The sequence below is a fragment of the Ciconia boyciana genome, chromosome 13 (genome assembly GCF_034638445.1).
Source record: "Ciconia boyciana chromosome 13, ASM3463844v1, whole genome shotgun sequence".
In the NCBI taxonomy this organism is placed as follows: domain Eukaryota; kingdom Metazoa; phylum Chordata; class Aves; order Ciconiiformes; family Ciconiidae; genus Ciconia; species Ciconia boyciana.
In genome coordinates this window covers 8,496,563-8,551,598 of record NC_132946.1, presented here as the reverse complement: position 1 = coordinate 8,551,598, position 55,036 = coordinate 8,496,563, and the positions used below count along the sequence as shown (strand labels likewise).

At 38.3% G+C, this 55,036-nt stretch overlaps 2 protein-coding genes across 5 annotated transcripts; both read left to right on the top strand.

Moving 5' to 3' along the window:
• Positions 1–5,547: 5,547 nt before the first annotated feature.
• On the top strand, positions 5,548–50,182 carry LMTK2 (lemur tyrosine kinase 2). Of its 4 annotated transcripts, none has more exons than XR_012044932.1 (15): positions 5,548–5,900; positions 20,593–20,717; positions 21,537–21,681; positions 23,472–23,545; positions 24,072–24,190; positions 25,601–25,688; positions 33,628–33,761; positions 36,915–36,999; positions 37,616–37,737; positions 39,209–39,358; positions 39,619–42,538; positions 44,077–44,212; positions 44,618–44,863; positions 46,005–46,128; positions 50,065–50,182. XR_012044932.1 is itself a non-coding variant. In XM_072878037.1 (14 exons), exons 1-14 carry the CDS (start codon positions 5,750–5,752, stop codon positions 46,031–46,033), a joined length of 4,485 nt encoding a protein of 1,494 aa, XP_072734138.1. In that variant the 5' UTR covers positions 5,548–5,749; the 3' UTR covers positions 46,034–50,004. The 4 variants fall into 4 exon arrangements, 2 of the variants coding, with proteins under 2 accessions (XP_072734138.1, XP_072734137.1); XR_012044931.1 differs by lacking the exon at positions 50,065–50,182 and adding an exon at positions 46,801–50,004; XM_072878037.1 differs by lacking the exon at positions 50,065–50,182 and having other exon boundaries at positions 44,657–44,863; positions 46,005–50,004.
• Positions 50,183–54,063: 3,881 nt separating this feature from the next.
• On the top strand, positions 54,064–54,814 carry BHLHA15 (basic helix-loop-helix family member a15). Its single transcript, XM_072878338.1, has one exon. The coding sequence runs from the start codon at positions 54,095–54,097 to the stop codon at positions 54,593–54,595; it is 501 nt and encodes a 166-aa protein (XP_072734439.1). The 5' UTR covers positions 54,064–54,094; the 3' UTR covers positions 54,596–54,814.
• The last annotated feature ends 222 nt before the right edge of the window (positions 54,815–55,036 follow it).

The window sequence follows — 55,036 nt, the reverse complement described above, 5'->3', positions numbered from 1 at the left end:
TAAAGATACTTAAAATGAGAGGTGAGTGCTTACATATGTAAAAAATTGTCCTTTAATCTTCCCTGAGCTTCAGCTTGCTTAATGTTAATGAGAACTAGTACTTTATGAGGGTTTTTCTTAATTATTTTTTACAAAGTTAGGTATAAAGTGGTATGGAAATGGAAAGTATTACATTAATAGGCAGGTTGATCAAGACTACCCTGTTTGATAGGACTCAAAACACAGCTCTGAATAACTCATTCAATATTTCTCTTTCAACAGGTGACACATTCAAGTGGTGATGTATAATTTTTATTAAAATTTAGTATTAGAATTACTTTTTGGAGAGACATGCAAATCATACTATATCTTCTGCTCAAATGTTTGCCTTCCTTTATTGAAAGGATTTGTGATGAAGAGATTCCTGCTGATCTAGAGGTCCAGAAACAGAGTGCTTTTTTTGGCAAGCTTGCCTGAACAGAATTTACACCAGCAAGATATTTATTTAAACATGGCTAATTACAGGACCATTCACTGCAGCCTGTAGATTGTTTGTTTGTTTTCAAAGAGGCACTGGTTCTATAACTTGTAGGTAGTTTTACTAAACCCTTGCACTTAGGCTGAAATGTTGCTGAACTATTCCTTTGCAGGGGTGCTGTTCTTGTCATATTACACCTACAGTGTAAAAACACATGAAGCCTTAAGCAGTAACACTTGCTTATTTGAGTAGTCTCAAGGCAAGTTTTTGAGAGTTGCTGAGCAGCTTCCACAACTATTGCCTTAATGAAAGTATTGCATGAGGAAAGGCTGAATTGAAACCTCGTTGTTTGATCTGTTGTGTCTTACTTGGTCTGTTTGTGAGAATATTATTTCTGTTTTGCTTTTTTTTTCCTTGACACACATATAATGTATATTTAGACCAGTACCACATTAGACATTCATTTGGTTAAATGGTTTCTCACTATATTCAGTACTGCTTTGCTGCATCTGGAGCAAAATTTAATAGAGCACACAGTTTAGCATTTGCTAAAAATAAATAGGAGAGGGTGGCAAGGAATTTCTAATGTAGCCATGAAAGTTTTACAACAGCTTCTTTACACAGAAGTCATCATTCTGCATTTCCTTTTGTTAATGGAAGTTACTTAGTTAAATCTCCTATACCTTTGGAGAGAATAGACACACATGATTTTTCTCTTAAAATTTTGGTGAAGAGTTCTATAGGAAGCTTTAAGATACAGCTCTATCACCACAGATGTGTCTTTTAGTCCAGCCTTAGAGCCTTAGACAGTTGTCAGTGGCATAAAAACCAGTTTCAAAATTGGCATGAATTGGCATTTTGGCTGGCAACATCATCAAAGAGTAGTACGTGGGGAAAGAAATTTGCCCACTCATGACTATTTCTTGTAAGCCAGGATGGAATCCTGCTGAGAAGAAATTTATACTGATGTTGGCGCTTCTTATGCCTCTTTGAGGGAGCACTTAAATGCTCTTTCACAAAAATTCATTCTTTTGATTAACTCCATTGATTCCATAGGATGGTTCAGTGGACTAAAGTGAGATGAATTTGGTTTAATAAAGTAAATAAAGTAAATTTAAATTAATCAAATAAGATACATTTACAATTATGATCCATCTTCATATCTTAATGTTAAAACCTCATCAAAGTACACCTGTTTGAAGACAAAGTAGATAGTGCCCTTCCAGATCAGGCCCATCAAAATACAGTAGGTATTCCTGAGTCGACAGAAATGAAATTTGTACTACATTTTCCAGGACGTTAGTGGCAGATGCAAATCCAAATATGAAATCTTTCCCAAGAAGAATGTAATTCCTTAATGGATTTACAAGGAATGGATTAGCAAGAGCTGCTGGATCTTTAACACATTTTAAAATTAATATAAACTGAATTTTCTACCAGCGATTCAAAATATGCCCTGCCATATTTTTCAGAGGTTCATTTCTCCATGTGCAAGCTTAAGCATTTGTGGGAAGAAATCAGAGTTCTGTTCTAAGCCCATTTTAGAGTGACAGATAGATACTAAGGGGAAAACATTTGACTCAAATAAGCAAATTTCCTTTACTGAATGTTTTAAACTCGGTTTTCTTTAGCCAATTTTCCTTGGGAGCTATATAAAATCATTTTGGATGCTGTAGTATTGGAACTGAGAAAGATGCCTCCAGCTATATAAAAACACTATCAGGTCACATGACTGAAAGTGGAGGTTAAAATCGGTGATATTTATTTTGTCTCTGTCAGGTGGAGAAGCAAATCACTTTGTTAAATATAAAAAGACAACACTGACAGGGAAAGAAAAGGTTATATATGAAAGGATGAGAGATTTGTCTTTCAGGGCAGGGAGAGCAGGATGTGTGTCTCAACATTCATATATATGGAAACTAATCTTTATGCTTAAAACAGTGACCTGGAATAAAGACCTTGGTTCTGTAATCAGCTCTGTTCCTGATGCTCAGTGATAGTCTGTTTTGTAGTAAGCAAATCATGAATCTTTTCGGGCTTTATTCACAGTTACATTGAAGACCTTTAACACCCCTCTGGCAACTTGCTCAGTCTGCTAGACAATATTCCTTCCACACCAATAATGTTATCAAAAATATTGAAGAAAACCAACTGAAAATAAAACCGTCAACATCCTTTAGTTGATCCAATTATCGGTCTCTAAAAAAGGGTTTTAACACCTCCCACACGGAACAGCAGCTTCAGTAATTTGGCAATGATAACAGCGCATAATCAAGAAACATGAGGCTGTGATATGTGGTCATACATCCCATTTTGCGTACAGGAAGAGTTTTGCTTAAGTAAATATATTTTCTTTTTAAGTACCTTTTGGATTACTTGGTATTAGGTTGCTCATCCCACTAGTCTCATCTAGTTACCACAAATGTTTAACTTCAGAAATCGTAAATGGGTGAATCGTAACATTCCTGATGATGGCAGGTAGGAGACTAGGCTTTGTGTCTTTGTTTTTTTGTGAGGTTCGTGGTGTATTTGAAGATAGGGAGTAACTGTGACTAACATGTAGAACAAAGGACTGGAAGGTTTGGTTATTTAGCTTCTACCAGTGACTAATTCACAGCTAACTTTAAGTGCACCATCATTATAGAAGAGCGCTCTAACAAGTCCTTTTAATGATACGCTGCTATAACTTCCCAGATGATATTACAACATGATGTTTTATCAGTAAATTAGATCAAAGGCCTAACATTCAATTATGATAAGGTGGGTTGGGAAATAAAGCAGTCTGCTGTGTTTAAAATGCAATGAATTGTTTTTCACTATTGAAATGAGAACACCCTTGCATTGTAAACCTGCTGATAGGCTACAAATGAAGTTTTAAACTTTATGTCTGTAGCTGCTATGAACCTCAAAATTGTTTATGTATGGAATTTGCATGAAGTCAGTGACAGATCTCAGAAGTACCTTAGACCCTAGACACTGTAGCAATAGGTACACTGGATTTGCCCATGTAGTTATACCACAGAAGTACGGTGTAGTTTGAATAACCATCATTAAAAAATGTGGCTATAACGTCAACTAGAAGGAGACACATTCACATCCAGAGGCCCCAGCCCTGATGTCCATACTCAGTGGAGGGAGATTTGGTAGAATAAAGAATAAAGGACTAACTGTGAAGTTTCCACTGGATGTTTATAGTATACATAGAGAAAGACCTGGCTGCATGCTTGTCACCAGCATCAGTTTTACATCAGTACAGAGCTATTTCAGTTGAGATGGTGGCTGTTTGTATATAAAAAAAAATATTGCATGGTACATGTCACTGATTTGAAAGGGAAAGGACCACATTTTGCCTTCACATTCCATAAAATCTACAGCCAGCCAGACAAGGAATACTTAGGGACTGTTTATTGTTTTATATTGCTTTTAAAAAATAATTCACAATAAGCAGCATAACACATTAATAATAGTTTACTAAAACAACAAAAGAGGCGATTGTCTTCCATATCATTATTCAAGTAAAATATTTCCCTTGGAAGAAAAACTAATTAGAACATTTTAAAAAATATGGGTCATTTGGTAGTACAATTAGTGTCTTCAAGCCAGAGAGAGGATATCTGGGGGTAAACACAGACTTGGCAAGAGGAAAGTAATTTGATTTTAAGTACATCCCCATGGTAGGAGAAAAATTACCCCAGAAAAAATTCTTAGCGACAGAGAGGGATTTAGCTTTATGTTATGTCTTCCTGGACATCATGTTCCAAGTCCTACTTTGAGCACAAAACTTTCCTTTCATGAAGTCCCAGGGGTGCACTCATTGTACATTTCTTTGGACAATCTGTGCTCCCAAAGTAATTATATAATCTTGACATAATTAGCCTTTTTGCTAAATTATTTGGAAAATGGAAATCTAGTTTGTTAGTCGTATGGTATTTCCCTATTTCCTCACTACATAGAACCCCTGACTCCTTAGGATTAACACTTCTGTTTATGCTACTTAAAACTGTCACCTCATTTTCACATACTCTAAATTCGGCAGAATTACAAACCTAAACCTAAACCAGAATAATCTTTGTTTCTGAATCCTGCTTGTGTCATCGATTTAACAAGGTCGTCTCCAGCCTTTGAAGCGCACAGGCTGCAGAGGCCAGTCCATCATCTCCGTGTCTAACCCGAGACTCCTCGCACTCCTCTTCTGCAGAGGAGCGTGAATAACCCAGGGGCGCAGCCCGAGGGCGGGGTGCGAGCGAGCACGGAGGGCCGGCCTGCCCGCCCCTGCTCCCGCGCGGGTGGCGGCGGCGCAGCGCGGGCGCCGTGGCGCCTGGGGAGCCCCTCTGCCGGAGGGCTCCGCGGCTTCCGAGGGAAGCAGGGTGTGCTCTTTGCTGTTTCTCTCTCGTTTCCTCACCTGGCCGCTGGCACAGAGTGGAGCTGCGGGTGCACAGAGGGGACAGCTGAACACGGATTGCACTGGCAGAGAGCTCGGCCGCGACCCCGCGCCGGCTCGCTCCGCGGGGGAGTCCCCGGGCCCAGGCTGGCCTGGAAGAGCAGGACACCGCCGTGGTCTCAGAGACACGAGGGCACAGGTTTGGGCCTGTGCTTCTCTGTGTGTGGGGGATCCCTGCTGAGGGGCCTGCGTCTAGAGAAGGGCCCGCCATGACTTGGCCGTACGGGGGGCCCAGGGCGCACTAAGCGCGGCCCCCGCGAGCACTGCGGGCCGGCACTGCGAGCGGGCGCCACGCCTCCAGGCGGCGCTCTTCCCGCGTGTCCTGCGCACGGGCTCAGCCAAGCCCCTCCTCCTGCTCCCGCCCCCGGGAGCCGCGCCGCCAGCCTGTTGGCGGAGAGCGCCTTCAATCCGAGGGAAACTCCGCCCTCCTGCCGTCGCCCGGAGTGCGGCTTGATTGGCAAACGCGCTCCGCCGTTCTCGCGCCGCAGCCTTCGCTCGCCCTAGCTCGCCCTGTGCGGAGCGACTGGCTGATCTGGCTGTCAATCACAGATTAGCTCCGTCCCAGCCAGTGATCCCGCCTTCTGAGCGTAAGGCGGGGGTTGATTGGCGCATTGGGCTATCAATCAGCAACGCGCTCCACCCCCTCCCGGTCAGGTAGCCCGGAAGATGGCGGCGGCGGTGTCCGCAGGGACCGGTGGGGTTCTGTGAGGGGAGCGGGGCGGCGGGGTCCGATGCCGCGGGCAGCCGCACCGTGGAGGCGGGGGGCAGCGGCTGCCGCGGGGGCTTGCCGGAGACGCTGAGAACCTCGAGCCCCTCGTTTAGCGCCGAGCCTCGGGCCGGGAGCGGAGGGCATGCAGAAACGCGGGGGGCTCGGCGGGGGTGCCGGGCGGCGGGGGGGCGGGCCGCTGCCCCTCGGACCCCGGCGCCCGCTCGGGCTCGTCCTCCTGCTGTCGCTTCTCTTGGGGAGCGGCGGGGCGGCTCCGCTTCCGCGAGCAGGTGCAGGTGAGGCGCGGGAGGCGGTGGAGGGCAGCGGGGTTGGGGGAGCGGCTCTGCGGCGGGGCCTGCGAGGGGGAGCCTGGGAGCGGGGCAGCGACGGGGGCCTCGGCGCGAGGTGTCTCCGGTTGGGGCCCGGGGCTCTGTGGCGGCGGAGCGAGGGGACTGCGGGTTTCCGAAGCCCCGTTCCTCCCCCGTGCTGCGGGCAGGGCTCCGCGCCGCCCTCGGCGCTCTCCCCTCGCCGAAGCGTCGGGAAGGGCACGGCGGGTGGAGGGGCTCCCCGACACAGTGGGCTGCGGCTGCCGTCCGGTAGGTCACGTCTTGCGCTCGTGGTATTGAGCGGTATCCCGCTGTAGGTATCCCAGTCTCTTTAGATTGGACTGTGTGTTTGTTCCCTGTGTGTGTTTACACACATACGTTCTTTCTATAGTGGCTACCGTTCTAGGCTATACAGACCGTGATTTTTCTTTTTCTTATTTTGACTGTGAATCACCGGGATTCCCGTTCCTGGGTGGAGGCTCTTCAGGGCAGACGGCGTTTCCCTCCTTTCCGGTCAGATTAGTCGGATTCCCCCCCGGCCCCCCCGTCCCAGTCTCTCTAAATAGTCATGTAGTTCACATTTATTTGACTCTTATGTTAGGTAACGCTAACTTCCTTCGGTTTTCTTTCCGATTTTCTTGTTTGTCTTAAAAGCACGAACTAAAATATATGTCCTCTCAAATCGTATGCGTTACTGATTAGAGGTTTATTAGTACTGATAGGTAACAACCATCTCTTTGATTTGGGGGTTTTTTTGGTATTTCATTGGGGCTTGCAAACATAACACTGTATGGGGACTGAATTTTGTTAGGTTTGGTTTGAATGTGTACTGAGATTCATTTCTAGCCATGAGAGTTGAACAGCTGAAATAGACAATATGTTCAGAGAGGAGGAGGAGCAGCAGTGGGGAGGGAGAGATCTGAAGCACAGAGATTAGGTAATTTGGCTGCTGTTCCACAGAAAGTATCAAAACTGGGAGTGGAACCCATACTTCCTTTACTTTTGGACCTATGCCTCTTTCCCAGATTTTTTCTTCCCAAGAACATTTCTGAATTGTTCGTAAGTTACTCCCTCCTTCAGCCTTCTTTGAGGTGTTTCTTACTTTCTATAAAAATAGACTTCTGAAAAGAGAAAACTGTCAGTCAAATCTGTATTTCCTTTGAAATTAAATGTTAGTTTTCTCATTTATTAAATACTTGAAGTTTGTCCAAATAATATTAACCTATCATCAAGCCGTAAGGTAAGACAGCAGAATCAGTTCTGTGTGGAGGTCTCTTCTGCCTCTTCTGTGTCTTACTTTTCCTGAAATGCAGTTTATTTTTCTATTTAAAGGTAGATGTCAAAGTGTCTGCATCAAGTATTATCTTTTTTTTTCTTTTTTCTTTTTTTTTTTAATTAAAATTCTTCTACTGTCAGGACTATGCTATGTACCTTACAAAGCTGGGAGATCAAAACATAACTTCCATGACACTGGTAAAGAGCTTCATTCTCAGAATTAAAAATTGATTGGACAAAATGTAGGAGATAGTATTAAGTGGGGGGGGATGGTGTGTGTGGTTTTGTTTGTTTGTTTTAAATTTTGGGTTTTTTAAAAGGCCGAATCAGGTATGTTAAGTGCCATACTGCTAAGGGAAGTACTTACAATGTTGTAATATTGGACTAATACAGAATTAATGAGATTGTAATTTTATATGTTGTCTTTGGTTATAATTTTAGCCCAAAGTATGTATCCATGGGAAGTTATCTGAAGTTTAGCAAACTGTGTCATGGAAAACCCAATGAACTCTGGGAAATGAAACTGCTGCTTTCTACTGTGTCTTTGCCCATATAGTAAGAAGCAATGTATTTGGATTATTTTATTGACAGATATTTAGTATTTAAACCTTTAAGGCCTCAAGAAGAACCTTTTCCAGTTTCACTGGCATAGCTTTTGCTGGGAAGACTTCCTACTGAATGAAATAATGCGCGCAAATAGGTTTGCATGCAACAGATTCTTAGTCTGCAATGTGTCCCGTATCATCGCTACAGCAGTAAACGGTTAGAAAGCTACAAGGACTTTTTTTTTTCCTTCCTTTGAATAGCTTACCAGTGGATAACAATAGACTGTTTTGTCTTGAACTTTCTCTGTCATACTAGGCAAATTTTATAACCTGTCTAGAAGACAAACCTGTAACTTTATTTTGCTGGGTTAAGAATCACGAGTTGTGTTTAAAAACAACTTCAGCCGTATTATGAATTTCTCTCTCATATATCCCATGACAGGTTGCTTTGATTTCCTGGATTGGGACTACTTGATGGTCTCCATTCTGGACCTTAGCAGTTTTTGTAGTTCACCGTAACGCTCAGTCTGATACGTACAAGTTGTAAATTTGTGAAGTTTAATGGGCTTTTCATAAAATAACTAGTAACTGGTTTCAGAATTATTTCAGGATCCCACAATTCTTCACCTAGCAAGAAGGGTTGCTTCTTTGACAATGGAGAAACATTTTGATTTGTGTTTCCCTGAGCTTGTTACAGGAAGGGTGGGAATCCACAGAAGAAGGAGGAAAGTGTCTGTAGAACTTTGCGGAATAGTTCACGGAATATACCCATAATAAATTAACTTCTCTTTTGGAGAGGAAGCTGGAAAGCAGGAAGTGGTGCTGGGCAGGTTCTAGCAAGCCTAGACTGGATTCCGTGTTCAAAAATGCTCCATTTTGTGGAACTGCTGTGGAAGTGTGCCAGACTGTATGGCTGAGGAACTGTCAAGTTCCTAGGGCCTTGATCAAGATGAATGATGCTGCTCTTTAAGTATGGCTTCATAGTGTTTGCAGATGAAGGCCTGCATTGATGATGTGTTCTATATTCGTCTTGCATTTTTGAGGTTATATGTCTAAACTAATTTAATTTTTTTTTTTCTTTTCAACAATAAGGAGAAGAGGTAAAGGAAATAAGGCTTCCACTGTTCCCCTGGTAGGGTTCATAGCAATTATTGTAAAATATAGGAAAAGCAAGATGTTGAAGATGCTACTAGCTAAAAATACTTTGACCAACTTAGATTTAATTTATTCTGTGAATGGAAAAGGAGGATACTTATACGTACTGTGATAGTTCTGAATTTAAGGTTTCACTTTATACTGGAGGTGAGAGCTGGGGGCAGGTCTACTGGAAAGGAGTTCATAGAATGAAGTGCTGTAGTTATTTTGAGCCTGTGGAGTATTAGTGATTTCAACTGAATGCATCAGGCTGAAATGACTTCCACTCTTTTAGTACTGTGTGGCTGAAGTAAGGGCATTTGGGAACTACTCTTTAGCAGCAGTATTTTGCAGCCAAACATAGTGCATTATAATCTGACACATCTGCTTTACTGTTCTAAAGCTTTAAATTTACATTCAGGCTCTCTTTCTGTTCTTCTGACTTGGATTTCCATGCTTGACCTTAATTCAGCTGCCTCTCCAAGGAGGCTGAGAATCTGAATCAAGGATATGTGTGTAACGTCAGACAAAGTTTTTATATCATCTCTGTGCTATATGAAGTCTTTGCAAATACAAAGTAACAGGGACTCAAAAATATTCTTATTTTCCTGTAAAACTTGAATAGGTGGTAGCATTTTTAGCAGGTGTGTTCAATTTTACATTTGTGATGAATTATGTAGTCTATTCAGTTGAATTGAGGCAGCTGGACTGGTGCCTACATGCTTTCTTGGTTGTGCTGAGAACCTCAGTCTTGGGACTTCCTCCTGGACCAGTTGAATGTCACTGCAGCGAGTCCTTGCTGATGAGCTTGGTCACGTACAATCCAGGAAAAGACGCTTAGAGATCAGTGTATAGTATCCAGAGACATCCATCTAGAGTATGTTCACGCAGCTATATCTAGTATAGTCAGCTGGCCATAGATGACAAGTTAAAACTTTGAGATCAAGTAACTTTTTTTATTTGTTAAGATGAGTTCTGGAGCATATATATAGTCTTTGGAAAATTGTCGCTTTTGAGTTGCTTTGGCTTGATGTTTCGCTTGGAGTTCTGTCAGACTGGGGCCCAATTGTGGTTGTGGCCTGTGGTTTGGTACAATGTAAAATGTATGTGACACTCGCACATAATAAGAAAAGCAATTTTCTAAGCGTATGCAAGTTAAAGACTTGGATCACTTGAAATTAAGAAAAATCTTGCTTGTAAAGTGGGAATTTTAATTAGTGGTATATACTTTTCTTGGGAGTAGTCTATCTTTCTTCCCCCTTTCAAGCATTAAACTTGTTTACTTTTTCCTATATTTATTTTTCTAGCTTCTGTTCCAGGCGCCTAATAATTGTAGAGCTAGAGCTGCTAAGTTGTCTTATCTTTTGTTTCTATCTGTGAGTTTGTGACTCTGAGGTAAGAAGCCAACCCTGACTCTTTGGCCTGCAGGGACGTTCCGTGCAAGGCTTTGTTCGCAGGCTTGGTCTACTTTCTCTGCCTTTGGCTGTAAAGTGTCTGGACTTCGGTACACATAGAGCAGTCCTTAGAGGAGGAAGTCACTTTCTGAGGTCTTTTCTCACATCTTGAATGATTGGGTGTATTTGATAATTCCTCAGGTATCATTGCAGCATATTAAGGTAGCACTGATCAGAGACAGTCTAAAGGTATGTTCTCACAGCATCACGCACAGTCATTGGTTAGAAAGGGCCCATTAGTTAGTGCTGATTTTGCCCTAGATCCTGTATGAAAAAAGGAGTTTGTGTTACATAGTGAGATCCAGCATTCTATTTGAAAAGCACAGAAGACAAAGTTGTATTTTTGGGGGTTACTGAACAACTGTCAGGCAAATTTTAATAGAAGTAATTTTCTGGACGTTCACTGTAGCCTGGTTTCAGTCACTGTCCACGTGTGGTTTACCTGCGCAGGGTAAAGGAACCCTCAGTCAGTATAATGCTAGAGGCTGCAAAAATCATAGTTCTCTGTTTCAGTCCTAATGCTCCAATTCTGCAGCAGAAGGACAGCACATGGAGTACTGGAGTCTTCCTTAGATTTTATTTTGGGTCTGCCTTTCTGTTTGGTGTGTGCATCTGCTATCTGGAGCTTGATGTGGTTCTGGATACAATTTGCAAATAGCTTCAATGCTTTTCTTGCTCCGTATAAACTCTTTGTTTCCATTGTACTGCTGTTATGAAAGGTCTTGAGCAACATCAGTGATACTGGAAACATTTTGTAGACACTTTTATAGTCAGAAATGTACAAAGTGTGTTGTAGGATAGCTGTTTCGGTCTACATGCATAGTTCAAGCACAACCTGTAGCACGGTGTTGTGCCATACATAGCTTAGGCAAGGTGATGATGTGAAGCAAGTTATGGCAATGAATTGTTTCCTGAGGGATTTTCAGTATGAAATGCTGGTACAAAGTAACATCTTGTCCAATGCTACTACACTTATAAAAATTTCCTTAGTGATAAGGAAACATCACTGCAGTGACTTAACAGTGACATGACTTTTTTAGGACTATTTTTGCACCCTGAGACTTCTTTGGTATGAAAGAGGTGTAGAAAGTTTTCACAGTAGACTTCTGAGTGCTGGCTTTTAAGCTTTCAGCCTGTAGGCCAGATTCAGTTCTCCAAAATCAGTCATTCATCCTATGGCCTGTTCTTCTTCCTAGGGATCCTTCAGCTATGAATAGGGATGAGAAATAGAGCTGAATAAGCTCTTTTGGCAAAATGCTGCTTCTTTCTTTCTTTCCCACATTTCTTAACCCAGTTGTACATCGGAGTTGGAAATGCATCTCCTGTAAAATCAAGATTCTAGAAAATCCCATCACATGAAGGTTGCATGCATGGATTCCTTTCACATGAACAGAAAGAAATTAGTTTCTTCAAAACCAGTGTATCTTAATAGGTTGTATTCCTGTCAAATGGTGGGAGAAAGAGATACTGCTGGTTTGGTTTCCATGCTGCAGGTACTCCTCATGGTTTGAGATACCATGATGTGTCATCTTCTCATGCTTCTTTAAATGATTGTCATCTACCCTGTTTAAAAAAAAAAATCTACAACTGCTGTGGCTCACTGTTGGAGAAAAGGTACCGCAGATGAAAACATACCGTACTTGAGCAGGAATTAGTTGTCAAAACCAACATCTAGCAGTATAGAATAAAGTGTGCTCTGCAGAATTTTTTATTTTTATATATTATTATAATATATATTTTATATTATTTAACATATATATACGCACACACATTTAAGAATCAGGTGGTACCTTTGCAAGATAATAATGCTACCCAGATTTTCCAGAAACACTGCCATGAAGGCATAGCATACTTAATTATTTAATGTGTATATTTTTTACCTTGTCTTAAGATGCCTTTGTGCAATCATGAGATTCTAACACTGAAACTTCAAATGGGTCTCGCTCTGTAAACACTTGAAGTACTAGCCTATATTTAGTCCTTATTAAAATTGAGCAGTATGCTGTTGTGTGAGTAATTCACTTGTAGGGTAATAGAATAAGGACAGAAATGTAAAATTAACCCCAGCTCACAGTTTTACTAGTTACTAACTGAACAGGCCAGGACAAATGTTCAGAAAAAATGAGGATCGGAGCTGTGTTCTGAGGGTGCTGTACTACATGAGAATGCACCATTGCCCCAGATATTCTTGCCTTAGGATATGTAACCTGTGCCACCCTTACATACAAAGTGGACTTAAGCAGCTATAGAAGCTCATTTGAAGCACACTGTGAAGTATTTAGGGGGAGCATGGGATAAAATAGTTTGAAAAAGTGCTGGCTTAGATTGCAACATAGACTACTTGTGTTCTTTCTAAGGACAAATGGGAGGACTGAGATAATGTGCAAGAATTGTTGACATACAGAGTAACACATCCAGTTGTGATACAAAGTAGCTAATATTTCTTCTTGAAAGTATTGTAACTTGTTGCATGGGACAGTAATGATTTCAGGGTCACATGTCCACAAAACACCTTTAACTACGAAACTGGCTTTTGTCGCTGTAGAACTATATTCAGAGCACGAGGTGGGTTGGAGGAGTGTGTCAGAGGGGGTTTTTTAATTGCTTTATGGGGAAAAACTGTAGGAAATTGCCACTTGCTGTCTTTGTTACCCTTACTTCTGATGATTCACTATTGTAAAGAAGAAAAGCTGGTGATTTTTCAAAAGAATTGTCTGTGCACATGTGTTGGCCTTTCATCCTACCCACCTCCCTCATGAGGGACTTTACAATCCCTGTCTTATCCTAGAATTCTATTATAATGGATGAGTAGAGGGGTGAAATGTTTCAATTTCTATCTAGAAGAATATAGTAACAGAGTAACCTGTATATGAATTTTGATTTTAATTTATTTTTCTTCTTCCACTACCTCTGAAAGTCTTGTCATCTTACTCGCACCTTTCTAAGCATGAGACTTTGATTTAGGTCATGTAACACAATTCAGATTTAGGCAGGAAATAGTTTTATTGACAAACTGTTAATTACTGCTTCTTGTATTCGGAAAGATTAAATACAAGTGTACTCAAGTAACTTGGACAGCTGTAGTTTTAGGTCCTTAAGAGTTTTTTTCTTGAGACTATATCTAATAATTAGGATTTTCCATAGTTGTAAGGAAGAAGGGAAAATAAAATCAGGTGATAAAGTGCTTTTGCATAAAGATACATTTTTAATATCCATACTGAAGGTTACTTGTTAGTTATGCAAACTTTGCCTTATCCAATATAAGGGTAGTAATAAAGTCATGAGAGGATAGGCTTTTGAAATAACTCTCTACAATTAATAAAATTTTCAATAGTTTGTTACAGATTATTTTTATTGTTTTAAAACTTTAAACATTTGTGGTTTCTTTGAATGGCAATAAGTACTAAAAATCTGAAAGCTGAAAACTTCAGGTATAAATGAAGAACCTCGTTAAAGTCCCTTAAGGAGTGTTATATATGTGTGTTCTTAGGGATTTGCTCAATGAAGGAACATTTCACATTTTTTTGGCATTTGGAAACAGTTTTAGATTTCATTGAGGTGCTGGCATTGTGTTGAGGACATCAAGTCAATGAAAATCTTCTGAGATCTTGGGAATGTTTCTTGTGTTGGTAATGGTCACTCAAATCAAAGGGCTGATTAGAATTTGGAGTGCCTCTCTCATCCTAAAATTCTCTTCATTTTTTTTCCAAAAGAATGTCTGAAGTGCAAATAACACTCCTTCAAAGCTTGTGTTAAGTTTTTGTTTGCTTGTGTTGTGTCTTAGCCGAAGGTTGATGGTGATTTAATTGCAGCTCTAATAGAGTATTTTAAAGCCTATTGTAATATGGCATTGCACAACTAAATGATGGTACTGCACACATTTCTGCTGAAACTTATTCTCAAAAATGATGCTGTTTTTTGGCTCAGTTGTTAAATGGAGCATAGGAAAAAACTGAGATGATGGGAATGTAGTAACTAATGGAATGTGCTCTTGAGGGTTTTTTTGTGGAATACAGGAGTTGCAATGCATGTTGTGCTTTTTTGTCATACAAATCAGACATTACACAATAGATGTGTGTCAAATTATTTTGAATAGGCTTTTGTTTTATTATTCTACCAATTACCTGTAGGCCTTCAGAATTTATAGGCTTGGTTGTATTGGTATTGGTTTCGTGCCTATTAGTAGCAAACATCTGAAGATTTCAGGGAGTAAATAAATGCAGGAGAAACCCTTTGTGAGGAAAAGATAGTGATCTGAATCTGGCTTGTGAAGAACTGGGTAGGAGTTGAGAACACTTTCCCACTTAATTCCTAGCATAGAAGAGAATGACACTATTATTTAGGAAAGTTGGGATAGCTTTTAAAATCATATTTATTAAAACCACTATAAATTAGGGTGATATTACACTTTTTAATTTGGTTACGTTAATATCTGTTAAATGCAGAGTAAGTAAACTGATCAAGTTTATGAAAGATACCATGGAAGTAGCTAGGGAACAAAGTTAGATTTGGTCATTCATTAGTATTTTAAAGGCTGCTCTGTTCCAGCTTGGTGTTGTAACATCTCAGTTCATGACTGTATAATTTGAGGGTGTGCAAGAGACAGTTTGACTGCTGTCATGCTAGATTTGTGCTGGAAATAGTTATAGCTATTAGTGCAGAACTGCCATTTATATAGCTGCTCTTGAAAGCAAAGAGGCTCTTACTTATGCAGTGGGACTGTTGTCGCATAGCAACTACTGTGCTGAAAGCTTAAAATCAGATGCTCCCTTGAAGTTCACTCTTCCCTAATAATGCTTAATTTATCTGGGCCTTGCACTGCCTTTATCACAGTAGTGAATGTCTTTTATTAGTGCACTCGGTAAAGTCTGTCAAGTATGTTTACTTTTCTTTTTTCCCCGAGCTTAGAACTATGTGGTGTCATGCATTTTTTAGCCTAATTTCCTGAAGGTTGAGACCTTAAGAACATGATTAATCACATTGAACCAAATTTGAGAGAGAGTTCAAGCATCATGGTCTTTCATAATGTGGTCATAGAAGAAAGGCAGGCCTACCATCCCTCACATGGACAAGGCAGTTACATCTGGTCCTGCATCGTTCTGAGTGGTGGCTCTTGGTTGGCAAGTGAACATGGGTGGACCATTTGGCCAGCTGGTGTGCCTGTTGCTCCTAATTGATCGTAGCACAGGAAGCTACAGGTGGATCACATACGTGGGTATTTGAGAGTATTGTGGGCAGACTGGGAAATTGGATAGAGAAGGAAACCAGTTCTAGTGAGAAACAAACTTCTGTCTGCTTAGTTGTTGCATTTGGTAGTCAGAGAACTATCTTATGAAGAAAGTAGACTTGAAAGAAACTTAGGAAGGTATAGAGAATCCTGACCTATATAAATTGCTTTGAAATATGCTTTGTATGAAAATAACATTTTTCCACCCCTTGAAACATGCTAATACATACTGAAGTGTATGTTCTCATGTCTATACTTGATTCTGAGAATGCTAGCATAATTTATCAACATTGTTTTTTCAGTGAGCATGTTCATATACTTGCCTGCGTACAGGGTTTGACTTCAGATGTGCTGTGTTCAAATTTAGACTTTAGTGTAAAACTTGCTTATGAAATGGCAGTCTTCAGAGGTGCTGAAGAATCTGCTTCAATAGCTGTTAATTAAATACCTACCTCAGCCAGGGCTTTGAATTGTTTATGTACTTTTTGAAAGTGGGTAAATAACAGCATAGAATCAGTATTTAATACTGTGAGGCTTTGAAAAAGACCTTATTTTCTGTGTTGATAATTTAGGATCATCTAGATGCCATTTTGAGATGGAGCGTTTACTAGCACAGAGTTCTTTGTAAAGCATTATGTTGTGTTAACCTTGCAGTAACACATATAGTAACACAGACGCACTTCATCTCCTGCTTATTTTAATATAATAGTGATACAATCCAGGCCTCTTCCTCCTGCTTAAGTAGTTTGGATACACCAGACCAAAGTAGTCTAGACTGTTTGTATTAACTGACAAGAAGCCTTATATTGTTGGCATTTTATATATAGTATTTTTGGACCTGCTTTGCAGTTCCTTTCCTAAAGAACAGATTCTGACTTCTGGATAGATATTAAGATGTAGTAGGTTGTTACTGCATAGGGTTACATTAAATATTTTAGAATCTATTATGTTAAGATTCTGAACTTCTGCATTCATTGTGAAATTGTGAGTGATATTTATTGGACTTTTTAATCTAGGTTTAATTTACAAGTAATTAAATTTACAATATATTTTAACAGGTTTTTTTATTAAATAAAACTTTCTTGTAATAACTATATAAACTGGTTCTCTGCGTTTAATTGAACTGATTTCTTTCTGGTTGCTTTTTCAGTCAGGATCTTATAATAAATAGCTGTCATTCCTTTTGTTTGTAAATTGTCAAAGGATGAAGGAGGTATTAAACATCTCCTACCTTTTCAGTTCCGAGACTTTTTACTAAGCTCCATTGAATTAATAATTGGATGGAAATAGTTGAAAAATGCAAAAGAAGTTATACTGCAGCAGATTTTTCAGCACTTTGTCAAACACCAGTTCCAATATTTAATCAGTGACTTCCATCACTGAATATGTATTTATGCAAGGTATTAAAGTAACTTCACTTATAATAAATTTTAGCCCAATTATAGGTTGCCATAATTTTATACTTAATTTTACATTCAGTTTTTTAAAAAGAAGTGCAAATTAAAAAATATCACTTATTAATGACTATGTGAGAGACTTCAAAGTTTATTCAAATAGAGATGGATTCTGTAGTTCTTAGTAAGTAGCTCTTACTTGTATGAGTCATCTGAAATGCTATTCTGTAAGTGTTGCAGAAACTTGCCCATGATAATTGGCATTTTTCTTGTATTAAAGCATCTTTTTAACTTATATGTGGAATTTGCCTTGTGCTTTTGGAAGTTTAGATGACTTCTGTCTTCATAATGAACTGTTAGTGGTTAGCTGCCTTTTCAAAGGTGATCTTTGCTTTCCTTTTTTTTTTTTAAACTTCATTACTTTCTCCAATTAATTGCTGTTAGTTCACATGCTTTCATTTCTTGGGAATTATAAACAGTCTGTAAGGTTAGGGAGTAACATAATGGACAGCAGCAATATTTTTCTTTTTTCTGTGTTCATTCCAGGACACTTAAAGGAGATGGTTACATTATGGTGAAGAGTGTAACTTGCATAAAACACTTAGATTTTAGGCTTGATAAATATGCGGTTTTCTTTACAGAAGGAATTCCAACCAAAATATGTTGTCTTTTTCATATAAAATAGTGGAATACATGTGCAGTGTATCTAATGTGTACAATAAATGCAGCTTATGATTGTTAGTGCTCATTATTTCTCATTTTGAGTTAAATAAACCAGAAGACTGGCATAAGACCACCAGGACCTTGAATCCTCCTAGTTGGATTTGCTGTGATAACTTGTAACTTTTGGGGAGTCAAAAGTGGGATCCTAAGTTGGAGTGAGCATGGTAATGTTTATGTAAATATGTCGTGGTCATGCTGCTGTAGTCGTGATAGTTCAAGGGCTCAGGTGAGAAGTTTGTAGGTAGAGATAACATCTTGTACTAGACCAGCTAATTTAATTACAACAGATGTGCTTTTGGGTGCACAAGCCCCTTGTCAGGTCTTCAAAGGAAGCAGTAAGATTGAAAGCGGTAAAACAAATTTTGAAGAATTGCTCCAAGTTTCAGTAGAGGCTGGTCAAAATGATTGTCTTGAAGATAAGGTATTTAGAGCAGGGGAGGATGCTAATGAGAAGTGATAATGCTCATCTCCTATGGGGAACAGGAAGACACTGTAAAATTCATGTTAGCCATGTGGGCATGAAAAAGGAGACATTATAGTGTACCATAAACCCAAAATAGAAGTTTGATAGCTTTTTTTAGTGTTTTATACACTTGACAGCTGAGGTGTTTTATACCTCCCTCTTAAGAATCTGATCTGAAGTTAGTCTTTGAATAGCAGTGTTTTAAGGCATGCTAGTAATGCATTCTGTGAATAATAAAACATGCTCTTGGTGTCTGAGTTCATAATGTAGGGATTTACTTTTGCTTGGCTAACTTTCCCAAATGCATCCAGTAAACTGGGGGAAGCATTCTAGGGGGTTCAGGAGTCTTGATCTTCTACTGGGAGGAGGAGGTATTGTAGTTGTGGTGATGTGTTCACGGGTGTTTATTAGTTGGGGAAAATCTGCATCTGTTCAGTAGATGGTCTGCGGTGAGTTGACTTCTCATTTCAGTGAAGTTGGTGGTGAAGGTGAGGAGGCTGTTTGGAAATTAGGTGGGGTGGTTTTGGAAAAATGTCTTTAAAATAGTAATTAGTAATGCCTGGTAACATAAATATGTTTACTTTTTTGTAGTATAGCTACCTTTTATTATTGGTTTCAGTTAGAAGTTCAAAGGAATCTGTTAAGTTTTATCTAAAGCTCTATTACTTGTGTGTGTGGTTGTTATAGTAATTTAGCTAATGACTTCACAAAGTGCTTATATTTGTGGTTTAGGTAATTTTCAGTCTGCTTAGTAAGGCTACTGAACATCTGAAGGAAGTAAACATAAATCAGCTGTTACCTTCCCCTTTTTTTCTTGTTGCTTACAAATGGAAAAATACATGGATGTTATGTAGAGGACTTGATTTAAATGAAAATAAATTGTTCTATTGAGAGCCCTCTTCAGAGTTTTTTTTTTTTTTCCCCCTCTTTGGAATTTTGACTAAAAGGTGGTGAGCAGCCTCACATCGTGGTTGATCTGTGTTTGAACAATACATATTATAGAGAAATGGAGTGTTCATGTTCTCTAATGAGGTTAGAATGCCAGAGCTATTGTGGAAACTAGAAACAGTATCACTTGTTTGAAAACCTTTCTTTTTTGGTTAACTTTTGTTGTTGTGTAGATAATATTCCTAATTTATAGTACAGAACATATGTGATCTTCTGAAAGTATGCTAACACTTTGTAAAACAGTATTTTGATTATGTCAATTTACGTTTTACATGCAATTAAAATAAGTAAATATTCTGTAAGTGTTCTGTGGAACATGATGAAAAGCTGTAGCTTTTTCTGGAAATCTCTTAATTACTTTTTGTAGTTTATTGAAGGTATAAGAGGTAGGTGGACAAATTTGTATGTCCCTTAACTAGCGATCAACTTCTGATTCTCTTTATTTTTGAGGCTTTGTTTATACTGTATTCTGTTGCCAGATGTTCCTATTGATACTTGGATGTTCCCCAAAAAATCCAGTCAGTCCAAGTCACCTGACATTGTTTAAATTCAACACTGATGTAATATCTACATATATTTTAATCAGATATGGTCTAACTACTCTTCCAGTTCCTGTGGCAGTACCTGTTTAAAAAGAAACAACAAAAACAAATCCTCAAGATGTGTGCTGTGGTCTCCTCAGGAACTACATATCTTTTTCTCAACTTAAGATGAAAACAGGGATGAAAATAGTTTTAATTCCCCTAGCAAAGACTTAAGATTTTTATAAAATCTTATCTGAAGCTTTTGATCTGTGAGTAATAATAACCTGACTTAATAATAGAAAATGTGTTGTAGAATGTTTATATATAAAATTTTGGAAAATTATTTGGAAGTGCGTTTGCAAAATGGTTAGGGATCATGTCTAAAATTCTTGAAATTGAGACAAATCACCTAATGAATCACAAGAAATAAAAATTGTGGTGGAGCTGATTAGATCCATTGCACTTAAAGCAACTTGTATATTTGGGAGACTGTCATGAATGCATTTATTGAAAGAGACGGTACTGCCTTATAATAATATATTTTAAATCTGTACACAGTTTAAGTGAGGATTTCTCCTAGCTGCCTTTTCTCTTAGGACAGGTATTTTGGCTCATGGAAAATGTCTTCAAAAAGACCAGATTTCTAATATCCATGTTTAGATATCTGTATAAATTTGTTGACTTAAAAAGAATCCTGAGGCTTGGGACTATCATCACCTACTTCAGTTAATCATGTTGGCTGTGGCCTCTCAGCTTGAATCAAATCAGTCCAGAACAGTGCAGGCAGGTGGTAGAGCATAGATATATTTTACCAGTATGTCCTTTCTGTTCAGTTTCCTCTTATTTTTTATCATATCCACAGAGTTAAATGTTCAAACTCCATCTTAAGTAAATGCAGATGGATAATATGTTTTGAAGGAACTTCTTAAAATGATAAACATATTTATATAATACTGCATCCATATTTATTTCTAGGAGAAGGAGCTACAGCTGAAGTTTCCTCATCTTTTGTGATTCTGTCTATATGTACTCTAGTACTACTGGTAATACTGCTTGCAAACTGTGTGTCCTGCTGTAAAGACCCTGAGATAGATTTCAAGGTAAGCGTCTGAAGTTACAAATGTATATACAAGTGGTATTCTTAGCTGCATTCTGATATCCAGAATACTTACTTGATTATTTGTGCTAATATGCTGTAGTTATTGACACTTCAGTGTCACTATACGTTCTCTCTTCTGAAATAGCCAGCAACTGTATTTCTACATGCTGTGAAATCTTGCTGCAACCATTTATTTTAAGTACTTGGTCCATGCTGCAGTAAGGATCTTCAATGTCTTTTCAAAGTCATTACTAGCTATCAGGATCAGTAGTAAAAGTATACCCTTGAGACAATTTTGCTATAAAGAGCCTTTTTGTTGTTTTTCTGTGTATTCTTTTAATTTGTTTTTCTTAGTCTGCTGACAGGGTTTAAGACACTCCTGTCAAATAAGAATACTGAAGATACATATCCACTGTAGCAAAACTCTTGAGGAGAAATTGTTATCATGAGAGAACAGTTACTTTTGGAACATCAGTTATCGGTGTTCCTAAAATTGAGTTTTGCTCTCATTTCTAAATGGAGAATATTTGGCCTCCGCAGTTCATAGTAATTCATTGAAAGCCGGGGATAGCATTTAAACAAAGAAACAAAACCCCCAAAACCACAACCCCCCTTCCCTTTTTGTTAAAAGCAATACTTGATACTTTAATCTCTTTAAATCAGTAATAAATTGAAAATAAGGAATAGAAAACTAAAAATCTATCACTGTCCTTGGAAAAAGCCAAGCCTCCTTAACATTGCTCATTCAAACTAAAAGAAATGTATTAGTGCTAGTTTTAAGACAAAGATCAGCTTGTTTACTAAGATTTTTTTTTTGCAGGAATTTGAAGATAACTTTGATGATGAAATAGATTTTACACCTCCAGCAGAAGATACGCCATCTGTTCAGTCTCCAGCAGAAGTGTTTACTCTTTCAGTTCCTAATATTGCTTTACCAACTCCCTCCCAGTTTCCATCTCGTACAGGTAAACTACTGTTTTTTAATGAAAAACCAAAAGTAGACAATTTAAGTGTCAAAAATGGAGTGTAGCTGATTATGCTTGACTTTACTGTAAGAAATTGTTACAAACTTACATAAACTGACTAAATGTATTTTGTAGGGTATAGGATAAAATGTGAAATATTACTTTAAAAATGTTAACTTATGGCAGGGTGCCATGTAAGGTAGCCTAAGAGAATTAAATTAGCTTAAATAAACTTCTCTAGAGTACTTTCATTATGCCTCTATATACATAAATGGTTTGAAGTACTCTAGGATATTAGCGACTTCTGCTCTTTAGTGGTTTTCTTCATGGCTAGGTTGTCATTGGATTTTAGCCCTTAGCCTTAAATGGAAGCAAGAGTGAATCTCTTACTTGACAGCAGTGCTACTGTTTCAGCTGCATCACTTTTTTAAATGCCACTGTAGACTTTTCATGCTGTAAACGTGATACTGGTAAGACAGAGCATTAGATTTCTTTTCCCCGTGTGAAAGGTATTTTTGGAATGTATTCTTTAAAATACAATTTTTGTAAAAGGAACTTAAGCATCTTAAATATTACAAGCATAGCTTATCATAAAGTAGTTGTTCTCATACTACTTCACATATAATTTTTACATATATTGCTTGCGTTGCTTAATCATTAGATCTTCAGGGAAGCTTCTAGTAAATTTTGTGTACCTACCCATTTCAAGAAACTGTCAGTGTGCCTTTAATACAAAAGAAATGTTACTCCTCAGTGTTTGAGTGAGGGAAAATTATCTAAAAAATTGTCAGCTCTTCTACTTTGCTGTAATTGTTAAAACTATAATTTCTGTCACTAGAAGTTATTTTGCCAGAAGTAAGGCAGTGTACTTGAGTAAGGTACACTGGTAAAAACGTAGTTGTACTGATACAGCCTTCTCTGTGCTTAGGAGCATGTTGACAGTGTATTATACAGCTATAGCTGTTCCAGTGAAATAATACTGGTGTAAACATGGTTTATGGAAATAAAAATGTGGGCTAGAATTCTCAGTCAGACAAGTAGTAATGATGGAAAGTTTTTGTGTATGTCTGTTTGTTAGTGTTCCTAACCAATTAGGCAGCAGAGGGATAAACACTGCTGAATCTCTTCTATAGTATAGAGTCTGCCATTGTTACTGCCCGTCCTCTGCCAAGATCTGGGTCTTGATTTCTGTCCTTTCCCTCTCTGGGCTCTTTACATGAAGTATTTTTAGTCAGAAAATGTCCTTCTTCCAGATGGTAGCTATAAGTAGGGCAGTTGGGCTGAAGAGTAAAGCAGTCGAACCTTTTCTCTTAAAACGGTAACTCTCTATATATCTGTAAATGTTAAGATGTACAAGCAATGAGTGTTGTCTTGGGTTTTCTACTTTTATTTACATAGGAAACTTCTGTAAGTAGGTTATTTACTCTGTCTAACTCCAGGGTATGATACACTTTTATACTGGAATTAGAACTCAGCCTTTTTGCCTTCTTACTGAATGTATTAAAAAATTAAGAGTTTACATTTCGTAAGGAGAATCACTGTTTTTGTAGGGCTTGTATTCTATTATGGTTTAGAAGCTGGAGCTGAAAAAAGTTTCACTTGAGTGCTATTGTCACAACACTACCTTCATACTTTATGTATGTCTAACTAGTTTTGTTGCTTGGTATGAATGTATGCACGTAACTGGGAATAAATATTGTAGGAGCTTGCATTATTTCCTCAACAGTTAGATAACTTTGGCCATCTGAGTGATTTGATACATGTTACATTTGTTTTGTTGTGTGTGACAGATGGATCAAAGTCTCAAGTTGCACGTCAGAGTCTAAACTACATCCAGGAAATTGGAAATGGCTGGTTTGGAAAGGTGAGAAGTTATCTTTTAATATTGTACTGCAGTTTGAGTCTTATTCCTAACTGACTTGGCCGCTGTATTTCCTTTAAAATGGTACTCTCAAAGAAAGTAATAGCATAAGAAAAACTGAAGTTGAAATTAGATGTTTCCTTGCATGCACTTTTTAGCTGTAATCACAGCACTAATCAGTGGTTCTTCAATTTACGTGTAGTTTCTTACCAGAGTTACTTACTAGGTAGATATTCCACTTCCATGGATTTAAATTAATACATTCTTGTTATTACCAATTCTTTCTAGGAAAAAATCTTAAGTAAATAAGTGGTCTTCATTAGAAAACATGCTTTCTGAAAGTTCATGTGTAGATCAGTTGTCAAGATTTATTCAGTATGGGTATTTAATTATCAAAGCTCTGCATGCATTGACAAAAAAGCCAGAAAAATCTTTCTTACAGCATGTTTTTAGCTCTCGTTTTTCTTTTCAGAGAAACTCCAAAATTTTTTCCCTCTGATTAAAGACACAATGGTTATCTCTTTTTCAGGTTCTGCTTGGAGAGATCTACACGGGCACTAGTGTAGCAAGGGTAATAGTGAAGGAGTTGAAGGCAAGTGCAGGTCCCAATGAGCAAGAACAGTTTTTAAGAAATGGAGAACCATATTAGTAAGTAATGTTTCACAGCTTGGTTAACTTATACACTTCATACTACTGCATATGAATTATGGGCATTTCTTTTGTTCAGTGTTATTGTCTCTACTTGCCCTTCCTTATAACTGAAATGCTTGTCTTTAAAAAGTGAAAATACAGTCAGTCCAAAGTAAGCAAAGTTGAGCTTACGTAGAAATAAAAATAAGCTCTTTGCTTAAATGTGTTTGGTAGTTATTTTTCATGACTGGAAAACACACGTGGTTTGGTTTATCAGGTTTTCTTCTACAGCTGTTTGGAACAAACTCCTGATGTTGCAAACTAACCTTATGCCTAATTACTTGCCTCTGAGAACTGAGGTTTAACTCCTGACCTTAGCTTTTCTGTTAGAAGGAGGGGAACTGGCAACACTTTGTCTGCTATCAGATACACATTAATTTATTTAAAGTTCCCTTTTTCAAAAAAATTAAATGCAACATAGTGACAAAAACTAATTTTGTTCAGTTAGCTTGCAAGGAGGCTTGTGCATACAAACTCCCCCCAGAATTACACTAACTTTAGTCCAGTAGTACTCTGTAACTGAGAAATCGTGGAGCTGACTGGAAATGCCAACGAAACAGCATTGTTTGGTGTTCTCTTCCTCTTGTGTTACGCTTGGAGGATACTCACTTCTAGGGGTTGAGCCTTTGTATATTAGAAAGGAATTTGGTATATTAAAGGGAGTGTAATTTCTCTTCCCATGTTTTGGGAAGTGAGAATTCTCTGAAGAGCTAACTGCCACAAGTTAAAGGCTTTTGTAGATGACTGGAAAAGAGAGGCATATTGTAGTTCACTAGACATACCTCATAGTGCGGTCTACCTTGCCTGAATATGCTACAAGTGAGTGGTCACACAGAGCTTTCTATTCTTAATGTTTTCTAATGTCCTACTTATATTTGCATTTAGGCTTAAATTGTTGGCAGTTGTCAGAAGAAGAAATCTCATGCCTTCTGCTGTATTGGCAGAAGTGTTTTTGAAGCAGTTTAGAAAAAGTGACTGATCTGGCTGGGAACTAACCTGGCTAAAAAAAGGTTTAGCTTTTAGCCAGATCAGTTCCTCGGTGTAGTTCATGAACCAGTTGCATGCACTTATTTTTGGTATAAGGGATGGTGGGAGGATGGGTGTGACTTTCTTGTGGCAGTGCTGGCTTTTGTGGTTTTGAGATCCTCTGAGTTTCAGCTGCTCTCAATGATATGCTGCAGCAATACAAAGGAGATATAAAGGTGCAAATGGAATCTGTGGCTTTGGATACTTGCACCTTCTGTTCATGCCGCCCCCCTGCCAATGTTATGTGTTGAAACTTCTGGTAGGGATTTCACTCTGTTGCGTTATACTGCAAATAATGTATGCTGTGATCTTTCTGGCTTTAACTGTATTTTTTCACTCCAGCATTCTTCAGCATCCAAATGTTCTCCAGTGTATTGGACAATGTGTGGAAGCCATTCCTTATCTCCTAGTTTTTGAGTTCTGTGACTTGGTAAGTGCACTTATACCAAAGGCTGCAGTTGGTTTTCCATCGGTGTAAATTGTATGTAGTGTGTTTACTGCCCTTCACTCATGAAATTATTCTTTTTCTTTCTGGGAAGTTTTTTGAATAACCAGAATTTCAGAAGACAGAGGTTTTTTTGGTTTAGAGACAGACCACATGTGTAATTTTTTGTTTATATTCTTTTCAATTAATCATGTAAATTCTAGGTGCTTGTGGAATGTTCTGAAGAGGAAAATAGCTGTTCTGTCTTTGGTAATGGAATTACTAGTGTCTTTCAGTCTGCCTACATCATGTAACAGGGAGCTTGGAGGGGAAAGCAGGTCACAGAAGGAAGCTTTTTATTGCAGTCCCCTATCACATGCCCATGCTCACAGTCACAGCCTAAATCCTATTTGCTGTCTGTGCAGCCGTAATGTGCTTTTATTACCATTTCTATGAAAATGTTAATTGAAGAAACAAAAAGGATTTCCTCCCTTCTGCTTCCCGCCCCCCTCCCCGCCCCGAGTGCCCAAATTTTACCCATGCTGTGCAGCTTTGGGCTAAAATGCAATGGTGGGCTCACTTCTGGAATCGGTAATGAGTGTATTCTAATAGCTAGAATTTTCAGTATCATCCTATTATTTTCCTGATTCTTTCTGTTACTGTATTGTTCTTTTCCCTACTCTTATCCTTCTTTTCTTTCCCTCCCTGCCACCCCCAAGCAACTGCCTTATTATGCTTCCTGAACACCAAAAGAAATGCTAAGAGGACAGTGAAGGGTGTTCTCACTGCTTTCTGCTCTGCTGTTAGTGCCACAAAGGCCACTGAAGATGGGAGGGATAGTTGCACAAAAACCTTGCTCAGCCACTGCATTCCTGGGCATGTCTTGGAATTTACATGAATGTTGGGAGAAAGGGGTGGTATGCATGTATAGAAACTTTGAACTGTCCCCAGTATATGCAGAGTCTTCAGAGACTAAAATTTGGATGTGGTGGTGGATCCATGGTCTGGAAAGACTTGAATTGCTTTGTTGTAGCATAACACATTACTAAAAACCAAACTGACCCAGAACTCCAGGTGGCTATCTAAACATTGGCTTAGTAGCTGCTTTTAAAGTTTATGGTCATGGTCTAGATATAATTTAAAGCAGAGTTTCTTGAAAAATGTCAAGACAGAAATGAACTCAGAAGTACATGTGTATGTTAGTAAGAAATAAGTCTTTCAGAAGTAAGATAGTTCACATTTATAAAATTCAGCAAGATCCTTTTTTATCAGCTTCAGTACTACAGAATTTTCCTTTAAACTCAGGTGCACAGATACGGTTCTAGTTGCATCGGTTGCCTCAAGCAATTTAAATAAGAGTTAACATGAACTTTTGAGTTTGCTTGAGAACCATCAGTTAGTCTGTGACCTTAAATAACCATATCTTCCATTGCTGCTCTTTTGCTCAAATTTATTAGCTGTGGTAAATTAGAGGCAGAAGTGCTGATAAAATAATTCTTTTCTAAATGGAAGAAACGCCTGAACTTTTTAAGTGACTGATCAAAGTGAAATGTTCTGTTTTTGCTAAGAATTAAAAAGTAGGTGCCTAAGGTTAACCAGATGATGTTTTTTATCATGTTTCAATATGTAGAAATTCTTATTGATTTTAAACCTGCTACTCAAATTGGAAGTTCTTTAAAAGGACCCTTGAAAGAGAATTGAATTTTATAGAGTCTTAACAGATATACATCCAAATATTTAATCAGATTTAATTGCTGCTGTGTTTTTAAATAGTTATGCTATTTAATCCAACTTTGAATTTGAAGATGGAGTAACTTTTAAAAATTGCCCTACTTTAAGTATACAGGAAAAAAATAATATTCTTGTTTGATGCCTGATGATTAATGCCAGAAATTGTCATGATCCTACAGAGTAATCTGGAAAGGATTTTACTTAAGGGGATAAAATAGATTTTCACTTTAACTGGGGGCAGTAAGCTTGACAGCCAAAGTGGTGGTTTTATAAATTCAAATGTAGTTGGGTAGTTTCTTTGGAATGGAAAATAAATGTCTATGCTGATTTCTATTCCAAGTGAACTAAAACTTGTTTCTAGAAAACTATATATTATAGTGAGTTAAACATGACTTTTATGCTGAAAGGGTTCTTACTTGGTAGAGCTGAGGATCTCCTAGACATCATAGTATTTTATTCACTGTGCACACAAATATACAGTGGCTAGGCAGACAAAACAGTGTTCACTTGAATGGTTTTATGCAGAGATTGAGACAAGTGCAGTAAGTTAGCTTGGTATTGCTGTATGTCACTAATTCTTGTTGTAGTCCCAGGGCCTAGTGTGGGAGGTAGCAGTATTGGAGTGAGGGGAGAGGAGAGACATGAAGAAGGGAGAAATGTGAAGGAAGCCAGACGGCACCATTTGGAATAGAAGGCATGGCTAGATAGCTGCTTTTTTTTTTAGTAGGCAGGTTTTTAGTGGAGCGTCAGTATGCTGATATTCTAGAAGCTGCTTTTTATCACTGTGGTTGGGATGGCAGTTACTTGGATTTTTCAGGCTTTTAGTAAGTGATCTTGAAAGCTGGTAGCTTCTTTTGTATTTTTTTCTGAAACTGGGTAAATTGGGGGTGTGGAGGTGCTTCCAAAACATGCAAGAGTCTGATTCTTCAGCAGAAAGACCATAGGGGCAGATGCAGTTGGAGTGGTTGACTAAAGGTTCTAGTGTCTGTGGTGACTATATATTGTTCAAATGGGAAGGATGAGAAACATGTCCCTGTCTTGCTAGGAGTAGTATAATGCTATGCTAAAGCTCTTTACCTTGTGTTACTGGCGTTGTATAGATATATACAACAGAGAATAAACTTGTTCTAATCCCTTGTACTTATGTGATTAAGAGTTTGATTGTTAAGAAAAAGGGTGGCAAATATGTCAACTGTGTTGGATGGGAAGTTTAAATGTCTTCAGATGACAAGTTCTTTTGAGGCTCTTTCGGCAATTTAGACTTCATTTTGCAAGTTTGGCATGTTAAGTAATGAAAAATGTGGCTATTCTACTGACCAACACAGTCTAGAGGGTACAGTGGTTGTTGTCTTCCCACTCCTTCAAATTCATAGCCTATCACAGCATGTCCCCCCTTCGCAACCTCTCTTACTAGGATTCATAGCCTTTTTAGGACCACTTGACCTTGTCTTGGCTGCTCAGGCAGCCCTGTTGGATTATCAGTTCCCAGGCTCCTTGGCACTGAAAGGTCTTGATCAGAGGCACTGGAAACTGTACTGCAGAGATACCAGAGTGAACTGTCATGGTAGCAACGCTGAATGTCATGCAGGCTAACTTACTTGTTTTCTTGGCCATATAAACTACTTACACGTTACTGTTACTTGAGATTGCTTGGTTGTATATGCAGTAACTGTATTTGCTAGCATTTAGCCTATTTTATAATGTAATCCAGGTTGCTCTATGTCCCTTGCTTTGCAGAGCTGGGTGAGGAGCAAGAGAGGTCAGTTGCACATAAGTGATTTAAAGCTTTTAAATCCTAATTTTCCTTTGTGTTTAAAATTGTTTAAAAAAATGGTAAATATAAAAAGAAATGCTCAATAAGTTCTTAAACACCACACCCCACCCCCACCTCCCCCCATATTAGTTTGCTTAGTATGTTGGTACAGTCTTCTATGAATAGTTAACTGTTCACTGTTAAACATTGTAGAATAATGCCAGGTTAAAAATAGTGGTAGCTGGCTTATTAACCTTAATATATTACTCAGCCATGTGTGGCCAGCATTTTGTCAGCACAGCAAATCCTCTAATGGATTGACATAATTTATGAGTAAAGGAAAGTTTTTTCAAATGTGGAAGTAGAATGTATATTGTGAGGCTGATTTGCCTATCAAATTCTTACAGAAATTCTTCAAGTCTTGCAATTCCCTGAGCAGATGAGATCCGCAGGATGCAGTATTTGCCCAGAATGCCCTGTAGCTTGCTTTAGGGATGTTGCTGTTAGTGGAAGGTGCCTGCCTGCAGTGGTTGGTTCCTTCTTTTGTTTGGGCTTTTTTCAATTACTGCCACTTGAAAACATTATCTTCAAATCAAAAAAGAATCTTTGCAACGAAAACTTAACTAAAGAGTTCAACAAATCTCTTTAATAATCATAGTATCGATATGAGGCAAGTAGTAGATATCAGTGGTGTGTGGTTTAAAAAAAAAGAGGGGTTTTGACAATTCATGACAACTTAGAAATCATGTCTGTTGGGTTCAAAGACTCTTTGTTGTCTCAGAACTGTTTAATATTTCTTAAACTTACTTATGCCTAAACACCTTTCTGATGGTATAGGTACTCTATACCATACACCACTTTCAGGCATTTTAATGGTAGTGACAGCAGGTACTTACACTGTGAAGCAACGTTGGAGGGGGGAGGCAGGGGTAGTATTTTTAGTTGTCTAAGAACTTCAAAAGGGGCAATTATGTGGTATTGTGTGACTTAGCAGGTAGCTTTCCAACTTGGTAGAAAGTGTTCAGTAGACATAATTTGGTAACCTCTTTACACTTTTAAAACCCTATCATCAGTACCTACTGGTTTAAAGTCATGTCAGCTATTTGTTTGGGTGTTCATATGAACCAAATGTGGAATTTGCACAAATAGGAAAACTACTGAAGAGTACTGCATGTAAATATGCCCCCGGCTTCTGGCTATTACAGGGGAAAATGCATATTAAGACTTACAAAGACAGCTGAACTGATTGTGACTAGAACTTAGAAGGATGGGAGGAAAGACGAAACCTGGTTCTTCATTGAGTCCCAGGAGCGGAGGGGAGAGGCAGAGCAGCAGAGGAGGTTGGAAAGAAAGTGGAGCCTTCCTCAAGGATGATCACTGAGCTTTTTATATTTAGGTGTCCGAGCAGTGAATTTTGCAGAGCTATATTTATTCAGATACATATAACCTTTGATATTTACTGTGTGGAAAAGTCTGTCTGATAAAGGGCCACTTTGTGGATCATAAAATAGTATGGGAATAGTATTGATTTATTGCTATTCTCTGCTTGTAGGCAGGGAAGCATCATAGGATAATTCAGGCTAGCAAGGAGCTCAGAAGGTCTCCACTCCAACCTCCTCCTCAAAGCAGTGTCCAACCTGAGGTCAGACCATATTTCTCAGGGCTTTGTCTAGTTGGATCCTGAAAACTTCCAAGGATGGAACTGTGCAGTCTCTCTGGGCAACCTGCACTTCTGCTCCAGTGTCCCCATGTGGAAAACTCATGCCTGTTGTTCCTCATCCTCCCTTCCAGCTCCACAGTGAAGAGCCTGGTTCAGTCTTTAGTAACTTCATACGTACTGCACAGCTGCTATCAGGTGCTCCCAAAGTCTTCCTGTCTCCAGGCTGAATGAGCCCAGTTCCCTCAGCCTCTCCTCATGGTGAAATGCTCTGACCCCCTGACTGTCTTGGTGGCCCTCTACTGAACTTCTTCCAGTTTGTGGTCTGTCTTGTTTTGGGGCAGCCAATACTGGACACAGGATCTAAATGTGGTCTAACAAGTGCTGAGTAGAAGGGGATAATCCCTTCCGTTGGTCTACTGGCTGTGGTCCTGTTTATGCAGCCCAGAAGGCTGCTTGCAGTCTTTACTGCCAGGGCACGCAGGTGGTTGATGTTCAGCTTGCTGTCTACCAAGATCCCCAGGTCCCTTCCTGCAGAGCTGCTGCCCAGCTGGTCAGTCCTCAGTCTGTATTGTTGCAATGGGTTTCCTTCTCAGATGCAAGACTTTGCATTTGTCCTTCTGGAATTTCATAAGGTGGTTCTTGGACCCTTCTTCCAGCCTGTCCAGGTCCCTCTGGATGGCAGTCCAGCACTTGACTGTATCCACTGGTTCCCCCCAGTTTGGAATAAGCAATGTCCTTTTAAAGCAATACCAAAAAAACCTGTTTTATGTTTTTAACCTTGTTTGTAGCCTTAATTAGAACAGAATGGGAAAATAGAACCAGTGTGTTTCAAGGTGCTGGATTTAATACAAGTTGTATTTCCTACAAAAATATGTGCCTACATGAATTATTTAGTAAACGAGGGATGACACACAGCACTACTGTTACTAATGCATTTAAAAATTAAGAAGTAATTCCTTGGTGCGTTTCAGGCATCCTAGGAACTTAATCCACCTGGGACAAACCCTAAGTAACCAGTTGCTAGTTTAATGAATGACAATAATTTTGGAGAGTTTAACTTTCTTCAGGCGCTTGCTGCCACCTAGAGTCAGTTAAGCTCCATATTTTGTACTTGCTTATATTCGTTAGGCTACGCAACTGGGAATCTATGTGTGTTATGGACACTGCTCGTTTTGTAGTTCTTTGGAACTCTGCTGTAGTAAATCTGCTCTGGCAAGGTAGAAGGGAGTGTGTGTGTTTTAGATATAATGTTTATACATATATGCATAAGCCAGTATGATATTAAAGCTGTAATTGTAAGTCAGAAGAATCTTTCAGGAAACATTTTAAAAAATCTAATTATGTAGGATGCAAATACTTAAATATTACCTAATTAGTAGCTAAAAACAGGATAAAGAGAATGTAATAAAGACTTCTACAACATTAAACAGTATTAGAAGTTATGCATGCTTTCTCACAAGGCCATGTAGCTACTTGCAGCATAAGTAGTACTTATAAAGCAGTTGAAGATAGAGTAGTTGCTTGTGTGTATTACTTATGCGTGTTTTAAAAAATTAAAATGAAGTTGTTCTACATAGGAGTAGTGTCTGCTTTTAAGTCCCATTGTTTCTTATTTTATTAAATATAACCCAGGTTCGTGACTGTCCAGCCAGTCACCTCAGCTATCACTGCACTGTTAGATATTAATGCATTACAGAGACATCTACTGCTTGAACTAATAGAATTGTAAATTGTTATCCTCAATTAACAATGTTAAGGAGGAATTGAGATGCTTCAGTTATAGCTCCATAATGTACATGAGCACCAGAGGAACAGGAAGTTTAGTGATCTTCAGTCTTTTCTGAACATCAGAGCGCTTTTTAGCCAGTGCAAAGACTGCCTTCTTGTTTGGTCAATCTCAAGACTTCCCTTCAGTCTCCTTCCTGGCCCAAGATTTAGGCAGATAATGGACCCTGGACAGTTAGAGCCCAGAATGTTACGCTAGTGTAACAAGTTGCGATGTAATATGTTGTGCAATCTCAATACAAAAATACCCTCTGAAATAATTTGCTAGACTTACAGAAAGTCTATATTTTAAATAACAAAAAATATAGGAGTGCTAGAGTTAAAGTCCAACTGTGAAAGTAGGAACAATAATGGCATGAGAAACTTGTTCTCTTCCCTTGCTTGGATTCACTTACTGTAGTCTTGCTTTTCCTGAATGTTTGACAACTTTCAGTTATTTTCCCTCTATTTCAAGGCTGTTCTTTTTTTTTGTAATTTATGGAGTGCTTCTATGGGCTCATTAATTATGTGGCTGTTGCTCAGCACTGCCTAGGTTCAGTAAAACTGCTGCCATCCTCTAAATTATTTGATTGGAGTGGGATGTATTACAATGCTTTTTATATCTAAAGCTCTGGTGAGCTGGCAATGTCTGAAACCCTCTTCTCTGGTCTCTCCCTTCCATCCCCCTGCAAATTCCAGACAGCTTTGCTGATTTGGAGCACTTAAACTCATCTCATTTGGAAACAGAAGTTCATCAAACTCTGTTTTTTAATGGAAAGTATTGTTATATGACATTTTATATGGCAGTCTGATCTAGAATATTAATTATTAAATTATTTGATTAAAAACCCTTAAAAGGACAATACCATATGCCTTAGATGATTTCTATAAGAATCCTTATGGAGACTGGAAACTTGAGATTTTTTATTAAGCACAAATCTGGTTAATAAGTAATGTGGTTAGTTGGTTCTTCATTAAATATTTTTCAGATTCAACCAACGTACAAGGCTGATAAGTGTTTTCAACTTCTTTTACAGGGTGACCTAAAAACTTATATCTGCAATGAGCAGGAACACGTTAAAGGAGATTCACAAATAATGCTGCTACAGAGAATGGCATGCGAGATTGCTGCTGGACTTGCTGTAATGCATAAACATAATTTTGTGCATAGGTATGCTTTCCAGATAAATTGCTTTTAGTTAAGATGCACTCTAAAATTCATGTAGATATTTTCATTAAAATATGTGTGTAATGAAGATTGTGTTTTAACAAACTTTCATCTAACTTGCATATCCTAAGTCATGAAGGTGTGATGCTTATGAAGATGATAATTTAACTGCAGTGGTGTGGTGTTACAGCTCCCACCTGGCTGAAAGCTGATCACCTACTTTCTAGGTTTGCAGCTCACAGAACACAACCTACTGCGAAGCCAGTCCAGAAGATGTAGCTGTTAGATTGTCTTGGCCAGGTTAAATTTGTTTTGTTTACTGGAAGGGGAGGGATGTTTGAGTTTTGTTAGAATGAATCTTACCTGCTCTGTATTTTTTATAGATTATGATGATTTAGAATTTCTGTTTGGTAATCTGTTACCTTTGTTACTAAAAATGGAAAAAAGTAAAAATGCTGCTTTTCTAATGCAGTAAGGGAGAAGCTGACTTTAGATGAAAAATCTGACTGAAGCAGGTGTTCTCTCACTGAATTATTGTTCATGTAACTTGTTAATCTTCAGTAATGGAGGTAGTGAGGTTTAGAAGAAATCATAATGGGAGAACAATTTGGTTTTATTCGGGGGAAAAATGCTAGATTTCTTTATTTTAATTAAAGTTAATGCAGTTGATACTGAAAGAATGGCAGTAGTAGTAAAAGGCCTGGACAAATGTATTCATGAAACGAATTGCTCAGAAATATGCCAACATTAATTTTTTAAATGAAAAAATGAAAAGGTGTTAAGGAAGACACAAACCTTAGACTTGTAATGACTAAAATATTAAAGAGTACTTGCTCCCCGAACATGGCTTACCCGATGAAACCTTGGGTATCACAAGATAGTTTATTTTGGTTTTATGTTGGGTCAGTTTGTTCTTTGCTGTAGAAACAGCAACTTGCATCATCCCTTTCAGCAAGTTAGGAACTTGTGCTAGAGTTTATAAATGCAAATCTTGCTACTTAGAGAAAGCAGAGACCTTGTGTTCAGGGAGAAGCTGAACTATTAAACTGAAGTCTTAAAAGGTGCAGGTGTAAAACAACAGCAAAACCCTGAGAAAACCCCAGAGCCTGGACTCAGCTGGTGGCTGATAGGCAGAGCTATTCTTTTTAGCCTGTTTAACAATTTCAAATTACTTGAAGGTAGTAGTAACAATTGCACATGTCAAACTGGTGATCACTGTTTCTTGTATTGCAGCAGCATGGCTTTGTAGGTACTATATTTTACAGCATGTTTTCAGTGAAATACAGTTAAACTTGATAAATAATTATTCTGTGGATCTGCAAGATTCTCATTGTAAATGTTTACTTCTAGCAACACTATCCTGATGCTGTCAGAGTAAGTGGTAAAGCTCCAGCATCAGTGATTTTGTTGTTAGTGGTAAATTCAAGCAGCCAAAATTTTATTTTTCTCTTCCAGGATATTTATTTAAATAGCATAAAACAAGTTGGAAAGCTTTGGGGTGTACTTGAGGGTTACAAATGTTTCTCACCTGTGTAGTTCAATGACCCTGGAAAGGAAAACATTTTCTTCTTTCTTTGAAGTAGGGAAACTGTGGCTTTCAGACCATTTGTACGTCAGACTTTTTTTTTAATCCACACAGAAGCAATGGTAGAGTTCTTCCAGTGCACCTAATTGCCTGGTACCCTTCTGTGAAACTGAGAATCAAAATATTTGAGCAATTAGTCTGCGGAGCTCTTTACTGTCACAGCTACTGTTCCGTAGTAAGCATGCAGCTTCATTAAACTTGCATAAATTTCTGAGTTTGCATGATGGGTTTTCTAAAACAGCTTTTTGGTATTATTACAGCAGCACTGCTGACTATAAGTACTTGTGGTCTGGTTTATGGTGGAAATTTACCAAATACATTACTCTTTCCCATGGTCTTTTTCAAATACTATCTGTAGTTCTAGTTCATGTGTAACGTATGGTTTTGTTATTTAGAGGAGGAACTTAACTGTAGGTGTAAGATATTACTAGTTGCTTAGTATCATATTGTAAATTGTTAAGTATTTAAACCTGATCTGAATTGTTGATAGATTTTGCTTATGACAATTAAAATGCAAGACATGCAATGACAGATGTTAGGTAAAGAGGGACCTACATCACTCTAGCATGTTAACAGCCTAAGTAATCTACATCATAGGGTTATTAGTGAAATGAAATAATTGCATATAAGTTCTGTGTGGAGTTTGAATGCTTAAGAGTATACTGCTATACTACTCTAGAGAAGTGACTACGTTTTGAACTTTTTTATAAAGGGCAGCATAATAGTCTAGGGTTTTTTGTACAACATCTTTAAATGTGATTGCCTTGTCACTATGTTTAGTTTCATTGGGATTCCAAAACACAGATTCTGCTTGATTTTGTGGCTCTAAATTGATTCTCTTTTGAAAATGTGGGAGGGCCTAAGGGCAATCATATCCTTGTGGCCACAAAACAAATCTTGTCCAGTAAGTCTACTGTAAGGAAAGACCCTACCAGTGTTTATGTTTTCTGAAAGTGATGAGTGTTTATATAGAACTATGGTGTCTGCAGTATTCCAGGGAGATATGGGATCAATCGTTGGCTTGTATGGGTTCTAAAACTTAATGAAAATGTAAGCAACAAGAGAACTGTCTTAATATTGAGTTTGGATCAAAATTGTACTTTTGAAATTGATCTCGCCAGTTACTGTGCCTGGGTTTGCATTATGAGTTGGTCTTTTGGAGTGCATGGACTGGTTTAATTTCATCCAAAGAGAATCAGGTAGCTCCAGGAGCACATGTTTCTTGCACCTAGCTTGCTTCAGGCTTTAGTAGGGTTTATGTCTATGGGATTGGACTACAGCTCATGCAAATAAAATCACTGAAGTGTATATAGCATGGATGTTGAATCCTTAGCACTAGTTGTTTTGTATTACTGATCTGCTCTTATTATGGCCTGCTACTTGCTACTGTAACTTATAACTGTGCATAACTCCTTGATTTTTTTTTTTTATAATTTTGTTGGCTTTTCATTTGATACTTTAAGCTGTGGCCTGATTGTTCTAAGAAGCAACACTTCTGTTAACCCGCTTGTCTTAATTTGCACTGAAGACTTCTTGGTTTGGTCTCATTATTTATTTGTTTGCTTTTTCAGTGACTTGGCCTTACGGAATTGCTTCCTTACATCCGATTTAAATGTCAAAGTAGGAGATTATGGTATAGGATTCAGTAGATACAAGGTAAATTAATCTAGTCATGTACCACTTTTTCAAAGGAGTTGGGGCCTAAGGTTATAACAAGCATACTTTAAAGTCATAAACTGATACTAGATTGTCCTTTATTTGAATAATGGACTTTCAAAGTATAACTGGCAAATAACCGTGGCAAGCTCATGTAACAGAATAGATGATCTTTCTAGAGGTGAGTGGAGTTTATGCTTATAGAAGGAATCTTCTGTTTAAATCTATCACTTTTTGGGGTCCTATTTACAGTAGTCCTAAAATATGCACAAATTCATTTTAACATTTTAAGAAAAATTCAATCAAATTTCTTAATGAAAAAGTTCAAAGTATCTAAATATATCAAGAAAGTGAAAAATTCAAGACATTAATTAAAAACATTTTCTGAATACCAAGCCTTAAACAAGCAGTTGGCATTCAGTTTTTCTACTATGCAGTAAATGCCTTTCCTCTATAGCATTATTCTCTGCTACTTGGGGAAAATGGGATTAATTTTTTTAATTCTAATTTTTTGCATAGGGATCACATAAAACAATATTAAGGAAAGGACTGTCAACTTCTGGAAGTTGATCCAATGCTTGTTCAGTCTTTTTCTGTGTTTTTATCAATAATTTAGGAAGATTATATAGAGACAGATGAGAAGAAACTTATTCCTCTCCGATGGACTGCACCTGAGTTAGTAACAAGTTTTCAAGACAGACTGTTATCGGCAGAACAAAATAAATACAGTAACATATGGTATGTAGTAGGCTTTAAAATAATTTCAATGAGAGATTTGTGAACATTTTCAAATGTTACACAAAGGAGTAAATAATATTTATAGTTAAATTGAATATTGGCATGATGCACTGCTTTTTTTATTTGATCACATGTACAGTAGGATAATCTCTACAAACCTGCAACTATATCTTGCTTTGAAAAGATGCTCAGAAATCTGTTGAGAACAGTTAGATTAAGAAAAAACATTTAGCAGAAGAATAGGTGTTTATAATAATAAAAGTAATTACTCTGTGTTTGTCAAATCCCTTCAAATGTTTATAAAGGAAGGAAATGGTAAATGATTTTTCCAGTAATATAATAGTTGTGATGATATAAGAAGTTGATCCCACTAGAGCCTGATTAAGTTCTATTGGTAGAACAGTAGCATCTTAATTTCTTGCTGCAGCATTTGAGGGCTGCAATTAACTGTTTGTCTCTGCTACCAGAGAGCTTATAGACAAAGGCTAGTGAAAATCTTGAAGATGAACTTTTTTGAAATCACCAAGTTCTACTTCAATTCTCAAGTCCTAAGAAATTTGGATAATGGAAACTGGGGCTTAGGTAAACATTTCTGAAAACACTCTAGTTAACTTCCTGCTATTATAATGTAAGGATATTAATTAGTAAACTAGGTTTTATTTGCTAATTTAAAGGTAGGGTTCCAGAAAGCAAGTGGGATAGATAGAAATTATCTAAATACTGATTTCCTTGCATCTTTCAAGCAGGCTTCCTCAGATCATACTGTTCATCTAAACTACAAGCAGCCAGGGTCTTAAGGCTTCCAACTTGAATTTTAGTGCCTTTTATACAGAGCTGCTTTGAACGGGTTTGGACTAGATGACTTCCAGAGATCCCTTCCAATCTAAATAATTCTACTGTAATACATGCAGAGTCAGTTACATTGCATTTTGAGCAAGAAAAGGTTGCCCAAAGATCAGCATCAACTCTAATCACTGAAAATGTGATTAGCGTTGTATACAGTATGTATACAGCACTGAGCAAAAGAGGTGGCTTCTGACCACTGCAGCTTAAAAATAAGTAATGTTATGAAAACTGAAACAAAGATTAGTTTTCTAGCAGTTTGACCCATAACTGCAATTTCTGATGAAAGCTCTTCCTGCTGTTGGACTAACCATAAGGTTTATTCATCTTGCTTCTCTAAACAGGCATTTTCTACTTTTTTTAATATGTGGGGGTTTCTTCCGTAGTTGAATCATTTGAAGCCTCTTGTGTTTTGTTGCCTTCATTGTCATTGCCTTCAAGCAACTTTGTTCTTGAGGCTTCTAGCATTCTGTCAAATAAAATGAGTTAACAGGTTCTGAATTAGAGCCAATGGGAGAGTGCTACTTGTTTCTTCTTGCCGGTTATGCTTTGCATAATCCTTCTTTTCTTAGAAAAGCAACTTTAAAGTAGTTCTTGGAATGCACAGTCATTTGCTGCTCTTTTTCAGGTCCCTGGGTGTCACGTTATGGGAGTTGTTTGAGAATGCTGCTCAGCCTTACTCAGACTTTTCTGACAGGGAAGTCCTAACTCATGTCATAAAGGAGAAGCAGGTTAAACTCTTCAAGCCACATCTGGAGCAGCCATACTCTGACAGATGGTAAAATTTAAATGTTTTTATTTATTCTTAAAGCTGCTGAAGAAGTTTCTTAAATTACTCAGTTCTCTTAATATATTTGAAATTGCTACATGGAATCATGCTCCTGGCAAAGAAACCATACATAAAAGTAAAAGGAGTTGCTATAGGTGGAAATTCCTGCCAATGATATTAATTGTTACTCCTTAGCTTGTTACACACCTGAATCTTATAAATTCCTTTCCAGTGTGAAACCTATTGAAACATGTTTCTTATTTGTATAGGTACGAAGTCCTGCAGTTCTGTTGGCTACCTCCAGAAAAGAGACCAACAGCAGAAGAAGTGCACAGACTTTTAACTTACCTTCGCATGCAAAGCCAAAGGGACTCAGAGATTGATTTTGAACAGCAGTGGAATGCTCTTAAACCAAACACCTCAAATAGAGAAATAAATAATTCTGCATTTCCAATCTTAGATCACTTCACAGGAGATAGACTTGGTCATGAGATGGAGGAAGTTCTTACTGTAACTGAAACAAGCCAGGGTCTCAGCTTTGAATATATCTGGGAGGCAGCTAAACATGATCATTTTGATGAATGTGGTCGTGTGAATCCTGATGAAGCAATGACATACACAAGTATTTTCTTTCCAGTGGAGGTTTTTGAGAGGTCACTTTCAGAGCAAGGGTTGGGAGCACAGGATGGAAGTGGTCAAGAAGCATCACTTGCTGTCCCTGGGGTGTTACCTGTGTTTGATGCACACAAACTTTCTGTTGGAAATGACTACTATATCCAGTTAGAGGAAAAAGGAAGTGGCTGCAGCATGAATTTTGATAACCAATCAGTTGTACTAACTACAGAAGTTGATCATCCAGAAGCTGTACAAGAAAAAAGTTCTCATTTCACAGTTCTCAGGGATCTTGATGTTGAAGAATCTAGCACTGATGGGGACTTCTTCCACTACAATACAGATCCTAAAGAGGAATTTTTGCCTACTACTAGTAGTCCAGAAAGTCCTTTCCAGAATATCTTTAATGACACTGACAGATCAGAAGAACTGACAAACAGAAAAATACCTAGTTTTGCTGAAACAAATGATATTCCTAAAGACTTTAAACCAGCTGTTTTAAACTCCAACACAGATGTTAGAAAGGCAGTAGGCCTCTCTGAGAAGGAGCATTCTAGTCATGCTTCTGAAAATGAAACAGTTTCCTTATGTGAAAATATCTCTAACCAGTCTGACTTTGTAACTTTAGAAGAACTTTCTGATAACTTCTTATTTCTTCAAGAGAAAAACTTACTAACAGGGTTATTGTCTAACAAAACCAGCAGTGATTTTGGGCAAGAAACAGAAGATGTTCTAAAAAGCATATTAGAAACCTCAAATAGAAAGTCTGTAGAGCCTGATCCTGTGTTGGCTGAAAATGCACAGGTCTTTTCTTTAATACATGAAAGTCTTAAAACAGTGAAAGATGAAAATTTTAACCCTGTGACAATGAATAAAGATCTGAATTCTCAGTCTCAGACTACTGTAGAGATGCAGGCACCCTCTAGCCCATCTGCAGCACATAAGTCATGTGATAAACCTGCAAATCTTACTTATTTGAAGGATGAGGGAAGACTTCTAAATGCAGATGTCAACGAAGTCATGTCCTGTAACATTGATATTCTCTGTCAAGAAGAGCTATCCAATAATGCCAAAAATAATAATGTTGGAAATAATCCATATTATGGTGCTGCTGTTGAAACAGATGAGTGTGATGCACAAATAAAACAGGGAATGCTTCTCAATTCTGATGAAGTAGCTTTTAGTAGAGAAAAATGCAGTGATCAGGAAGATACGAAAAGAAACTTGCAAGATAAGTCTCCCATATTAAAAAAAGATGAATGTTTATTGGAGGAAAAACAAGAAACATCAAATCATTTTGAGAACTGTAAGGATGTTGCAGAAGAGGTGACTATAATTTCTGCTGCTGCTTCAGATTGTACAAGTCAGGATAGTCTTTTGGAAGACAGCCCCTCTCCTATACAAACTGTAGAACAAGCCTTAGAGACACCCGATTCTTTGGATTCTTTAGATGTAAATGAGGCTTTAGAATCTTTACAGGCTCAAAGTCCGCAGAAACTTCTGCCACCTGATAAACCTGCTGACAGTGGCTATGAAACAGAGAACCTGGAATCTCCAGAATGGACTTCCCATATCACTGTTGAGGATACTTCTAGTGTAGATACTGCTCTCTGTGTTGTCAGCGAGAGCAATGTCAGTGCTTTACCTTCTAATCCAGTCATAATTGTTTCAGAAGCAGCAGCTTGTTTAGATGCAGTGAACAGCAATTTTGAAATAACCCCAAAGGTTTTTCTGGGTGGAAATCAAAACTCATATAGAGACTCTGCCTATTTCTCCGATAATGATTCTGAGCCAGATAAAAAACTAGAAGAGACTGTAAATCTGTCAAGAGAGACTACATGTGGTGTTTCTTCAAATAGAGGAGAGAATAATACCGAAGAGGATTACAGTTTTGGAGAGAGACAGCAAAAGTGTGATGTAAGGAATTACCAGGATACCAATAATCAAAATGTAAAACTAGAACTAAATCACAACTTGGAGATGCAAGAGATGGTTGTAAGGATGCAGGGGTGTCCTGATGAGTGGGCTGAGGCAACTCTGAATTCCCTGGAAATATCAATAGGAAGTAACCTGAGGGATGAAATAAAGCTGTCTGAGACTTCCCATAAAACCGTCTCTTGTGTTGGCACTAATACTTCAGAACTTCTTTCACACAGAGACTTAAAGTCTGTGCATAACATACACAGTCCTTTAGATTTGAGTAACAGTGAGAAGTCCTTCTATCACATTGAAGGGCAAAAACTAAAAGAGCCAGATATTGAAGGAAAATACCTCGGCAAACTCGATGTTTCTGGAATGCTTGATTTAGAAGATGGTGATGATGCAGACGAGGAAGATGAAAACAGTGATTCTGAGGATGACATGAGGACTTTTCATATGCATAGTCTGAGTTCTGACAGTGAAGATGAAACTGTTCATCAAGTACCTGAGATACTTACTGACAAGGATGATGGAAAACATCTGAGAAGCTTGTTGAAACTTCCAAAACCTCTTAATGAAAGGCAACATGAGCATTGGAAAAATGAGAAAAAGGCTGTTACATTCTTTGATGATGTGACCGTCTATTTGTTTGATCAGGTATCCTTTTTTCCTTTTTTTTCAATTACTAAGTAAAGTTTTTGTTGGCTTGGGTTTTTTTAAACAAGATGTGGTAGAATAGCTTAATATTTGTGGACACGTTGTTACAAGATCGCTTTTCTTGTCTTGGCAGGGTTAGATCTTGTTTGTGATGTGGGTCATTTTTTCTTTATACATAAAGAAAACAGAAACTTTTTTCCTTGGCTAAGTGCAGTTGTGTGCTGCTGGTAGAATAGCAGCACTAATGTGAAGTGAAGGAGGGTTTTGCTTTGGGCAGGGTTGGTTGCCAAGTCCTGAATCGCCATTGCTTTTGGACTGCATGCACTGAATGAAATGTGGTTTTTAGTGATGCCTTTATGATGCCTTTACAAGCTCTATTTAATTTGAATATGTGAGACAGCATCATTATGGACCGGATTTGATTAATTTATTTTACCAGAATGTTGTTGTAACTTTATAGAAGCAGTTTATCTGTTTAATGAGTTTGAGGATTTTGAGTTTAACTTCACATGCCTTTATAAAGGAAAAGAAAAAAAAAAAAACCAGCCCACCAAAAAACCCCCCAAAACCAAACCACAACCTAACTCTGAATATTGCATTAGCTAGCGTTAAGATAAATTTACCTTAAACCATAATCAAAAATGAGGACAGTATTTAGATGGTAATGCTACTCTTTGTTAATTCAGTGTGATTCAAGTTCAGTGAAATACTGATCTGCTTATAAAATTCAAGGTTACCTTTGTTTCCCTATCTGCTTTATCAATTGTTAACTTCTGTAACTTGATACGGAAGGGATTGTATTTTAACATTATAGCAACTAAACTAGTACAGTGAGTTTAAAAGAACAGTCACATTGTCAAGCTTTAGAAATGTTGCTTGTGATGACGTACATAAATATTAGAGGTAATTGTGTTTTGGAATAGAAAACACAGGTGATATGTTTGTGTTCAGGCAGTCTGTAGAAGAGTAATCCTTTTGTCAGAGGGGAAGGAAAAGAATTAGCTGTGTTTAAACTGCTCTTTGTTGAACTCTTTACTTATTATTACAGTAACTGATAAAATGTTGGCTACTTCAAATACTGGTCATACAAAGTCTGTCTCTTTATCCTGAAACATGATTAAAGGGTAAAAAGTAATTTTTAAAAAAATGTTGGGAGAAGGGATAAGGCTTTATTAAATAGAAAAAAAACCCCTACCTGTGTCAGGCTGATAAGGGAACTGTTTTCAATTGGAAGGTGTTTTAGCTTTGTTCCTAGAAATATGAAACCTTTTTATATCATAAATAATATTTAAATAGTCACTTCCTGCATTTTAGTGTAGATTTGATACAACTTTCTTTAGAAATAGAAGTACGTGCATATGCTTAATCTATAACTCAAAGTTTTGTTGTGTGGTAATAACTTAAGAGTTTATAGACAATTAAATTCCACAGTAGATTTGATGACGGGGGTGGAGGAGTGTATTTTGAATGCTTGCATCTATAGGCATGGATACATTGTGTGTACAAGAGAGTTAAATAAGTTATTTTGTTTGCCTTAGGAAACACCAACTAAGGAGCTGGGAAACAGTGCAGCAGACTTGAACAGTGAAGGCTCTCACAGCACTGCTGTTCCATCTTCGAGTTTTAGTTACTTAAACAGATTTGCAAATTCAGAAAGCTCAACAGATGAAGAAGGTACTTGAATATATTTATACGCAGCAGAGGCTGACACTGTTTTATGCATAGTTTTTAATGAAATGTCATTTAAATTATATGTGATTTTGTAAATTCACTGTACCATACCGGCTTCAGTTTTGCATCCTAAGCATACACTTCAGCTAGGCTCAGATACTAGTGTTACTGATTATCAAAGCTTGTGATGTCATACTGGTTGTTTGTATATTGATGTGGCTAGCGTATCTTGCGAGGCAACCAAACTATGGATGACAAATCTTTGTGACCCCCAGGGCTAGAACAGAAAAGCTACAAGTTTTGTTTTGGGTTAATGCAGTCTTCCAGGGGCTTGCTTTTAAAACTGTATATGAATTTTTACATTACTGTAAATTGCCTCTGTTTTCTTTTTCCGCTCCCCCCCCCCAGGTGGGGGTTTTGAATGGGATGATGACTTCTCTTCTCCAGAGCCATCCTTTATATCGAAGGCAGCTAATAGTCTAATTAGTTCTAAACCACCTCTTCAGTCAAAGTACTTCTCTCCACCTCCACCTTCCCGCACTCTCGAACAGAACTGGTCACATTCATCCCCTTATTCCAGATTCTCTATCTCTCCTGCAAACATGGCAAGCTTTTCTCTTACGCATCTTACAGATTCAGATATAGAACAAGGAGGTAAGTGATTTAGTTATAATAATTATTTTAAAACTACAAATTAAAAACTTTATACAAAGATACAAGTAATAGATATGACAAATGTTGTTCTATTTTAAATACTTAATTTAGAAATGCATTTTTAACACTATAAAAGTTACGTCTGGTCTTGTATTTCAGTTAAGACATAGCTTTCCATTTAGATTGAGATTGTTTGCATCCAAGTTGCTACAAACTTGCGGTAGGATATTCTATGGAACATTTACAGGACAAGCTCAATTTTTTTGTTCAAAAAAACTAATGCTATATTTGTATAAATGAAATCTGTGCAGTCCTTAAGCACTTCTGTATAGCTGCACACTATGGCAGTTGAATAATTCTCATTATTGCACTGTCATAAGTCACAATCTTATTTTTATTGCAGAGGGTGAGGATGCTAGGAACATAATGTTTCTGCCATTGTTGTCTGAGCTTATTTTACAGTTCAGTTTCTTTTCATACTGCTTTTTAGAAAGTGCATTCTTGACATTCTCCCAAGAATTGGACCGTGTTTTCTAGTACTGTGAGTAGGATAGTTTGTTAGGAGAGCCAAACAATCTGTTCATTGCAATATTGAGTACTAGCAGTATTTACTAACGGAAGCTTTCTTGTCTGTAACAAAAAGCTTTTTTCTAAGCTTTGATACATTTTTGAGGGTTAAGAGAAGAAGAAATAAGCGGACTTGAATCCATTCAGCATATTAATCTTGATTATAAAATGTTGCATTATTAAAAATAAATATTACTGATTGCTAAGCCTTGCTAATGGTCAATGTCTATAAAAATGTAATTGGTGTTTATATAGAGAGGTGTATTGTTCTTGGATTGTGCTTATTGATTAGATAATGTTTGCTGCTTAGTTACTTGCAGATAAGAGAGATTATTTTGGAGATCCTACATTGCCTTACGTGTCCTAAGAAGTGACATTGAACTGTGTGATTTAAGCAGATGTCTACGTATAAATGTACCAAATGTTTACAGTAGTTGAAAGCTCTAGGGAAAGATTAACCAAAACTTGGAAGTGCGCAACAGCAGAATGCCAGGTTCTAGGAATAGTCTTACAAAGAAGTGAGGGTTGTGCAGAAGAATCTCACTGTGTCTTATGACCTTTCCTCTACTAATAGGAAGCAGTGAAGATGGAGAGAAAGATTAAATGAATTAAAAATTCCTTGGACTACATACATAAAACACACAGACTTTGTCTGAAACTTCTTTATCTAAACTCTGGATCCTCCTGGAGTAACACAGGTAATCAAGAAGTACTAAGAAATGAAAGTAAACACTGAAAGCAATGTTAAATCAGGACATTAATTTGAATGTGTATTTAACTTTGTAATGTATTTTTAAATCAGTGCAATTTTGCTTTTCATTGAAAGATGATTCTGCCGCTGTTTTCAAGTACTTGAAGTATTTTTCAGATAACTTAAACAAGTAAAGCAATTACACTACAGTCTGGTTTATGTATGAGATTGTATAATATTCTTTTTATATTTTTCCATGTAGTTCATTATCTATTTGAACATACACCTGTTGTAGAGTTGTGTATAACTGTCCTGTGCAACAGGTGGCTGTGTTGCTGAAACTGTATGAATGATAGTTGATCAGTAGTGAGCCATATTTATTCAAAAAGATATCACTACATATTACTTTGCTTATTACAATTGCACTATGAATTATTCTTCCTTTATTTCCTGATGATGTACAGAATCAAAATCTTAAATCAGTCAAGGAAAATAAGACAAGTTGAATTGGCCCAGTTACCCAGTTTAATTTGTCCTTTTTGTAGCCTTTGCTATGCACGGTACTTGTAAAACGTACATAACTCCTGAGTGTTATGTTAGACTTGCTGAAATCTTATATTCAGTACCATTTCTAAATGATAATGATTATAGATTGATTGTTAGTGTTCATGTTTTATAGGAAACTGGAAAAGAATATATGATATACTCTGGAATTTTTAGATGAAAGAGATAATGTCTCTTAATTCCTGAATATGATCCTACTGACTGCTTAAACTGTAATAGCATCTGACTATATCATAATTAAGGGCCTTCCAGTTTTTACTACAATTTCTGCCTTGGAGAGAGAAGAGGAAAAATTGGCTGTACAAAACTGTGGAATTTATCAACCTTATAAAAAGACTGATTTCAATAGACTGGATTGGGGCACACTTGGCCCTTCAGTTGTACATTCTGTGAATTTTGAAGCTCACTCTTGCTGACTGCAGATTGGGGCTGTCATTCAGAGGCCTGTGGTAAATCTACCTCTCAGTGATGTCATGGCAATTAAGAATTAGATTAATGGTTAATGCCCAATTTTGCACCCTTTATAAGGCCAGACCTATTTTAAGATGTCTGCAAGGCTCCATGGTACATCTTGAAATGCATACTGACCCAAAGATGCAGTATAGTAAAGTTTGCTCTGAAGCTGTCTGTGGGGAAGGGAATACAATGTGGGGTTTTTTTACCCTTCATACTCTACCATGCATTTACCTAGTTCAATCCTTTAAACTGCTTGGGGAAAAAATCCGTAATTATTACTCCAAAACTAGTTTGGTTGAGAAACAAATCCCTGACCTCTTAGAATGCCTTATGCAGCTGCGGATCTGTAGGAAACACTGGTAGGAATGGTTTACCTGGCTTTGTATTTTGTATTTTAGTGTACTAAAATACAAATGTACTAAATACAAAGTACTTTGTATTTTAGTGGTTATTTTGGCAGGGCTTCAGTATAATGGTGGTCCAAGTGCTCTGTGTTCAGATCCAGTCACCAGAGAATTTTAATCATGTGAAGTATGGGAGGACTAGATATTTTCAGATGTGTAAAGTTTGTTTTTGTATACCTCCTATAATGTGTTTTGATTTTTTAAGTATGTTTTAAAATTACAGGAATATGTTAATTGCTTTATTCCAGCATTATTTAGCCCTTTACCAGAATGGTTTCCATACCGATCAAAAGGGAATTATTTAGTTATAATGTTATTTAAAGTTGCCAATATATTGTTGAGATAACTTTTTCTGATGAGGCACTCGGGTTCAGTCAGAACTGTTCTTCAGTATGAAGGAACTGAATTTTTCACAGACTTTTCCCAAAACATTATTTAAGAGGTAAAGCCAAGTAGTTCTTAATACAGGCTTACAGTATATACTGTAGAGCGTTTAAGGAAGCTGTGCACTACTCTCAATATTTTGAAATATAGGTAATAGACTTTGTGCACAAATTATTGCTTAGAAATTCCATAAATCCAAGATTAAACTCCCCAATACAGCTAGATTAAGGGATCTCATCTGTCTTCTATAATTCTCACCATACTCTAAGTATGGAAAATGAAAACTAAGAATGAAACTCCATAATGGTCTGCAAAGAATTTGTGGGCTTATCTGCCTTGCATGGTGAAAAATCTACTGTATCAGACCTGGAGTTCAGCCTTAATTTTTCAATCATTTGATTTAAAATACAGTCCAAGGTTAAATAAAAGCTTATACTCCAGAATGTTACAATTTGGTTGTGCGTTTTGTTTCTTGTAATTCTGGAAAACCAGATGTCTTGCACATCAGGAATTTCCTTTGCTTGATTTTTATTCTTTACCTGGGTTCAAAGAAAACCTTCCATAGGAAGTGAAAGTTTACTCCTTTGTCCGTGTGGACTCATTGCTAATGAATTGCCAAAGGAGCATTTTTTCCAAAATGAGCTGGGATGTGTATAATATTAAGCAAGGTAATGTCCTTTTTAGCTGTGCAATGAAGAGAAAGACATATTTAAAGTTGACTCACCTCACTTAAACAATTAATTTTAATTTCAGTAATCCAGTAGGCTGGATTGCAATAATAAAAAAGGTCTTTTCTGGAAAAATGTATAGTTAAAAATGTGATCAACTACTAGCAATATTTAAATACCTGCCTAGCAGTCAGTGGCACAATGAAGACGAATCAGTAATTCCAACATGTGACGTTATAATAAGGGGATTTGTTACAAATCATTCATTAAACTATATGTAATTTCTTGCACTAGCTACTTAAGCATGGTTTCTGTTTTAGAAGTACATGTATCTATTTTCAATGGTTTATTATGAGGACATTTTAATTCCTTCTCTAGTGGAATACCTTGATAATTTGAATACTGAAGGCATTGTCTCAATTTGGCTACTAAAGTTATTTTAAAAGATCTGATTTTTTCCCACCTAAGGAAGTTTGTTTAAAAATGAGGATCTGTAGTGAGAAGCCAACAGAGCGAGAAGAGTGTCCAGTTTTCATGGAAACACCTGTACTCTCCCAAATCCCCAAGCTGCAGATATGTTGCATGTATAACTGCATTTATGGAAACTGCCATTTTCATGGAAATGAGTGTATTAAACATTTTTTTCATATCCTTGTTGATGCACTAATGAAAGCCATTTAAGCCTCATTCTTTTTATCAGTATTTTTAGCAGATTTTTATGTAGTACTCAATCTTTTTCATGAGGAGGCTGGTTGGTAGAAAGACTTTTTTTTTTAATTGTTGTTAAGCACTACGCTAAAATGTCAGCATCGTCAGGTGTTAGTGACATGGCTATTTTTGTTGGAGTTGGTAAAAGGTGGCATCCAAGTATATTAGCCTTATAAGAAATAGCCTTAAATAAGAGTGGAGTGTACAAAATTACTTCAGCTTTAAGTCATACAGAAATATCCTTGTATGTTAATGGTTTTGGTACAAGACTGGAAAAAATCTAGAGGAGAGTCAAACATCATATAAACTTATTGAAAATAAGTATTTGTAATACCAGCAGCCTGTTTTTCAGAAACTTGAATATGACTTACAGTTAGTTTTGTTTATGAAATTGTTTGAACTTGCACAGATGTAGGTGTAACTTAAATGATAAATGGTACTGATGTGTGTGTATATATAAAATGTTTAATTCTATTTGTAAATGAGAAACTATGTAACAAAATCATAGGTATGAGGTTTTCCTATTGTAATTTAATACAGGTATGAGGTTTATGGCAATATATCATAGTTAATGAAATTTCAGGTAAAAATGTCTTTAAATTGTGTACATTTTTAAATTGTAATTTCTACTGTATATTGATTATCATGCATAGTGTGATTCAAGAAACTGCTTGTAATTTAAAAATATTTAATATTAAAAATAAAATACACTTATATATTTATAATCTCTTTGTCTGTGTTTGTTCATTCTTAAAACAGATGCCAGCAATGGATCAGGTCCACAGTATAGTTCTACTGTAAGATATATATTGAGAAAGTACGAAAAGCTTAAAGCTACAGTCCCAGCAGATGAGTCTACACTAGTGTAGTCGCCTTTAATTTCTTCTTATATCACCCTTGTGTGAACTTCAGGTAACATGTATATGCAGTCAGTAGAGAAGTAATACTTAAAATACTAACAGTGTAATTCTAAAAACTGAATATTGCTTTTAATCCTAGAATTAAGCATCTGTAGGAAGAATGGAGACTTCAAAATTTTTAAGTACCCTTCAGAAAACAAGTTAATTATATGTTTTCTCAGTATTTATTGAATTTATTTCTAGAATATGATTTTATTGTGGTTTTTTTTTAATCTAAGTGCATGTGCTGAATGGACCTAAGATTGCCAGGTAAATGTAGTACTTGTGTGCATTGGTAGCTTCTTTCACAGGAGATTGAGACTGTTTCAGCCTGGGCACTCCGTGAGGCAGGAGAAGAGTGCTGGTTTTTTCCTCTTAACCTGTTAACCGTTAAGGTTGTGATGACACATGGCAGCAATGTCAGTAGTTAAAGGAGTAGTAGGTTGTAGAAGAGTTAAAGGTTGTAGAAGCCCCCACATCATATTGCAGCTGTTCTGAGTCCTGGCAGCTGTTGAGACCTGGGAATGAGAAACTGATACCAAGATGACTAAACTTCATTAGGTAAAATATAACTACTGGGCTGAAATTTGACCAGGACTGTGGTTGTTATTGAGAACAGATGTAAAAGATCCCATGGCACTAAACTGGTCATCTTATATAGAGCCTATTGTCAAAGAATTTGAGCACTTGCAATTTTTATCATCAGCAGCCTTCTTGTAAGGGATGGAAGTGCTCTGGCTGTGGGCCTTTTTCACACAGGTGGTATGATAACTTGCACAGCCCTTGGCAGAACAGAGTTGAGACAGAATTTTTCCTCCTCCACCCGAGGACACTCCACCTGCTGAAGTAAGTGCTAGACTGACCCCTCCTGTAGTGACACTGACCTGCCTGGCTTAGTTTCTATCAGACTGGTGGCAGCACCTCGATACACATGCTGCTGCAGTGCTGGCTGAGAGCGCTACCTCTCCCCTGCCATTTTGTCATCACTTCGAGCCCTGTGACCATCCAAAACCCAGGAGCCTTGCGCTGGCTGCTGTCTCCAGGCACTGTCCCCCTCCGTGGGGGTAGAAAGGGTAATGGCAATAGCTGGGATCACGTGCCCCTGCATGATTCCTTTGCCAGGACCTGGTGCTTCGCCTCCATGCACGCGTGCCGCCTTCTGGGGGTGCCCCTTCCCCGTGAGGACCGTTACCCTGCAGGCCGGCACCTGAGGCGTGGAACTCCCGCCTGCGCCGGGCCGGGCCCGCCCCCGCCGCTAAAGCGACGTGTCGCGGCGGGCGCGCACAGCGCAGCCACCTGCCGGCGCGGCGGGCAGCGGGGCCGCGGCTGCCTGGCGGGGTCGGGGCCTGGCCGCCGTTCCAGGTAGAGCTGCGGGCGCGGCAGCAGCGCCTGCCTGGGGGCCTCCTCTCAGCGCCTCCCCGCCTCGTCCCTGGGGCTTTCCTCAGCGTGGGGCAGGTCCTGGTTCCCTCACAGGCTCCTGCTGACAGACCCTGGCCCAGCCCAAGAGGACAGGCAGTGCCCCTGCTGCCACCACAGACCCTCCTGCTGCTCCTGGCTTCCCACAGGTCTCTGCTATGTCACCTCTCCGGCCCTAAGCGCCTTCTCCACAGCTGGTGGCAGCGGTAAGTCACAGAGGAGGGACGCCAGCCCTGACAGACGGGTGTGGAAGATGGAAAATTTGTTGGTATCTGGCTTCTCTCTCTCTCTTTGATTTCTCTTGACCACCCCAGTCTGTTGCTCCTGATCCCCTCTCCATCTCCATTTCCTCCTTGCACACTCATGCTATCTCCCTGGGGGTCCCAGCAGCCTGGCTGTGGCTCCATGAGGTGGTTTCTCAGGGTCACAAGCAGTGTGCAGCAGTCTGAGCAAACCTCAGCCAGCTAAGCACCCTCTTATCCCATGTCATCCCATTTGCTTTCCCCCAGCTTAAAGACTACTTTGCTCCCACAGTTTGCTGAAGGTTCCTTTCTCTTGGGTTTTCTTCCAGCTTTCTCTGCTGGCTGCCTCAATGAACCTTCTCTTCACCAAGTCCTGTGGGTTGTTTTCCTTTCAAACAGCAGCTGCTCAGTTCTCTGTTCTTCCCAACAGTGCTTTTTGCACTGGAAGGGGGAGGTTGACTGGTCGTTTGTGTGCCTGCCTTTACTTTTCTGTCCTGCAGTTATGCCTTTTCTGCCAAATGAGTTAGACTAAGAGTCTAGAGCAAACCTAGTGCTTGGCTTTAGTTCTATTTTCTTGCTTAAGATACCCATGTGTCTCTAGCATTTCTTCTAGGCTCCCACAACACAAACTATTTGGTGCTGTCTTTCTCTCAGCATTTGTCACCTGGGTGCTACCCTAACCAAACTGCTTTGTGAATTCCTGTGCTTTCTGGCAAAGTTGCCTCCCTAGGAGGAAGGAACCCGGGGATGGCCAGAATGCCCTCGCAGGCAGAGAACTGAGTCACTGTGAATGCTGAGCAGCTGAAGATGTCTCTAAAGCAATGAGAGAGGAAGTGATATTTACTGCAGCACACCCGGGAACTGCTCACCACCTGCTCCAGCGAAGGCTGATGTCCTATACTGGGACAGTCAAGCACCTGTGGCTAGTGGTTGTTTTTGTTGTTGTTGTTTTTTGGGTTTTTTTTATTGGCTCACCACCTCTCTAACTGCTCCTACATAATAGCATCAGCATAAAAATACTTTTTTTTTTTTAAGACCAAACCTTTTTATGACTACATGAACTGGCAGAAAGTGGAAGGAAGCATTTGGGAAATAGAGTCTCAGTAACATTGATTGTTGGTGTTAGAGGCAGGGTTGCTGTGAGGCTGCTGTCTTCAGATAGAGTGTTGGCACAGAATCTGGGCTGAGGGAGGGTAAAATTTCAGTGCTGTCATCTGCCTTGCTAACGTGAGGAAGGAACATTGCTGTGTCTTTTTGGATAACCTGGAGAATAAATACTGCTCTGTTACTGTTGAACTGGGGTAGAAACTGCAATTAAGCCCCACCATTATTTGATTGTTGTTGGAAGAGGGAAGTGCTTCTGTGTGTGTGTGTGGTGGGGACTAGCCCAAAATGCAGAGATGCTGTGGGTGAAAACATGTTGCTGGCTAGGAGTTTCTGAGCCCCTGTATGAATTAGTGTGTCATGTTTCCCTCTAGTGGACTGCTTATAAACAGTGGAAACCTATTCCTACAAAAAGCAATTACCAGGAGTTCAGGGAGAAATTGAGTAAGAGCCTGAGGGTTCTCTCTAACACCCCACACATAGGCCTGCATATGTACAACGAGGCAGTGTATGGTTTTATTATAACTTGTAACTAGAGCTGGGAGAAAACAGAAGCATGTGAGATCAAAAAACAGAGGCGATCTGTCATCAAACCTAATTGACCATTGTACTACTGATATTTTTTGAGTTGTGGTTCACTCTTCCCACGGGAAGACTGGATCAGCTTGGAGACCATTTTCTTATGTGCAGTGAGAGAGGAGAAATCTCTCCAGTTTGAGGCCTACTTTTAAGAAAGTGGAGAGGTGTCTGTTTTTCACTTGGCTTCCCATATGTGAGGACACCAGCAGGTGATTCACTGCATCTTCGTTTCAGTGGTTCCATTCACTTGGCCTCTGCTCCTTCTGTAACCTCTTCCTTCCAGCTGAAGGAGGATCTGTTGTTCTCTAAAAAAGGATTTTCTCCTCTGTTCATCTGCACAGGTCATCTTGACTGATAACATTCACAACTTCTAAAACAAACATCACTAAATTGAGAGCCAATGATGGTTTTCCAGTAGTGAACAAGTAAACAAACATATCAAACCTACATCAGATCACTTGTTCAGCATGGAACTGTGCAACGGTTAAAGATATGGGTGTCATGTTTTTACAGCATGTTGATGCTTAATACCAGTACATCTACTGAAAGATGAAGACTAAAACCAAAGGAAAGAAGCAAAGGCATACTGTTGACAAAGAAGCATTTTCTGAGGAATCAGCAATGAGGAAAAAAGAACTGGTGAAATGTTTGCGACACAAAGAAAGGAGGAATGGGGGAAACAAGGAGAGCAGCAAGATCACTACAGCCAGAGCCAAGCATCCTTGGAGCAATAAGGACAGGCATTTGAGGAGACTGGAAAGCAACGAGCGGGAGAGGCAGAGAATGCACAAGCTCAACAATGCATTCCAGGCTTTGCGGGAGGTGATCCCTCATGTGAGAGCTGAGAATAAACTTTCCAAAATAGAGACTCTAACACTGGCCAAAAATTACATTAAATCCTTGACCTCCATTATACTCAACATGTCCAACGGACACTTTCCAGCAGCAGAAGGGATGGGGGGAGCCTGGGTGTCCAAATTGTACCAGCATTATCAACAACAACATGGGGATGACGATCGTGAGGAACATCTACAAAAATATTCCACATAGATTCATAGCTTCAGCCAAAACACCCAGTTAGCTACTACCGTAATTCTTTTTCCTTCTTGCATGATAATACATGTCAGTACATAGAGATTTTAAGAGATTATTTTTGCCTCCAGCTACCCCCTATTTTTTCTTAAAAAGACAAACAGGTAACACTCATGGCTATAGCTTATATGGCACATAAAAAAATTACCTTAAATTGTAAGAATTTTTCAGAGCTTAATGGATGTATTTGTGTGGTGTGTCAGGGTCTGGAAACCTACCCTGTAACACTGTAGTTGACTTGAAAGTAAAGATTTAGTAACTTGTGAAAATTATCCTCCTTGGATGGGTTGTGAGTTGAGCATTTCAGGCCTGCGTCACCTGAGTTCACTAGAGCTTGTTGAGAATCTTGGCTGTAGTGGTGTTCACCAACCTTTCAGTGACTCTGTTCTTTTATATCCT

Excerpts from the sequence above, each read along its gene's own strand:
- LMTK2 (XM_072878036.1), top strand. The coding sequence starts at position 5,750 with ATGCAGAAACGCGGGGGGCTCGGCGGGGGTGCCGGGCGGCGGGGGGGC. Across the intron at positions 21,682-23,471 it reads CCAGTTTCCATCTCGTACAG|ATGGATCAAAGTCTCAAGTT; the intron begins GTAAACTACTGT and ends TGTGTGTGACAG. Across the intron at positions 37,738-39,208 it reads AATAAATACAGTAACATATG|GTCCCTGGGTGTCACGTTAT; the intron begins GTATGTAGTAGG and ends GCTCTTTTTCAG.
- BHLHA15 (XM_072878338.1), top strand. The coding sequence starts at position 54,095 with ATGAAGACTAAAACCAAAGGAAAGAAGCAAAGGCATACTGTTGACAAA.